At 36.5% G+C, this 72,089-nt stretch overlaps 1 protein-coding gene and 1 pseudogene across 2 annotated transcripts; both read left to right on the top strand.

Annotated features, from left to right (window-relative positions):
- Nucleotides 1–21,395: 21,395 nt before the first annotated feature.
- On the top strand, nucleotides 21,396–67,926 carry NPY2R (neuropeptide Y receptor Y2). Of its 2 annotated transcripts, XM_035292829.3 has the most exons (3): nucleotides 21,396–21,469; nucleotides 61,879–61,956; nucleotides 64,643–67,926. In XM_035292829.3, exon 3 carries the CDS (start codon nucleotides 64,691–64,693, stop codon nucleotides 65,834–65,836), a length of 1,146 nt encoding a protein of 381 aa, XP_035148720.3. In that variant the 5' UTR covers nucleotides 21,396–21,469; nucleotides 61,879–61,956; nucleotides 64,643–64,690; the 3' UTR covers nucleotides 65,837–67,926. The 2 variants fall into 2 exon arrangements, with proteins under 2 accessions (XP_035148720.3, XP_017825675.4); XM_017970186.4 differs by lacking the exons at nucleotides 21,396–21,469; nucleotides 61,879–61,956 and adding an exon at nucleotides 57,104–58,016.
- On the top strand, nucleotides 34,556–34,678 carry LOC118152457 (U5 spliceosomal RNA; annotated as a pseudogene).
- Nucleotides 67,927–72,089: the final 4,163 nt, after the last annotated feature.

Here is a 72,089-nt window from a genome sequence, read left to right as displayed (position 1 = left end):
AGTATCAGAAAAACACTGTGTATTAGTCTGTTTTCATACTGCTATAAATAACTGCCTGAGATTGGATAATTATAAAGGCAAGGGGTTTAATGGACTCACAGTTCCACATGGTTGTGAAGGCCTCAGGAAACTTAGAATCATGCCCCATGGTAAAGGAGAAGCAAGACACCTTGATGGGGTGGCAGGAAGAAGTACTGAGTGAAGGGGGGAAAGCCCTTTATAAAACCATTAGCTCTCTAGAGAACTCACTATCACAAGAAGAGCATGGAGGAATCTGCTCTCCTGATTCAATTACCTCCACCTGGTCTCTCACTTGACTCATGGAGATTATGGGGATTATGAGGATTACAATTCAAGATGAGACTGGGTAGGGACACAAAGTCTAACCATGCCACTCTGCAAAAAACACAAGCTTGCATAAAGGCCGTCACAACCTTACACAGCAAAATACTTCTGCAAGGACATCTTCTCAGCAATTGCCTGTTCAATCTTAAACTGGGATCACCCTTGTTATTATCTCTGTAGCCAAAGATTATTATCTCAAAACAATTATGTAATCTTCATTCTTTTCTTTAAAAATGTCTTTATTTACCTTTCTGAATATTCATATAATTACTATATCATGTGTATTCTCATTGCAATCTTCTACCCTGAATCAAGTTTCTCCTTAATTTTAGAGAACCTCTCGTTCTTTGTTATGTAGGTTGACATAAATGGTGTCAGAAATGGGACTTGTAGTAAGATCACTGTCAGAAGGAAAATAGGTGGCTCTTGGGACTAATATGCAGTACTCACTTGAGCCCCTTAAGGGCTCTTCTGCTTCCATGGCTCACATTTTCTGTCCTGGTTAATATTTTCTCAGGCTGAGCCTCTCTTTTTTTAGTAGAGGTGTTTTGACGTTATTTGGGATCTGGTTTGGATGTAAGATTATCTTAAATAAAGAATCTTACATCCCTTCTGGGATGATAAATACTTTTTATCCTATCTGTTAATTTCTTTCTGATGTAAAGCCAAGTGTCTTTTGGGTCAAGTATTCTGGTTTCTACAGAATTTACATTCTGTCTAAAAGGTATGTCTTTTCTAGCGAATTTATTTTGTTGAACGCACACCTCATATAAAATTTTTGTCAACACTCTTATGGTTTCTTTTGATTTGGTTTGACTCTTCTCATGCTTGTTTCTGAAAATCTTCTAATAACAAAAAATAAGCATTCTAAATAATAGAGGAAGTATGACTAATTAAGAGCAACCAGGGTGGTTGCCACCATCTAAACACAGGTGGAAACTCTTGGCACTCTCTGAAAGAATTTGTTGAATTTTCTTGGCTCTGGAGAGATTAATAAGAAACAAAAATGGGATTCTCAAACATTGCTCTGTGCCAGGTTTCCTGGGATTCTAGTCAGCAACATATAATGGCCTGCTCTGGTGCACAGTTCTTAAACTAAAGGGCAAATTACATTAAGGAAAATTCAGAGCTTAAATGGTCTTGACTTAACTCTTTGAAAAACCTGCAACTATAGAGTTAACATGTAGAGCCCTCTTAGTTCTCTAGCTCTCTATATTTTTTTCTTCTGCCTACTTTAAGTCTGTTAACTTTTCTACTGATGTTGAGATAAAACTTATTATTTATGGCATTCCAGCAAAGATAAAAGTCTTAAAGTACTTTCAAGTTAATGGATTTACAGATTATAACAGCTCCATCAAAATAGTAAAATGAAAATATAAATATTTTCAGAATTGTCACATACATTTTTGCCTGAGTTTACTAGCTAATAGTTTTATATTTGTGTTTTCTAGATAATTTAAGGTGTCAGGATTTGACATAAAGATTATAAAGCTATAAACTCAACCTAAAACAGAATAATCTTTGTATAATTCTTTGACATATAAGATTAATCTAACTTTGTTGGCTTAATAAAAATAGCTGTTATTTCCTGAGTTGTTGACAAAATATCCATATATTTAACTTAAGTTTCTCACTTAGGTAAATACCTGATATTCATAGGATATAAAATCATTAACAGGGAAATAACTTGACATGATGAATAGCTTTTTCTAATATCTCAATTTTCATAAGTAGTCTAGGTAAACTGTTAAATATTAAATAAATTAGGTACATGTAAATGTGATAATTATCAATAAGCTTTTCATGTGTAAATGTGATAATTATCAATAAGCTTTTCATGTAATTTGAAATCTTAAAGTTATACTTCTGTTCAGTAATTTGTTTCAGTTTTTTTATGCTATTTGGAAATAATTAAGACATTTAATTAGTATCTATTATTTAATTAAACATAAGTTTGTTTTAGGCTTCTCAAACTTTATACAAAGGCTAAATATATTTGGGTTATTAATGTGCATAAAAATTTTCTTATAGGGAAACGTATCTTTAAATTATAAAACGGTTCTTATCTCTGAAATACTGATATGTGAGAGTTCACAATTGCTTGCTAAAAATTAAGGTTGCTAAGGGTTAAAATTCTCATTTACCTATATATGTAAACACATGCATACAAACATACATACATTTATGTATAATTCTATATATAATATATACCAAAAAAGAAGTTTTTAATGAGTCAAATTATAAGAAGCACATAAAAACTCCTGTTTTTAAGAAAGAAAGAATAATTTTATCTAATTTGGAAGTTATTTAAAGGTCATTTCAAAACATGAGTTTAAGAAGGAAATAGAAACAAGACTCAAAGGAACCAGGAGTAGAAGGAAGAGACATAAATAAAGTTATGAGTATGAAAGTGAATTTTTGATAATAAAGGTTTAAAAAACAACAGAATAATTTTATTTGAGAGATATTTCCATGTGGGGAATTTTTATCCTAAACTAAAATGATTGGTTATTTAGCAAGAGGAAGTATAGAATGCAGAAATTCCAGGCATGTCATAAATGGTCTGAGCAGGTAGTGATAATGTTTGTGAGGTAGAAATTTATAAAAGTAATTACGTGCATGATTAAGTTGCTATAACTAGAAGGAAATTATTTATAAGTATTTCTAAAGATTGAGTTTTGATATTAAAAATACACTAAAACAAAACTAAAAATTTGGTTTCCTATGTTTAAACAAGGTTTTCTTAAAGTATTGATTTGTTCTTAGTAAAACTGCAAAAGGTATTGATTTTTAATTCTGAAATCTGTTTCTTTAACAGACACCTTCTAAACTGTTGACAGTTTCTATTTCTGCCACATTTATTCCTGAGAGCCACCAAATTTTCTTTGTTTCAGGGTGGAAATGCTGTCTTTTCATTCAGAATGGTAATTTCATTTCTTGAGGTAAAATTTTCCTCTTCCAAGCTTCTCAGATTTGCATCTCAGAGTTTCAACTCTTGCTGTATCTCACTTAACACGATTTGCAGGTCATGCATCATTTCCTTTAGCTATCCTTCTTTCTTCCCTAGAATGGCAGATAGATATAGAGAGCTAGAGGGACAGAGAGAGGGAGGGGGAGAGAGAGAGAGAGAGAGAGAGAGAGAGAGAGAGAGAGAGAGAGAGAGAGAGAGAGAGAGAGAGAGAGAGAGAGACGTAGATGATGAGAGAGAGAGAGAGAGAAAGAGAGAGAGAGAAATAGAGATGATATAGATATTTGTTTGACTGGCGTGATAACTCTGTTCTTCAGCCTTTTCATCATCTCCTATAATGTTTTTTCCCAGTTCCAACTCTACTGTTTTGGCCTGATGCTGAAACCTTTATTTGGAAGACCTGGAAAAGCAATGTCTTTCTCCAGTATAAGTTGCTTCCATATTCATAGTTTTCAGGATGTGTCTGAATTCTTTCATGTAGCCAGTAAACTTGACATGCCCTTACTTTTTTCTAAGAGCCATGTACCCCTGCTCAACGTACTAGCTTTCCTGTTTACTTCCTCTCTAATATAGTGTATACTCATAACCTTGGGCATGTTTTCTTCTTGTCTGATTAAATTCAAGTACTCTTTTTAGCAGGTTCAACTTCCAGGTTGTCTAAATGATTGCAACCTTCCCGAGGCCTAACCATGATTGTAACCTTCCTGAGGCCTTCACCACAAGCAGATGCCAGCATCACACTTCTTGTACCGCCTACAGAAACATGATCTAAAATAAACCTCTTTTCTTTATAAATTACCCAGCCTCAGGTATTTCTTTAGAGCAACACAAGTATGGACTAACACAAAAACTTGGTACTAAGGACTATGGCATTGCAACAAAGATACCAGAGATGTAGAAATGGCTTTGGAACTGGCTAATAGTCAGAGGGTGGAATCGTTTGGAGGGCTCAGGAGAAAGCAGGAAGATAAGGAAAAGTTTGGAACATCTTAGAGATTGGTTAAATGGTTGTGACCAAAATGCTGGTAGAAATTGAGACAGCAAAGGTCAGGCTGATGAGGTCTTGGATTAAAATGAAGAAGTTATTGGGAACTGGAGTAAAGGTAACTTGTGTTATACCTCAGCAAACAGCTTGGCTGCATTCCATTTATGTCCTAGGAATCTGTGGAAGTTTGAACTTAATAGTGATGACTTAGGATATCTGGCAGTTTAGAAGAAATTTCCATGTAGCAAAGCATTCAAGAGGTCACAGTCAGATATGGGAGCAAAGAAATTACTTGAAGTGTATAATTAAAAGGGAAGCATAGCCTAAACGTTTGGAAAATCAGCAGGTTGGCATTGTGGTAAAGAGCATTTTCAGGAGTGGAATACAAGTGAACTGCAGAGTAACCACTTTCTAAAGACATTAGCGTGACTAAAAGGAAGCCAAGTGTTAATATCCAAGGAAATGGGAAAAAAGCCTTGAAGGCATTTCAGAGATCTGCAGGGAAGCCCCTTCTTTCATAGACCCAGAGGTCTAGGAGAAATGGATGATTTAGTGGGCCAGGCTCAGAGCACTGCTTCCCTGCTCAGTCTCAGGACACTGCTCCCTGCATCCCAGCAGCTGTGGCTCCAGCCTGGGCTCTACAGGCCTCAGATACAGATTGGGCTGCTGCTTCTAGAGCACAAGCATCTGAAAACCTTGATGGCTTCCACTTGGTGTTAAGCCTATAGGCACACTGAATGCAAGAATAAGGGAGGCTTCAATGCTTCCGACTAGATTTAGGAAGATGTACAGAAAACCTGAGTGCTCAGACAGAAGCCTACCACAGGAACAGAGTTCCTGCAAAGATTCTCTACTGGGGCAGTGACAAGAAAACATGTAGGACTGAAGTCTCTAAATAGAGCCCCCACTGGGTCACTGGCTAGGAGAGCTGTGGGAAGGGGGTCATCACCCTGCAGCCCCTAACATGGTAGAGCTAGAAGCAGCTTGCCCACTTAGCCTGGTAAAACAGCAGGCACTCAACTTCAACTGGTGAGGGCAGCCACAGAGGCTACACCCTGCAAAACCAAAGGGCAGAGTTTGCCCAGAGCTGCCCAAGGCCTTGTGAGCCTACCTCTTGTACCACTGTCCTCAAAATGTGGGACATGAAGTTAAGAGAGATTATTTTGGAGCTTTAAAGTTTAATGTCTGCCCTGCTGGGTTTTAGACTGGTGTGGGGCCTGTTGGCCATTTCTTTTAGCTTATTTCCCCCATTTGGAATGAAAAATTCTTACCCAATGCCTATACCACCATTGTATCTTGGAAATAAAGTAACTTGTTTTTGATTTTACAGTTTCATAGGTAGAAGGAATTTGTCTTGAATCTCAGGTGAGACTTTGAACTTTGGACTTTTGAGGGGATGCTGGAACTTTTTAACACTTTTGGGGACTATTGGAAAGGGATGTTTGTATTTTATAGTTTAAGAACATGAGATTTGGGGAGCTAGAGGTGGAATGATATGGTTTGGATGTATGTTCCCTCCAAATCATCTTAAAATGTGATGCCCAGTGTTGGAAGAGGGACCTAGTGGGAGGTGTTGGATCATCTTTCGCTCCATCCCCTTGGAGTTGAGTGAGTTATCTCTCAGTTCATGCAAGATCTGGTTGCTTTAAACAGTCTAGATCCTCCTCCTTCTCTCTTTGCTTCCCTTCTTACCAAGTATACACCGGATCCCCTTTCAACTGCCATCATTGTAAGCTTTGTAAGGCCCTCACCAAAAGCAGATGCTGGCAACATGTTACTTATATACAGCTTGCAGAACCTTGAGCAAAAGTAAACCTCTTTTCTTTATAAATTATCCAGCCTCAGGTTTTTGTTTTATAGTAATGCCACAATGGACTAACACAGAAGTCTTTTGATTATTACTTCTCTTAAATGAATACGTATTGTTGTAGAGTGACCTGCCATTCTGTTTTGAACAAATCATTTGAAACTTGGACATCTTTTACAGGTTTCCCTGGGATCAAAATTCTGAATTAAGTCTTTCTGACCTAAAATTAACTGAGATTTTCCAATTGGGCTTTAAAGAATGTATCTCCTACAGAGATACTAAATGATTAAGCTTACCTGGTAAATTGTATAGGAAGCATTGTTAAATGATAAGTTATACTAGATATTCTTCCAGTAACATTTATGGGTATATTATTGACATAAACGTTTGAAAAATGATATCAATATATAGAAATCTAATAAGTTATGAGGCATAATTCTGGTTATGTAAAATCTTTCCTCAAGTTATATTTTTATCAGTATGTTATTTATGTGAGTATTCTAATAATTACATAAGATTTGTAAAGGTGTTGGTTTTGATATGATGCTATCAGTCATGACTCTGGTTATCTTAAATGCTGTATTTAATAGAAACCACTCACTTTTTTTGTTAATTATCAGATTTTTACCCATGGCTATTCTAAGTTTTTCTCATCCAGAGTTATTGGTTTGAATTCTTCTTTAAAAGCATTTTGAAAACTATACTCCAAAATTGTTTCATGAAAAAGACTCTAACAAGCACTTTGTGAACACAGATATCTGATAACTTTAAGATCAATGCACTAAAAACATTTTTTCAGACTCTAATAAAAACAAATGAATTTATACAACTGCTAATGAATATCAAGAAAAATAAAAAATTAATTACATGAAATTCAGTAACATTTGAAAATAACATTATGATCTTTTTTTGGAGGATTTTTGGTTATTTACTTAAATGTTTTATTTTCCGGATTGAAGAAAATTTTCCTAAAGTGATCTATAGTTTATAACAATTTGGTAAAGTATAATTGTATGAACAAAGATGGAAGCATTTACTTTTTCTCCCTACTTGATTCCCCCCAAATTTAGAATATATTCATGAGTATTCTTATTTTTATGACAATATGGTTATTTGCAATAGTTCAACACAAAATTGGATCCCCAGCATCCACCTTCAACTTCCGCCATCATTGTAAACTTCCTAAGGCCCTCACCAGAAGCTGATACTGGCACCATGTTACTTATACAGTTTGCAGACCTTGAGCCAAAATAAATTCTCTTTCTTTATAGGAGGATATAATTGGTTACATTACTGAGGCTTTTACTGAAATAATATTTGAAAATGTGCATAAAATGCCTTGCTTCAAGGAATTCCAGTCTTACAGTGAGTTTGGAAAAAAAAAATGTTACTTCTGGCAGACCCAAGAACCTCATGACTGTAAGTACAATCTAAAGTCAGTCTTGGTTTGGCTTCCTGTCTCAAGAGGTTTTAAAAGCTTGGATTCCTATGTAATCAATGCAGAGAGAAAAAAGTATGTTTCTAAAAGAAAAAACTGTAATACAACCTGTTAGAATGCAACCCTATGCATTGTTTTCAATTCCCTTGTTACCTACCTGGAGACTAGACTAGATCCCTAATTCTCCCAATTTTATTCAATATTTGGCTACAACTGACCAATTTTAAAATCAAAATTTCTCTTTTCCTGAAGCCCTAGCTGAAACTAGATGAATTTTAAGAAATAAAGCTTGTGCTTGATGCATGGGCTGCACAGAAAGTCCACTAAACTCCTGGATGCAGGAGAAGGTGGCATTTTTACACTGTAAAAGTTCTTCCCAAAGCATCCGAACAAGACCGTGCATCATAGTGAGATTCTTACTCCTCTTAAGGCCTACCTTTTTATTTAGAAGGAATAACGGTGTATGTAATGAAATTTCACAACCAGTAGCTTCTTCTGGTAACTTAACAGAACTTAATCTAAAAAAAAAGTCCCTTAGTTAAGTAAGAAAAATATCTGCACAATTGTTAATACTGCTTGGTGGACCTGGGGAAATCCCCCTGGGAAAACTGAGACCCATATACACAAAATTTAAAAAATAGTCTACATGGCTACAACCTAACTCCCTAAGGTCATGTGATTTATTAAAGTGGTTGCCTTTAAGCTTGGGTTATGGCTGAAAACTATTATGCAAACTGGGATTGTCATATTAATACTAATTTTATTTTGTATTTTTCCTTTTAAAACTTTGTATCTATTACTTGTGAAATTTTTTACAGAAGTTTAATGTATAACAATAATGATGGCCCAGCACTTTGAGATGATAATGAAAGACCGCGGAACAGACAAAATTGAACTCAATAATAGACCCCAGGTAGATTTTGCTTTAGAGTCACTTTCTTTAAAACTCCCCTGTTGCTAAAATGTGGCTTAAAAAAGTTTTGAATACTGATTCCTAGTTGCTAATCATTCCCTGCAATGTGGGGTGAGACCAGCAAGCAGGAGAGATTCATTCAAGCACCAAGGACCATTAAAACCTAACTCCAAGGGCCGGGCACGGTGGCTCACGCCGGTAATCCCAGCACTTTGGGAGGCCGAGGCAGGTGGATCATGAGGTAAAGAGATCGAGACCATCCTGGTCAACATGGTGAAACCCGGTCTCTATTAAAAATACAAAAAATTAGCTGGGCATGGTGGTGCGTGCCTGTAATCCCAGCTACTCGGGAAGCTGAGGCAGGAGAATTGCCTGAACCCAGGAGGCGGAGGTTGCGGTGAGCCGAGATTGCGCCATTGCACTCCAGCCTGGGTAACAAGAGCGAAACTCCGTCTCAAAAAAAAAAAACAAAAAAACCTAACTCCAGGATGACTGCTCAGTGATGCTTTTGGGAAAAAAAATACCTTGATCAAAAGGGGCAAATGTCAAAGCTGTCAGAATAAAAAGAAGCTACTAATATTAAAAAATAAATAAGTAAATAAAAACCCTGACAAATAGAGCCAGGGAAGCCCATGAAGGAAGGGTTCTCATGCTTGTGTGCCTGATAACAAAACTATCACAAAAGGCTCCGCAAAAAAATAACCTTGCACTAAGGTCATTGCAATCCTGTACTAAAAACACAAAATCCTTCTGTAAGGACATCTTTGCAGCAACTGTCTGTCCTACCTTGAATCGGCATCACCACCTTTGTTATTGATCTTTGTAGCCAAGGATAATTATCTCAAAACAGTGATCCTCCTTATTTTTTGTTTAAAACCTTTTGTCTTCCTTTTCCTCCCAGATAAAGCACATAATTTAATATGGCATGAGTATGCCATTGCAATGTTCTACACCTGAATAAACACAGTTTTCGTTTAGAAAGTCTCTCTCGGTTATTTAGGTTGACAGCTCCAAGTTGTCAAGAAAGCAATAGCGTGATCCTTCGTGCTCAGGGTGCAACATGGCACAGACCTGAACGGAACTTTTTGAAAGGAACGAAAATAATATGGCAGGATCTGCATTTAATAAAACCAAAGTCACAATGGACATGAGGGGCCTCAGCAGATACCAATATGTTCAGGTGCCAACCTAAACAGTTACCTGCCTCCCTTGTTGTCTGCCTGAGTCTGTATCATTCAAGTGTTTTTGGAATTAAAAAAGCAATCTTAGGTAAATGTCAAGTAGGGGCTTTTAAACTTACAAAGATTAAACATCTCCATTTGGAGAAGAGGGGCAAGTTTAGTCTAATGATACAACAAATCACGTCCACCCTTTAGATGAATCTCAAATTTAAGAAAAGAATAAGGCTGCTCGAATGGCAAATGTGTAGATAGTTGGCCCAGGACTCAGAAAGCCATAAATAATTGTATCAATGAACCACATCCCTCAAGATGAAATGTAATGCAGACAAGGTGGACATAATGTAAATATTTTAGTAGATGATGTGGGCTTAGCTGCAGAGAACATAAATAGCTAAAGTTTCAATGACCCTTAAATGCATTAATAAAATTATAATAACTATGTGGAAAGGGGGGCGGTTCTATTAAAGGCATTGGTCAAGATATTCTTGGAGTACCGCGCGTGTGTGTATGTGTGCGCACTCGCGCGCGTATGTTTCCTAGAGATGAGAATTGAGGGGACTGAGAAGAAAAGATTTGACTTAAATGGCTGGTTTCACATGATAACGGCTATTACAGTTAAATTGTTCTGTGGCCCTAAAGGGTTGAATTAAGGCCACTTGCTACATATATACAAGCAGAGATTTCTTTTTTCAACCTAGAAAAAAAGAACTTTTTACACATAAAGTTGTCTGCAGATAGAGGAAGTAGTGAGTTCCCTGTCTCTGGAAAGGACATTCTGGTTTTGCAGTGAGGATCTAGAGGGAGAATTCAAATAGCAAATGGGTGATGGGGGGTCAAATAAACTTGTAATCCTTCCCAGGTCTAAGATTTCATGGTATTATAACAGTTAGAATTTTTAACTATGCAGAAAATTGGAAAGGGGTTTGAAAACCAGAGAATGATTGTTAGAAATCATTAGAAGTTACAAGTTGTTGTGGCTGCTTCTGCAGCAGAAATAGTTGAAAAGGCATAAAAACTAAATGTTTCCATTTTTCTGTAATCCAAAATGTATTATTAATATTTCCTGTGCCATTGCATTTACTAAATAATGTAAAAATCTTGCCACATATATTTTTCATAAAGTGAATAATCTGAGAAGCAGAAAGTCCTGTTGGTTTATGGATCCAGTGGACATTTTCGAGATGGCAAAACCCACTGACAGGCCCCCAGGTACTGTCTACCTCTGGACAAAGCAATGATGACATGGAAAATCTATGACTTTCTGTTGCCTTCAGATTTGCATCAATTGGGATGATTTCAGGGACATGTAACAGAATATCCAACCAAACAAGGCTATGGTATAATACTACACTGCTTGGTAGGAAGCCCAGAATAAGGCAGTTATAGGACCGATGAATTCAGACTCAGCGCTGTCAGGTATTCAGGTTGATTTCTGTGTGGTTCTCGTTGACTTCCCCTTCATAGCTGCAACCTGGCTGAACAACATAAACCACCACGTAAGCTGGCTGGAGCAGCTTCACAGATATGTGATAAGAGTCACACATGATAATGCCTAAGGGGAAAAAAGAGTGTTTAACAAAACACCACTCATAAAGGAGACGAGATGACCCTGAGTGACTTACGTTAATTTACATTTTACCTTCTGTGTGGGGCCAGAAATAGGCAAATGAGTGTTGTCTGAACAAAATCAGGGTTTTCTTAGCAGGGAGGAGGAGCAATGGAACAGGTATGGATTTTGTCTAGGCAACTAACAGTGTCTGCTACAAGCTTCTTGTGCCGGGGTCCAATGTCTGTTTTGAAACAAAAATACTGTACCAGTGTAGCACATAACAAAGAACCTCAACCAGGCCAAAGGCGAGAGAAATGCATGTCTCGCAGCTCGGAAAGGAAGATGTTGGCTGGGCGATGCTTCCTCTTAACCCTGTAGGAAACTCCTTTGTCGCCTCTTCCTAGCCTCTGGTGTTTGCCAGCAATCCTTGGCATTCCTCAGCTTGTAGATACATCGCTCCAATCTCTGCCTCTGTCATCACATGGCTGTCTTCCTCCCGTGTGCGTCTGCCTTCTCTTATAAGGATGCCAGCCATGTTGAATTAGGACCTGCCCCAATGACCTCATTATAACTTGATTACACTACTAAGATCCTATTTCCAAATGGGGTCATATTCACTGCATTGCCAAGGGTTAAAATTTTAACATATATTTTTTGAGGAGAGGGCACAATTTAACCCATAACACTTACATAGTGACAGTCTTCAAGGGATCTCAACCTTGCCCGTATGGTGTCTTCCTCTAAAAACAAGGTCCAAGGTTTCCTCTCCTACACAGTGTGGGTAGGGAGACACCATGGTGTATTGGTAAGAGAACCAAACAGTATCATATGTTAGAAAGTAATATTGTTTTCTATTGTAAATAGTAATATATTTTTATTGTAAATAATATTGTCTTAAGTTAATTGCTAGTATATAGAAAAATTTTTTTTATATTTTGCCTTGCATCTTGTTAGACATTTATTAATTCTAGTAGCTTTTATGTAGATTCTAATTCATAGTTCAGAGCATATGGGTCTTCTAGATATTGGGTACAGGGGAAATTCACTGAAGACAAACTAGCAAAATTATCATAAACCACATGAGGAAATGAGTCACTGTGAGACTGAATCAGCAAATAAAGAGTTTTACTTCTTTCTTTTCAACCTAAAAAAAAAAAAGAAAAAAAGAAAGAGCATCAAAACAAAGTTTGAAAACTTGAACACTATTTGGATCATCTCAGGAAAGACACTTATTTTCTCTTAACCTGTTGGTTGCCTCAGTGTTACTCATCTAAGAACTTCCCCAGCAGATGGTACTCCAACCTAAAGGCATTGCTTGCCTGGTGCCAGAGCTGATGGCTCTTTATGGAGATGAACATATCTAGCCATTGCCTGATACCATTAAGCATTCACTTATTTTACTCCTTTCTAGTGCAACATTTCTGAAGCACTCTCTTATTATAAAGCCTTCCCACATCTTGTGAAATTATAGATGTGAATTTCCTTTCTCCAAGATTGTTATATTTCTCAGTATAATTTGAACCATTGTCCTTTAAATGCTGCGAAAAAATGAAGTTTTCAGTTTTTTTTCTTTCTAAATTCTTGGTTGTAAAATGTCATGTTATTTTCCTTTAGTAAGTCGGGTTTACAAGGCAATGAGACCTTCCTGTTTTTAATTAATATATAATGTTTTTACTTGATTAGAAATTTGTTATCTCAAATACTTGGGGTTTAATAAGGGATACATAATAATTGAGATTTTTACAAAATTACAAAATAATAGGAAAGTCTAGGGGTGAGCAAATTGTTATCAGTGGCATTTTTACAGGAAAACACTCTGATCTGCATTTCCAGGAGCAGAATGGTTCAGAAGAAAAGTGAATTTCTTGAATTTCACTGGCTTTTTAACAAAGGTTCATGAGTTAGGGTGTGTGCGCAAGCAAGCTCAGTGCAGGTCTAGCTGAGTTGGCATGAAGTTAGGGAGAGGGGCTGTATTGACAGATGAATGAGATCACTCATTCTCCTCCATTTCAGGATAGTCAGAAGGATTCAGAGCTCAATGATGAGAGTTGCCTCTGATTCTGGGTCAGGACACACACTCATGTCTTCATGACTATTGTAATTAATGTTTGTGTCTGCCTGATATGCTTTCTTCCTTTTATTCTAATGGAATATGCCTTTCTATCCACAGGGTGGGTCCATAACATAGGCTAGAACTGCTGTATCATCCCATGACCCTGGTGCTCTGGATTTTTTGTTGCAATATCCTCACCTTTAGCAGGAAATAAACTGAAAAGCTGAGCAGTGTCTGAGGAGGCACAGCAAACATGCACCTACTTCAGATATGGCTAAGGAGGATAAGAGGCAAAGAACAAGCTCTCAGAAGTCTGGGCTAAGAGCCACAGAAAACAGTGGATTAGGACCTCAACCCAGGGAGAAGACTGTTTATTCAGGGTACCTTTATTTCTGCTGTAACATATGCATTCCTAAAATTTACTGCACTCAACAATCACGCAGTAAGAAAGATAGGCTATATGGGAGAAATGGGACTAGGAGCACAACACTGAAAAACTATCAGTAACATATTTTTTTAAAGTAGGAGCCTGATAAAAATGGCAGTTTTTATCATATTAAATGGTTAAAAAATTTTAAAAATCTATTGTAAATTTGGCACTTTACCTGGAGAAAAACTGAATTTCTTTGTATAACTGGGGATTGGAAAGGCTGTAACTTGGGCATTATTGTGAAGTGGAAGAAGGAAAGTTATTTGGAGTTGGATGGAAAGTGTAACACCAGAAGAAAGTAGGTTTGGCTTATAACACATGCAGTGAATCAAGCTAGCTGGTAGCTGCTTGAAGTGAATCTATGTGTATATTTCTACATGTTTTTCTTTTTCTTCAGGTGAATGCAGTCTTCTGTGTTCACCTAGTGGACAGTATTGTGCATAAGCAAATTAGTATTATGATCAACTTCTTTTGTAACATATCAGTCACATTGAAACAGAGTGGTATTTTAGATATATGCATTAGAGTAGAACAGGCTATTTCTAGAATACAGCCTATTTTTTTCTCTATTTACCTAAAGATGTTTCATGGAAGCATATTAAAATAAAACCTATCCCACTTAATGATCTAAGAAAAAAATAGATTCTTTCCTTTAAAATATGTGCAAAAGACGTCCAACTAATAAACTGGGGGCATATTCTGAGATTCGATTTTTTTCAGATTTGTTTTTGATTATCTTATTTTATTAGTTTAAAAATTACAGTAGATTTAAGGGTCCGAGTGATTTTTGATCACAGGTGTAAACTGTATAGTAGTGAGGTCCGGGCTTTTGGTATTCCCATCACCAAGTAGTATACATTGTACCCTATAGAAAATTTCTCACCTCTCACCTGCCATTCGTTATCCCCCTAGGGCTGAGATCCAGCTTCATATGGTTTTATGACATGCTGCTTGCTTCAGTAGAACTAGGTTTAGGAGCCCTTGCTGTATATCAGACAGATCCAGCCAATTGAGATTTGTAACGCCATTACCATTGTGTTTGTGTGTTTAAAATGTGTCTTTTCATTAAATTCCTTTTTTCTCTGAGGACAAATAAGTTAATCACGCAACAAAAGGAGTAGAAAAAAATCAATCGTTATTGATTTGGCATAGTCTAAATATTGTTATTTGGCATAGTCCAGATCCATTAAGCATTTTCCTCACAATTCTGATTTCCAATTTAATTAGAAAAAAGTACTCTTTGGGATAAACAATGCAAATGTTAACTTTCAAAGTTCTTTTTTTGTTTGTGGCTTTTTTTAATTTAGTACCCTTTGTGTGCATGTGTATATACATATACATATATAATTCTTTAAATGGTTTTTAAAAGTACAGATTTTACTTTCTTCATCCTCCTCTAGAAACTAGCAAGCCTGAATAACATGTTTAGGTGAAAAAAAAGAAATTGGAGCCTAAATGTAAGGCTGCACTGGACTCAAAATGGGTTAGGTCCTAGTTCTTCACTCACCAACTCCGTGATCTGAGGTGGTTATTTAATATTTCTAGACTCTAATGAACCTGATGGACCCTGTGTTCTCCAACATCTATAAAATGGCCTGTCACTTATTCTTACCCTCCTTCCTCTCACACAATACTTTTTAATCAAAGCTACATGTAGACTGTGCAGAGAGTCAAAATCATTACTAGAACTAGAAAGTTTACATTAAATTTAAAAAAGAGTTAAGACAGGAAAAGAGACATTAAATTTCTGGCTGACTTGTATTTTCTCCTAAACCTATGTAAGGAAAAATTCCAAAACTCTTGTCCTTTCAAGGGAGAGTGTGCCGGGTGACCACATTCCTTATTCCTGTCCTCACACCCTGCCTTAAGTTCATGTTCTTTTCCCACCAATTCCTTCTTCTTGAATCTCTTTGCTCTTATGTCAAGCTCTTTATCACTGCAAAGTTCTGCTTTTCCCCACAACAGTGGTTTTAGGTCACTCACTCTGCCATAATGCACCATGAATCAAGCAGAATCAGGAACAACACAAGACTTTAGCCCCGCAGTCCCTAAGCTTTGCAGAAAACTAAGATGGAGTGGGGATCATCAGCAGATGGTTGTGGGAAGGGGATTTGTTCAGTCCTGAGAGCAAATAGTGACACGAGTTTTCAAATCTAAATGTCTTTTATGATATTCTACCATTGTGCTACTCTCAATGTGTGCTCTCCTAACAAGGGACATCCATTTATTTTTTTTCCCTGGGGGCAGGATGGAAAAACCCATCTGATAAGAAAATTTAGCAATATCTTTCCGACTGTTTTGCAGGAAAAAAAAAAAGGTTTTCTTTTTTTGGATTTTTCTTTTTTTTCCCCTTTTTGGCAGGGGGAAAGTGACAAGGGGAGGAGGAAGGGTGCTGCAGGAACAGGAGACTTCAACAGCTGCTGTCTTTGTGGCTCTGGGAAGGGTTTCAGTTTTAATTACATTGTTAGAATTCAGAGTCTTTCTGTTAGAAAGCAAGTAGTTTGAATATGGTACCTCTAGCTACTTAAATGTAAGTTTGGTATAGTTAATTAAGACTACAACCATACAGTATTTTGTGGTCTGTAAATTCTGTTTTAGAATACATTCAAGATTTCTAAGTGATTGGAGAGCTTTTCTTTATGTTACTCAGATTATACTTTTTCATCACTTTGTGGCTACTACTGCATTTTAGGACATAACATATTTAAATGTCAAATAAAGCTATATATGGTTAAAAGTCTATTTAATATAAATGTCTTAAGCAAAAGTTAACAAGCTTGTAAATTTTCTCTATAATTATAGCCTTTGATTATTGGTTTCCAATTGGATAATGTAAATTCTAATGGCAAGAAATATGATCAAAAGTACAGAAAAATATTTTATGATAATAAAAGATTCCGCTCATCAAGTATCTATAACATATCCAATTTGTATGAACCTAATAACTTGGCCTCAAACTGTAAGTCAAAATTTGACTGAACTAAGAGAAAACAAATGTGCACCAAAATTCATGCTGGAGATTTTGACACATTTGTCCCAGTTCCTGATGCAGTAAGCAAGGATAAAAAATGGAAAATGGTTTTTTCAAATCAGAAAAATTATCCAAGATTATGGTTAATCTGGGACTTTCAGTATTCTAGGAATGTTGTGTGTGTAGACATGGGTGGTAATTACCAAAGTTATTACTAATTAGTGATAATTCATTGAGCTGTACCACTACAATTGATACTTTTTATAGGTGTTTTGATTCAATTAAAACATTAATCTTTCAACAAAAAGAAGCTTCACCTCCCAAATTCTTCTCCTACCTAAATTTTATTATACAGATACATGTATTTTTGTTTTTGTCATATAATGAACATTCATTGGTTGCATAGTGTACAGCTGGAGGCACGAACTGGGTCTTGTTTTCCTCCAGTCAAAACTATTTGGACTCCAAATATAAATTTTGAAAGGTAAGGGAATCCGTACCTACAATCATCTCCTCGCATCTCAGTTGTGAAAAATAACTTGGAAAAAAAAAAGTAGGTGACTGATTAGTAGTTCTTAAAAACAAATAGAAAATTGATTAGTGAAATCACAACTTCAAAAGCTTTGGTAAAACTAATAAATGTAATCTTCATTAGCCCATAAAATAACCAAAATTAAATGTGAATTAAGATTTCTACAATTTGCAATAACAATCATTATAGCAATATGATGATTATAATATTAACAGTGTAATAATGCAGCCACATAGGATGAATACAGTGCATGACACATAGTAAATATTCAAATATATTAGCTATTATAGTGTTATAAGCTATTAGTATTATATTGTATTGTATATGTTTGCTTCCAAGCTCATGTGGTTGTTGGCATCATTCAGTTCCTCATAGGCTGTCAAAATGAAGGCCTTAGTTTCTTGCTGGCTGCTGGCTAGACGTCATCCTCAGTTGCCATGTAGGACTTCTCAGCATGGCTGCTTGCTTCCTCAATGCCAGCAATGGAGAGAGACAGTCTCCTCCCAAGGTGGATATTATGATCTCAAGTAGTATAATCATTTATATGTAATCTCATGTACTTCATTGCCTTGACTAGCCAGAAGCAAGTCATAGGCCCTACCTACACTAAAAGGAAACTCATGTTACAAAGCCATGAATACCTTGATAGGGATTTTGATGGCAACATTAGAGTCTGTCCTTCACATGCACCATACACATTTACATGGTTTATTTCATATATTCCCCACAATAGTTCTAGAAGATAAGTACCAAAAGTGCTTCTATTTTACAGATGAGAAACTCTGGTCATAGAACGGTTACGTAACTTGTTCGTTAATATATAGTAAATTGTGATTCAAGGTGGGACATTTAAAAATTGAGTTTATTTGCCTTTATTGAGTTATGGCTTATTATTTTGTAAATAATAAAAATGTTATAATGAAGTAGATTGCAAAAAAGTAAAATATTTTCCAGTGTTATAGAAGAATGTACTTTGACGGATTATTAAAACACTTATTCCATGTTATTCTTCTCTATTTGAATAAGTTGTAAATCCCCTCAGGAGATTAAAAAAATATTGAACCTGAAATTACATTTTGTTAGACTGTTCCACTATGTTGATGAAAAATACAGATTTCTAGTATTTTATTCATATGTTCATATTGGATGCAAGATTAAATATTTTAGTGATACTGTTGAACATATTACAGATATATTTAAGCCCAGAGATTGAACTTAATTAAAATTTTCATTAGTCTGTTTCGGCATGATTTAGAAATATTTTTTATAACATTTCTAAAAGGAGTAAGAGGAAGAGAAGGAGAGAACTGATGTGACCCTAAACTTTCTGTTAGTAATTAGCTGCAGGTGAGCTTTAAAGTGACGTGGTGCCACATGCTGGTCACAGGGATCTTGAGTGACTTCTTATCATGTTCAGCAGCATGATCAGGCTGCAAAGGCCAGGTCAGATGAGTGCTCTCAGAGATCTCAGTGACATGTGGATCAGGCAGCTGCTCCACACCTCAATGTTTTAAAGCGATGTGAAACCTGACTCTCTCCTGCCTGAGGCAAACAGAAGCAAGTCTCTTATCTATGACAGATATCAGCCACCAGAGCGGATATTTTCCATACATTTCCAAAGCATAGCCTATAAAGATAACTTTCACAAAATTTTAATAAAATAAAGGGTTTTATAGTCAAACATGTTTGGGAAATATGAGAATGACTGTAATTAGTAAGTTTTTACATGGGCTGTCTCTGGAGATTTATGCTGTCCTGCACTGTAATAAAAGGAATGTACTATAAAAAAATGTCCTACAGTTTTTCAATCATTGAATGTGGCCAGAGTATTCCTCAAAACACGGTTGGGAAAAATGCTCCTGGTATTAAAATTCTTTTAAAGTAATAAGCAATAAATATTTTATATGACTTTTTAACATTCATTTGAACATCGTTTCTAGTGAAGAGGTTTCAGAAAGTCACAGTGTTGACTCAGCACCGACAATTGCACAGCATTCCATTAGTGACAATGAACATAATAATAATGTTCATTGTCACTAATAGAATGATAATAATAAATGATAATTATCATATTCACTAATGGAATTATGAATGAAAATGATAATTATTAACGTTTATCAAGAGTTTACTATGGATACTGTCATAGGAATTTACATAGCTTATCCCGTGTGATCGTTTTATAGATAGGAAAACTGAGGCTAAGAAATTTGTCAATATCACATAACTGGTAAACCACAAAACCATGATCCATACTGCTTGAGTCCAGGTAGAGCAGCTGCACAGCCACCAGCCATATGTGGCTAGAGGCACATCTTAAACCCTTTATTTTATGGAACATCTATTAAAAGATGTGCCTGGTTTAAAGTGAGATACACTGTGAGATTTTGAAGACCTAGTATTAAAAAAAAAACCTAAATAGTTCATAAACAATTTTTATATTGGTTGCATGCTTTTGTAGCACTTTTTGTACTATTAGTAACTTTGTTATCCATTATGAGTTCAATGAATCATAAAATAAATCACATAAAGTGAGGCCTAAGAGGAGTAAATAATACTTATTTGAAAACATTCAATCTTACCACAGCACAGCAACTTTTGTGGATAGTTTCTAGTGGTTTTCCCAAATAACCAACAGCAAAGAGTGATGACTACTGTCTCTCATGCTTGCTTTCACTGCATGAGAAGATCCAGCGGCATTCAGAACATGAGGAAAATATATATTGACAGGGCACAGTGGAAGATTTTCTGTTTCAATATTTATAGTAAAATATTTCATAAACAAGTAGCATTACAAAACATCAGCTCTATGTCAGGCAGTGAATAATTAATAATGTATCATATAAACAAAATATTGGATCGGTTAAATAATTTGCTTAAGTATAAACAGCAGGTGAAAAACAGAGCAAGGATTTAAATCTTCATCTAGTGCTTCTCATCTCTGGTACCCATTAGAATCACCAGGATAACTTTGAAAATATACAAATATTTTGGCCACCTATGAGAGTGAGTAAATCACAATCTCAGGAATTGGGTCTCAGGCTTACTTATTTATTTATCTGTTTTTCACCATTGTTTATTTTTCCATGATCAAAATTACCCCAATCAGAACATGATTTATCTGAGGTCCACCAGATTCATGGACCTCTCAGTTACCCCTCACCACCAGCCCCAGTGAAAGCCTTTCTTACATCAGGATAAGATGTGTAAACCGTGATCCCATCTAGCCTTTTTCAATCTACTCCCTACCTTTTACACTCCATTCAAATTCTCTTATCCTTTCATTTTTTTTTCTTTGCTTTTTAAATTTCATTAGGTTTTTGGAGAGTAGGTAGTGTTTGGTTACATGAGTAAGTTCTTTGGTGGTGGTTTCTGAGACTTTGGTGCACCCCTCCCCTGAGCAGTGTACATTGTACTCAGTGTGTAGTCTTTTATTCCTCACTCTCCTCCCATCCTTTCCCCCAAGTTTCCAAAGTCTGTTGTATCATTCTTACACCCCTAAGTCCTCATACCTTAGCTCCCACTTATGAGTGAGAACATATAATGTTTGGTTTTCCATTCCTGAGTTACTTCACTTAGAATAATGGCCTCCAATTCCATCCAAGTTGCTGTGAATGCCATTATTTTTTTCCTTTTTATGGCTGAGTAGTATTCCGTGGTATATTATATATACCACATTTTCTTTATCCATTTGTTGATTGATGGGCATTTGGGCTGATTCCACATTTTTGCAATTGTAAATTGTGCTGCTATAAACATGATGCGCAAATGTCTTATTTTGTATAATGACTTTTTCCTCTGGGTAGATCCCTAGTAGTGGGATTTCTGGATCAATTGGTAGATCTACTTTTAGTTCATTAAGGAAGCACCACATTATTTTCCATAGTGGTTGTACTAGTTTACATTCCCACCAGCAGTATAAAAGTGTTCCCTTTTCATCACATCCACGCCAACATCTATTATTTTTGATTTTGTGATTATGGTCATCATTGCAGGAATGAGGTGGTATCACATTGAGATTTTGATTTGCATTTCCCTCAGGCATTTTTAAAGCACTCCAGAGGATACTAATGTGCAATGAGGATGGAAAAGCATGGCTTTATGCCATATATTGTCTCACTTATACCACAAAATTTTGGTACATCTCCAAATTCTCTTAGCTGTGTTCCCTTTTCTCTGTTTTTTTTTTTCTTCAAATTTCATGGTTAAGAACGCATAAAGATTACGTATTGAGGAGCCATATTCATTCAGATAAAGCCACAGACATGAATTCTCATAGAAGCCTATCAAACATAAACAGGTAACTAAATGTGCTTTTCTCTCTTTTAAGCAGTATCTTTTTAGTTTTGATTAATTTGGTTTTACTTCCTTTCTGTTGCTTAAAAAAAAGATTTTATTTCTCCTTTAGTCTAAATTCATGCATGAAAATGTTTCTAATTCCAGTGCTTATGTACTTTAATACATGTTTTAATGCTTGAGTAAACAGGTATTTAAACTGTTTCAATCATTTTGGGATTAAGTCCAAGTTAATTATCTGTTCAAATGTCAGCATGAGCTGCAGTTTTTGGACATCTGCAGGTGATTCATTTACTCCATTTCTGAGCATTAGATAACTGGCTTTTTCCGGCTTTCTGATCAGAGTTTTACATTGATCTTTTTCAGAAAGACTCTGGGCTTATAACGTGGAAATAGTAAATTTCTGACTGCAATTGGTGTTGAAAAAGCTAAGAACCAAGTGTCCCTTAAGTAATTAGCTCCATATTCAAAAGAATTAAAGTGTATGTACCAGGTACTGTTACAGGTCCCTAAATGTTATCTCACTTATTTCTCATAAATATTCTATTATATTTGGCAAATGATGTGATTTCTATTGCAATAAAGTTGGTGAGAAGAAGGTCCCCTAGATGGTAAGCGATAGAGCTCAGATGTCTGGACAAGGAAATTTGGCATATCATTGGCTGAACTTTATATATATATATTTAAATCCCTTCTTCAAAATCTGTTTGAAGTATTTGGATCAAGATATAGTTCACTCAGTAAACAGCCTAAGAAGAGCACTTTTACTATATAAGGCATAAAGGAAGACTGTAGATTTAAAAATTACATTTTGGGAGCTAAAATTATACATCCCCATTCTGGGAAGATAGTTCTCTTCCATCCCTAATAACTCTGAGACATAGGCATGATGGAAAAGAATTTCGGGAACAAGTGCAAAAAGTCTGAAAGTATGTTTGAGGAAGTGCAATTTGGAAAGTTCAGGAGAAGAAAGAATGTGAATGTAAATTATCTGATTTTCAGGCATTTCCATGATTCAAATAATTACTTTTGGTAACATGAAAATGATTACACAATACTAGATTAGACCACACTCATTTTTATTCATTATGACTATTTTACTACAAGGATGTAAAATTGTACTTAATAAAACTGAGTTATTATGAAACTATTCTCTAATAGAAAATTTTAAAATCTTTAAAAATGGATTTGGAGCCTAATATTCTACATGAAAGGAGAAATATAATTCATTTTTGAAGCCTTAGGACCCACCTTGATCTTCTATCATAATTTTCCATAGTTTGAGAGAGTCTTGCACAGAATATGACTGAAATGTGAAGCAGTAATGCTAGTGCATCATTAAGGCAAATTTCGCCAACCAAGTTCCATTTGCAAAAAAACAAGGTTTGGTTTTGTCATGAATTCAAGGAATATGGTGAAAGAAAAAGAAAATGATGCAAGTTCAGTATAATCTGCCAAAGTATTTGTAAATACACAGGGGAGCTACAGTCAGTGAAAACTGTGTGTATTTAAAGTTTTTAAAAGTGGAAGAGAAAATAAGTATGACTCACCTGAACATCAGTTAAACTGCAATGAAGAAAGAAAGTTCTGTCTGCACTATCTGTATTAAAACCAACCTCACTTCTGCTGTCTCATTATGTTTTTCAATATCCAAATCTTAGCCTAGTCTTTAGTCCTGTTTTTCTTGGTATTGCTGAGAAAATGGAAAGATCATTTTGTTTTATGTGTAACTAGCAGATTTTAATGTTGGTAAAAGCAGTTAGTTGCAATATTCATATAATAGTGATTTGTCAGTTTTTATGTATAATTTTTGTTAAAAGCCTATTCTTAAGTGTAGTGTCGAACAAAAATGACAAGATACTAACCTACTAGCTAATCTTTGCTTACACGTCTGAGAGAGTGATGCATGCTAATTTTCTGTTTGTTCCAAGTAATAGCGGTTAAATGCTGATCAGTTCAAGCAAAATATAAAAATAAAGAAAAGAAATAAAGAAAGAAGGAAGGAAAGAAAGAAAAGAAAAAAGAGAGGGAAGGAGAGAGAATTTAAGGGTCACACACACCTGGGAGGGGCCGAGGGTCATGCCATTGAAATGGGCCCAATTGTCCCATTGAACTGATATTCATGAGATTTTTTTGAATGACCTTACAAGTTAACCTTCCTGATTTTAAAACGAAACATTCCTCTTTCTCATCCAAGTTCCTACCTCAGGAAAGCAAACTTCAGACAATGAACTGAAACTTATCAGATCACCACATCTAGACAAACATTCATGTTTGCTTCCTTACCCCTCCCTAATTCCTGTTTTTCCTGCTATAGAAACCCCCAATTTCAGTTGGTTGGTGAGGTGGATTTGAGACTTCTCCCTTCTCTTGGCTGCAGCACTCTATTAAACCCTTGTCTTAGTGACTGGAAGTCTGTGCAGCGAGCAGCAGGTCCTAGTGAAGCCCTGGCGTTTCACTAACACCAGCAGCCCTGCCTCTTTCGCTCCATCTCTCAGTCTTGCGTTGAACTCTGCAGGCTTTATTCTCCGAGGGCGTCTTTGTATGTGGTAGGTAGCCACTGGCAGATCAAGGAATGCAATGCTCCCATAGTGATCGTACAGCCTGGTTAGCTCAGGATAGTATGGGTTTGTGCCCAGTCTGTCGAACTATTAAAAGTTTTACCTTTCCCTTTCAAAAGTCTTCTGTTTAGATGAGAAATTAGGAGGTTACCCTACCTGATAGCGGGTGCAGCCACCCTGTTAGGATACATAAACGCAAGTTCAGTTTTGTGTCCCCGCAGATCTTTAGCATTTACTCAAGGAGGGTCGTCTCTCCTGCCCTTGTGTATTAGTCTATTTGTGCTGCTTTGGCAAAACTGCATACACTAGATAATTTATAAAGAATGGGAATTTATTTCTCACAGTTGTGATGACTACAAAGTCCAAGATCAAGACCCTGGCAGATTTGGTATCTGGTGGGGACCCAGTGTCCCCCCTTCCAAAATGGTGCGTTGTTGCTGCATCCTCCAGAGGGGGTGAGCTCTACCTTCGCAGAACAGAGGGACAAAGTAGGAGCAGAATGGATACTGTGTTCCCATGGCGGAAGAGCAAAAAAAGGGCCTAAGCTTGTTCCCTTCAGCCCTTGTCAGGACATAGTCACTTTCCAGAAGGAGGACCCACTTCTTAATTTAACCAGAAGAAAAATTAAGTTTTAACACATGCATTTTGGAGATGACACATTCAAACCATAAGATTCAGACACTGGGCCCCCAGATTTATGTCCTTCTCACATAAAAAATTCATTCATCCCATCAGTCCCCAAAATCTTAACTCATCCCATCCTCCATTCAAAAGTGTGAAGTCCAAGTCCCACTTAAATGTGAAGTCAGAGATGGTTAGATTCAAACGTGTGTTTCATTCTGAGGCAAACTGCTCTTTAGCTGTGAACCTGTGAAATCAAACAAGTTATATGCTCCCAAAATACAAAGGCAAGGTAGAAACAGGACCCATACTTTCATTCTAAAAGGGAGAAATAAACCAGAAGAAAGGATTAACAGATACCAAGTAAGTCCAAAACTCAACAGGGCGAGCAACATTAACTTTTTTATTATTTTTTTCTTTTTTTATTATATTTTAAGTTCTGGGGTATATGTGCAGATTGTGCAGGATTGTTACATAGGTGTACACATGCCATGGTGGTGGTTTGCTGCATCCATTAACCCATCATCTATATTTCTGCTTACTCTGAAGCTATAAGCAGGTCTGTGGTTCTCTGTAGTCACAGAATAGTCTAATTTTAGTTATAAGAATATGTCTAGTCTAGTCTAAGAATTTAGTTGCTGGCTTTAATGTTTCTTCAAATATTTCTTCACCAAGCTAAGGCCAGAGGTTGGCAGCTACTTGCCTTTGAAATAGTGTAAGGTCATCTGCTCTTGTTCCTCATTCACATCTTTCCTTATATCTTAACTACTGTTTTAAACCTACCAAGATGAGTATCAGGGAAAGATGGAGCTGTGTAAACAGCTCTCCTGGAAGAGGGAGTACCCAAAAAGTGTGGGTTTCAAGGCAGCAAAAAAGTGTCAGTAAATATTTATCTTGTTATCAATTTAACTCCATCTTTGTGTTCAGGATTATTTCAATTCTTTTAATTTTGTTGAGATTGATTTCATTGCTTAGCATGTGTAGTAACTTGACATATGTTATATGTACTTATAAAAATATGTACACGAAGTTATAAAGTAAATTTTTATGTAAGTGTTAATGGGGAGAAATTTTTTGATATTGCTATTTAAGTCTTCTATAATACTTTGGTTTTCTGTCTGCTTGTTCTACAAGTACTGAGAGAAGAGGCTGAAATAGGCAACTATAATTGGGTAATTGTTTCTTTATCATTTTACTATTTCAGTTTTTTCTTCATATATTTTGAAACTTATGTGAAGCATATTAAGTGTGTGCATTTAGAATTGTCAAGTCTGAATAAATAGAACCCTTTATCTTTACCTTTATTAATGAAGTCCCACTTTGCCTATGCTAAAATTACTTGTTCTGAAGTTTGCTTTGCCTGATATTAGTTTTCATAAAATTTGGAAACCCTGCATATATTTCTTTAAGTATTTTTGCTGTTTCTCCCTATCCTCCTTTTGGAACTGCCATTGCCCAAATGTTAGACAACTTGATATTTCTTCACAGGTCACTGAGTAATTGTGTGTAATTAGTCCTTTTTCTCTATATTCTTCATCTTTGCTAGTTTATACTTCCTTATCTTTAAACTCACTGTACTTCTTATTTCCTGCAAAGACCAATTTGCTGGTAATTTCACTTAGTGACATTTTTATTTTTAATACTGTATTTTTCATGTCTAGAAGTTACTTTTTTCATATGTGCCATTTTTCTCTTAATTATGAACACTAATGTTTCCATTGACAACCCTGAGAATATTCAACATAATTACAATAGCTTTCTTAATGTTCTTGTGTGCTAATTCTATCATATCTTTATTTCTGTGTTTCGATTCTCTGATATCTTCCTGATTATGGGCCATCTTTTCTTGCTTCATTGTATGTCTACTTATTTTTTTTACTGGATTCCAGATAGTGGGGATGCTTTGTGTGTGCCAGATTTTGTTGTATTCCTTTCAGTAGTGTTGAAATTTTTTTGGCAAGCTGTCAAGTTACTTGAAGGACAGTTTGATTCATTTGAGGCTTGCTTTTAAAGCCTATTGGAAGGCTCGTTTATAGTCATTACCCTTGGGTTTATTTAGACTCCACTTCTATGACATGACCAATTTAGGATCTTCACTGACTGTCCTGTGTATATAGTGAGACTTTTCAACTCTGGTTAGTGGCAACTCAAATACTCAAAAGAGCTCCTAGTATGACCTCTTGTGAGTTTTCATCTCTGGCAACTGCTGTTTCCAAGGACTTTGTCTTTGGTTGTCTCATGTGATCTCGCCTTCTGCATATACAGGTTGGTTTTAGTCAAGACCCAATAGGACCCCATGCAGACTTTGTAGCTTTACTCTATCCCCAAAATCTGGACTGCTTAATCTCCCCAAGCTCTGGTCGTCATCCCGTCAAGTCAAAGACCAGTGGAGGAATATCACCTTCTCTTCTATCATCTTGAAATTTTCTCCTGGAGGAAAGATGACGAAATCATGGTGCTTATTTCAGTGGTTTACTTTGTCTGAGACACAAGTCCTGTACTTTCTTTTTTTTTTTTGAGACAGAGTTTTACTCTTGTTACCCAGGCTGGAGTGCAATGGCGCAATCTTGGCTCACCGCAACCTCTGCCTCCAGGGTTCAGGCAGTTCTTCTGCCTCAGCCTCCTGAATAGCTGGGATTACAGGCACATGCCACCATGTCCAGCTAATTTTTTGTATTTTTAGTAGAGACAGGGTTTCACCATGTTGACCAGGATGGTCTCGATCTCTTGACCTCGTGATCCACCAGCCTCGGCCTCCCAAAGTGCTGGGGTTACAGGCGTGAGCCACCGTGCCTGGTCCCGACAAGTCCTATACTTTCTATTGTCTAGTATATAAGCATAGTTTTTTCTATATTTTATTTTATTTTTATTTTTATTTTGCTTAAAACAAAGTTGATTCCAGACACTGTTACTTTCTTTTTCTTTTTTTTTTCTTTAAGATGGAGTCTTGCCATGTTGCCCAGGCTGTTTCCAAACTCCTTGGCTCAGGTAATCCTCCCCACTCAGCCTCCCAAAGAGGTAGGATTATAGGCATGAGCCACTGCACCTGGTATGAAACTATTTCACATCGAAGCAGAAATGCTGCCATCAGTAATTTTAAAAATAACATTTCTGTTATGAATTTTTTATTTTTTATAAACTTTAGATGTACAAGTGGGGAAAACATTTTTCTTTTAGCACAAAGAAAAAAGAGTGCTAACATCCACTTGTCAGGAAAATTTGCCTGAATGCAGTTCATTACACAGATGATTTTCTACATCTTTACTCAACTTGAAACAATATAATTGCTCAGTGGAATAGATGGAATTTTTTTAGATATTTTATCATTATACTTACACAAGTTGACAACATAATTTTTTACCAACTTGTATGGCCTATACTTTTTCTGATTCTGTTATTTTGCAATAAACAATACAGTTTTTATCCTTCTGACTACTTTTTTATTATATTTCAGGGAAAAACTCAGGTTTCCTAAGTCTCTCCTTAAATCTTGAAACTCTAATACATATATTTGATGACGATTTTTTCTTTGCAAAGTCTTCCAGTTAGGATTAATGTTCTTAGAGTTTTTGTATTAGAATAGGCATGTTAGTAGCTGTCTATCTGTATGCAAAATAAGAACACCCAATTTTAAATATTTTATTGATTATTGACTTTTTATTTATATTTGACTTTTTAAACCAGGTTTATTTGTTACATATAAATAGATTATATATGATATAATATCTGTACATGTGAACTGATAAAATTATATTTTATTGCTGATTCAAGTAAAATCAGTAGTCTTAAAGTCAGTGATGAGATTTTATCAAAATGGCGAGCCACTGTTAGCAAAGTTAAAGACATAAAAAAATTACAGTTTTTCCTTCTTTGTATTACTAGAAGAGCCAGAATGATTAAAACTGTGCAAACATGTTTTGTGCTTTTTACACGACAGGGAGATCATTTCCAGGTTCAACTCTAGGGTCACTGTGGGCTCTTCACATGCACAATTACCTGGTAGTGCATTCAAGATTTACATAGTACATGGATAACTTCTTATAGTGAGGAATTGTCCTGACGCTTCAGGATATCCAGACTCTTTTGATCTCATTCACTAAATGATAGTGGTACCCTTTAATCCGTCCATCACTGTGGCTTACGAAAAACCCTCACAAATTTCTGAAGCACAGAATTGAGGATGTTTTTACCAGTGGTGTGAAATATTCAATAAGTTAAGGAGAAATAAATGTTGGAATACCTATAGAATATGCCAACCATTCACCTGTCTCCTTAAGGATCTTCCATAAAAGAGCATTAAAAAATCCTTACTATGGTCTGAATGTTTGTGTCTCCTCAAAATTTGTATATTAAAATCTTACCTTTAAAGGTGATGATCTTAAGATGATCTTTGTGAGACAATTAGATCATAAATAGGATTTGTACCCTTATAAAACAGTCCTAAGGGAGCTTTTTGCTCCTTCCACCAAGTGAAGCCACAATGAGATGGTGTCACCTGTGCACCAGAAAGTGGGTCCTCACCAGACACTGAATCTGCTGGCACCTTCATCTTGGACTTCCCAGCCTCCAGAACAGTGAGAAATAAACTTCTGTTGTCTACAAACTACCCAGTTTATGGTGTTTTGTTGTAGCAACCCAAACACACTAAGACATTCCACACCAAGACATTGACAAATACATTAGTGGGAGCAGCACAAACTTTCTTAACACACATGGTAGGGGTCTTCTTTGTAGAGGAAGGATGAACATGAACAGGTTGCCATTAAAATGGGTTTTCTGAATTCAGTGGGGATGATGGAATGTCCCAGTCAAAGAATCCACAAAATAGAACTTGACCGTCAGGGGCACAGTGAGTGTGGTTTCCCCAGTAAGCAGCAGAACTAAAAAAAGAAAACAGGCATAATGGTTTGTTCCACAGAGAGCATAACTAAACACTAATTAATCATGGGCTCCCTACGACCAAAACAGTTACCAACCTTCTAAGGTATTATCTAAATTAAATTGTGTAACTCCTTGATTCCTACCACATTGCTCCACCCTACTCCTCCAACCACCCCCAAAAAGAAAAGCATTTTAAAAACTAGATATAATTTGAGTTAGTTACCATGTTTCTGGAGTCCGCTGATCTTAGTTGTATACATGTTCACCCTCTTCAGAATTTAAGACAAATTGCACTAACTACCCCTAAAAGCAATATGCATCTGTGACTTGTGGGTGTATTTAAATTTCAGAGGTAACACAAAACTGCATTTGGTCATGTTTCCCAAACTAATTTAGTGATAATTCAGAAATCTGTAGAAGGGCCCAAAGAAAGAGAAGTTTTATGGCTGTATCATGGAATACTGCAAGCCATGTCATTTGGTTCTTTTTTAAATTATACTTAGGTTCTGGGGTACATGTGCAGATCATGCAGGATTGTTGCATAGGTACATACCTGGCAAAGCGGTTTGCTGTCTCCATCCCCTCATCACCTATATCTGGCATTTCTCCCCATGCTATCTCTCCCCAGCTTCCCCACCCCCTGCTGTCCCTCCTCTAGCCCCCACCAACAGATCCCAGTGTGTGATGTCCCGCTCCCTGTGTCCATGTGTTCTCATTGTTCAATATCTGCCTATGAAGTCAACAGAGCAAATGTTTTTTTTATTTTTTTTTATTTTTAAATTTTTTCTATTTCCACGTGAATGATGTTTTTAGTGTCTGTGCTGTGCAGAGCCTCTCCCAGGCTACAACAGGAGAATCACAATGAAGTTCTCTGGGGTTTTAAAGCAAACTCCTCTTGCTCAAAAAATATTATTTTAAAATAATAAATTTTGAACAAGAATTATTCTTCTTGGTTTTAAATAGGAACTTGGGAGAGAATGACTATCTGAACATGGGACGTAGGGAGAATAACATTCAACTCAAGCTCCCCATCATGAGCTGCTTTTGGGTGAAGGGTTGAGATGAAGTCTCACTGTGTCACCCAGGCTGGAGTGCCGTGGCGGGATCTTGGCTCACTGCAATCTCTGTCTCCCGGGTTTAAGAGATTCTCATGTCTCAGCCTCCCGAATAGCTGGGATTATAGGCACCCAACACCATGCCCAGCTACTTTATGTATTTTTAGTATAGATGGGGTTTCACCATATTGGCTAGGCTGGTTTTGAACTCCTGACCTCAGGTGATCCTGCCTCAGCCTCCCAAAGTGCTGGGATTACAGGAGTGAGCCACCGTACCAGGCCAAGCTCTTCGAGTTTTATTAATCTGTTAAACCGTAAGGTTGGGTATTCCTCAGAGTACTCCATCGTCAAATAAATGTGTTAAAAACGGTTCTGTGGCCTGACAAAGTAATGAATATACAAATTGTATTAAGCAATTGACTGACTCTCTGTGTTGTGCCTACTTGGCTAAACAAATGCCTCTGTTTCAGCACACATTTATGACCTCACAGGAGAGTTCTCTATGACCTCAGGGCTGAGGAGGAAACATAAGAGTTTTATTTCCAAATGACTTTGCATAATAAACTGGGTCCATCCAGAAATGAGATGCTGTCTCTTTCATCAGCTAAGGAAGACTGTAAGAGAGCCTGGAAGGAGATACACTCCAAGTTGAGCAGAACTTCAAGTGGAACATCTGATTTTCACTTTTTGTTTGTTTTTCTGGAGGACCAGATGGCCAGAGGCATGGATCTACATACATTTATGGGCAATTTTTAACAATTGTGTTAGAGGGATTAGAGAAATGGGGATAAGGAGACTTGCAAGAGGAAGGCCTCAATCCTTGTTTTACAAAGGGCCTAGAGACTGAGGAAATGAGTGAACCAATCATGTAAACACTTGCTCCAAGATAGAAAGCATCCGGCAATTAAGTAGACAAGACCTTCTGCTCTGCAAAGTGCTTGCTTACTGAGTTCATGAATAAAATGAAAGTAGTAGTGAGGATTACGCATGGACTCCCCTGCAAACACTATACCCTCAAAGCCTCTAACCAAACCCCACACCATATTGTAAGCAAATAGACAAGCTGTTTACTCCACAATGAAAATAACCACTTGAAGTTTCAGCCTTAGTAAACTCCATCCCTCTCTTACCTACAAATGTATCCATGTCGCCCTTTTTCCTCCTGTCTCCCCTTCAGACTCAGAATAGGAGCTGTCTGCCCAGTTTAGGAATAAGACCTCTCCTTTACTCTTGATATCTTGTTCCATTTTATTCAAGGCTTAGGTATTATTCCTTGTACCCTTTCTACAGGTCATTTTCAGGCACAATGACGTACCATCTTATTTAAGAAGAACTCTTTCTTAATGCTGAACCCCACTTCCAGCCTCAAGTAATATTTTTCCTTTCATACCCAGATAAAGTCCCTTGACAAGACTGGCCCACCCTGGTTGTCTCTACTTTCATATAACCTTTTACCCTGAAAAGCTAAAGTTCATCATTGTACCTATTCTAACCAGAGACATATAGTATCAAGTAATTATTAAACCCAGAGAAATCATTTCTACTTGGAAATGTTTTAAGATATCTCAGATTAGACTTGGAGAAACCCATGCTACTTGTATTTATTCCAAGGCTAAAAACAAAGCTAAGTATACACTCTCAGCCTGTAAGTAAATTTGGGTGAATTTCTCTGTTCTGGAGATCCTCCAGAGTACACATTCTCTCTGCTAGGAAGGATCTATGAGGCTGAGGCCCTCAAAGCCATAAAAAGGATCTGAGACCTATTTTCTTCCATCGGCTTTGTAGGCAGTGGTTTCATACACTAAGTACAATCATTATTTCTTAGTATTTTATTTGTTATACTGAATAACTGAGAATCATTCTCATATGATGTATTGTATGATAGCCTTTATTGTACAATCTATTTGTCCAATTATATCTGGTAAAGTGTAATACAGATTATTATTAAACCTATGCAAGTAACTGTATTGCCATGAAAAGTAAGGGGAGGAAGTCAAAATATCTGTTTCTGAATTCTGTCAGGGAAAATCAGATACTCTGGAAAAGATATATTTTATTTTATTTTTAAATGCATAATCTGCTAAATTGAAGAGTATTCATATTAGACATAATTAAGAAGAAACATAGCTTCCACATATTTTCCTTAAGAGACAAAATCTTTGAAAGAAAATCAATATTCCTAACAAGTAAACGAAATTAAATGTTCCTTATCAGTGTACTCAGTCCTTTGCAGTTAATTTTTGTTCCGCTGGATCCTGGGTCAGCCCTCTGCTTTCATGAAGTCATCTGCCTCTGGAATCAAAAGAGCCACAGAAATCTTGACTCAGTCCCCTCGCACAATTTCAAAGACATACAAGGCATGTCTGCCTGGAAATCTGTGTGTAAGAGTTTATTCTCTGAATTATACATTGTTAGGAGTTTCTATTACAATCTGTTTCTTAAGGCTCTGCGACTGTTGTTGGCCAAAGACAAAAATTCTGGTCTCAGCTAATAGCAGGTTATAAGGCTCAGAGTAAAGCTGATAACTGCAGATGAGACAGATTGGTATAGTTAATTTATCGCAATAATCAAAAATATTGAAATGAGAGTAAAAATCCTCTGTTAGGTGTGTATTAAAAATAATACACATACACACACACACATGACACACACACACACACACACATGTATATACATTTTTTTTGAGACAGGGTCTTGCTCTGTCACCCAGGCTGCAGTGCAGTGATGCAATCACAACTCAGGTTCAAGCAATTCTCCCACCTCAGCCTCCAGAGTAGATGGGACTGCAGTCACATACCACCACGTCTGGCTAATTTTTGTATTTTTAGTGGAGATGGGATTTCAGTATATTGGCCAGGCTGGTCTCAAACTCCTGACCTTATGATCTGCCTACCTCGGGCTTCCAAAGTGCTGGAATTACAGGCATGAGCCACTGTGCCTGGCCAACATATATTTTTAATAAAAATTCCTTCAATGTTTCCTCTAAACATAAAGCTATATTATGATAGTAAGGTTGTTAAAACACCTCCAAGGTCTTCCAGTCTATTCTGTAATCTCTGAAAAATTTATAGTAGTAATATTTTAGCCATAAAAAATTATCCTTTAAAATCTCTTCCCATGGAATACTTATAATATTGTTAGAACTTAAGAAATATGGAGCATTAAAAAACTGATTATTTCTATATCACTTTCTTCATAATGCAAATAAATAATTTTTTGACTCACTGGAGAAAATCTCAAAGTTACTTTTAAATATTAAATAAATGCTCTTTATTCTAAGTGGAGGATCTAATTTTGATACAACAAAAATCAAACAAGTTTTTGAAAGTTTCTTTTCATTTGATTAAGTGAGAATCATGTGCCTGGTGAATAACTATTTAGTGAGTGTAAATTACAGTATTTTAAGTAAGCATAACAGACAATCACACCATTTACTGCAAGAAATATTAGCTTTTTCAGAGGTGAGTGAAATGTGTTCTTCTTTTGTTTTGTAAATAATCAAGGACATGATAAAACTTATACATGTTTCTGTCTCTGAAAAGTGACAAAAGCAAGAGAACACATTCATTAACAAGACCCAAAAGTATTGCCACTCTGTAATACACTAAGAATGAAAGTGACATGTGTTAACAACTATCCCTTATGACCAAAATATCAGCGTCCTTTCTTACTTAAAAAGTTATCCAGAGATCCGAAGATTATTTATTAACTAGACTTAATATTAGTCCATGGTTATACAGTTAATTAAGAATCTTGGATATCATGTTTTAAACTAACACATTAGAGAGCCTGAGTCAGCTTATATAAAACAATTTGTCAGACTTGTGACTCGATGTAGTTGAACACAGCTTTATATTAACCATAATGATGAATCATATTTTAGCTTATTTGATTAGTAAAGCGGTGTAAGAAATTTAGTAAGTTCAGATGAACTAGTGTCAACTAATGTGAAAACAAACACAAATCTGCAAATCACATCAAGAAAAAGCCAGTGTGTATAAATCTTTTGCCTTTTACTAAAGATTTCCATGGAAAAAGCCATGTAGCTGTGTGCATCTATTTATTTTTTTGTTTTTTAAATCAGCAAATTAAAATTGTATAGATTTGTGGAATACAACATGATACTTTAATATAGGTTTGCATTGTGGATTGGCTACCTCAAACCAATTAACATATGAATTACTTGATATGCTTACTATTTTTTGTGTATGGAGAGAACACTGAAAATCCACGCTCAATAATTTCCAGTTATATAATATAATGTTAGTACTATAGTCATCATGATGCATAGTAGAGCTCTAAAATTTATTCCTCCTAACTGACCAACATCTTCCCCATCCTTCCACTCCCAGCCTCTGATATTCATGGTTTTACTCCCTGTTTCTGTCCATTCAACTATAGCTGTGTTTTTAAATCAAACTCATTCAAATAATGTGATTTGTCTAAGGATTTACCTGGATGATGTAAACTTGGATTCTTATATAAAAATATTTCTTGGTTATCAGTAAAAAGAAAAAAAAATCCTTAAAAGTCTAACACATGTAAGTATGAAAAGTTCAGCTTCTTCATTTTCTACGATTTTGGAGAAATAGATTTATGTTATTCTTATTATTCTTTATGAAGTCATTAGAACAGAGCTCCTTTAATTAGAGGAACTTCAAAATCTAATTCATTGGATCCTAATGGAAGTAGGAAATAGATTGTACTGATGCAACAGATAAAGGCTTTTCTCAGTTACAGATGGGCAGGGCACACAACGTGCAGCTCCATTTGCATCTGTGGGTACAGTAATCACAGAAACTCACTACACCAGATCTCCTTTCTAGTGGCCACAAAATGATTCCTTAATTGATTTGTGTGCACAGATAGAAGAAAATAATAAGAAGGTAAATTCTCTACTATTTAACATGGAACAGAATAGATTCCCATCATCTTGGCAGGAATCATCAAAAGGTCAGATCATAAAACTGGTTTTCTGGTAATTGTCGCCATTATTAAGGAATAACATTTTCTATGTGCAAATGGAATGAGACTAAGAAAGACAGGAACCAAAAACACAAAGAAACAAAGCAGTAGAGATAAGATCTAGAGAATCAGAGAGTCAGCAGAGGTAAAATTTGATTGCTACTTCAGGAGCAGCTTGAAAGAGAGAGAGTTGAAAAAGAGAGGGAGAGAGTGCGCGATGCCTCTTAGGCAGTGCAATTGAATTGGCTTCATTAAATGAATTCACTTGGGCATCTTGGCAGTACCTTCAAAACCTCCAAAGGATAATTCTCAAAATGTAAAAATAAAATAAAAACATGATTTATACAAATATAAACAGCTTGTGTCAAATATTTTCTTCATCTTATCAATGAAATGGTGCAGTGAGTTCAGAAACTATTCATGGCTCTGGTCATTTGTAGTTAATTTCATAACTAATAAGATCGCCAATGTAGTTATAAAAATATTCAATATCATACAGAAAAACAAATCATAAGCTTTATCTTTTCCACTAAAAAGGAATTGCAACTGCACTGAACAAAAGCATGCAAGTTAATATGTAACCTAAGTTTAGGACATTTAATCTGTTGTCAATAGTGAGCAGAATGATGAACATTCTTCTAGATAATGAAAGAAGCCTTTGGTTGGCCTGGCAAACAATGCTTCTGAATATCATTGAATATACATGCCATCCACTTTTTTTTTGCGGCCTTATTACAAAGTTGTGAATATTTTCACCTAACACACCCCATAGGCACTTTGACTACAACACATCTGAAACTAAATCCATTATTATTTTTTCAAAACATATTTCTCTTTTTCTACTTCCTCCTTTGGTTAGTGGCTTCACTGTACACTCAATTATACACCCAATGACCATGTCCAAAGCTTGATAATCAGGCTGTCTCCTACCTAACTGCATTCCCCATACAAAAGAATCACCTGTTCTATGTACCTTATTTTTTTCAAAGTTTTTGAGATCCTCTCTCTCAGCTTAATTCTTGTCATATATTTGCATCCTAAAGTCTCTGATTCAGTGTTTTCAAAATTCTGCGTGCATCAGAATCACATGAGGTTTGTGGTCTGTAGACTGTAAGACGGTTCCTGATTTCCCCTGTATCCCAATATTCAAGCCCTTGTATACATTTCTACCTTGAGTATGGACGCCATGTGAATTGTTTCAAAACACTAGAAAAAGGCAATGGTGATGGGAGTTCTCTTCCATAATTACGTTACACATGAGTATAACTTTCCTCTTGCTAGCAAACTCTTTTCCTTGCTGACTTTAATGAAGTAAACCTCCACGTAGAGAGACCCATGTGACAAGGGACAGAAGCAGCTTCCAGGCAACAGCTAGCATGGAGATAAAGCTTTCAGTCACAACCCACAAGAAACTGAATCCTGCTAACAGCCATCTGACTTTAGAAGCTCATCCTTTCCCAGTCAAACCTCAGATAGGACCCCATGTTTGTCCAACATATTGACTGCAGCTTTGTGAGATACCCTGAAGTAGAAGACCTGGATAAACCGTACCCTGATTCTAGAACCTCAGAGATAAGAAATGCTTGTTGTTTCAGCTGCAAAGTTTGTGGTAGTGTTTATGTAGTAACAAATAACTAATAAGGGAACTTTTTAAAAGTATAGGTTCTCAGGCCTCTTTAAATGTGGGATGGGGACCAGAAATCTGCAGAGCTTTTTAAAAGCTCTTCGTGTAGTTCTAATATTACAATATGCCTGAACTGCGAGTCACTGTTCTAAGTCAGACCCCTCCCACTCATACAACTTTTACGTTGCTACCGGAATGTTCCTACTAAATCTAAAAAATGACCAGTTTTTGTGTACTTTTAACCTCTCAATGCCTGTACATTACCAATGCAATAATGCAACTAGCTGATCTAGAGTACACCCCCTTCAATTATGCAGATACTATGTACCTCCTCTGTATAAGCTTTTATTATTTCACAAAAGGCATCCTAAACTATTTGGAGTTGGTCCCCTGTGTCAGCATTAATTACATCTCCATGAATTTTCTAGAGTGCTTCCTCTGCTTAGATTTCCTATCTTCTGTCCTAAACCTCATCTGTTTGTATCTGGTAGATACAAATAAAATGTCAAATCTATGAACTATATATTTATCATATAACTTATCACCTTGTGACATAATTAATTTGTAAAATGTATCTCTCGTCCACTAGATGGTGGGCTTTTGCATGGGTTAGACCCAAACTTACGAATCTTTTAGAGTAGCATTGTTATAAGTTATACATCTGTCACATGCATAGAGCAAAATTCATGCCACAAAGTTATTATTCAATATAATATAAAAATACATATTTGCTTAGCTCTAGTTGCTTATAAAATGCCATACAAACCGTCTTGCAGGTGCCCTACTCATTAACATATATATTTCCTAATTTAATTTTTTATAAATCAAATAATATAAGCGACTTTCATTATTTAAAAGAATTCTTCAGTAAATCCATTGGAAAGCAAAAAATCCTTTTGAGAGCATGATGTTACAATTTTCACATCCTTACTCTTTCCTTTCCTTAAGTTACATTGAGTTGTGTTTTAAAGTAGTGTTCATCTGTATTTAGTGATATCAAATTGTACATTTGAACAAATGCTTTTCTCTCTCTGGAAGTCGCTGAATATATACCAGAGCTAATGCTTAGATTTTTAAATCCCAGGAGAAAAAGAAAATGCAGCTCAGGCCCATCCACAGATAGACATTCAAATTTTTAAAAACCAGTACAATGACTCTGCAAGAATGGCATGGGCAACATTTGAATTAGAGTAAAATTTTAAAAATTCATATTTCAACTTAAATAAAAGGTGTATCTTTTGTATGCTCCTAACTGGTAGAAAAAAAATGCTAAGATTAAAGAATGACTCTATTAGTTAAGAGTGAGTTAGATGCCTGTTTTTAAGATTGTATTATTTCTGTGGAAAGGTCAAGAATATGGCTCTTTGGAGTTTTGAGCTTTTAAGAAGAACAAGTATAGAAAACACGTTCTGTAATCAGAAAATAGATTAAATAAATGATCAACCACTCAAAAGAAAACAGGCAACACAGTTTCACGGCCACCTTTCTTTTATTTTTGGTTTTCCCCAGCCTGAACTTCCTGTAATATATTAGTGAGGAGGGGCTGGAGAGTAAAATCAAAGGAGGGTGCTTCTTACATATTCTTGTTATGTTCTCAAGTACTGTCATGCTTTAAATTAAGTACTAGAAATGTATATTTTCTGTAGGAAATAGAAAATGCAGTTTAAGAACTGGAGATATATATATATATATATATAATCCGTGATGATTAGCTGAGAAATTCATTCAATGACATTAACTAGAATTGCCAAATATCAATAGCAATTTACCTGGGTGCATTTTCAGAGCTTTAATATATGAAGGTTATGTCTATATTGGTCAAATGAAAAGGCAGGCAATTCAATATCCAAGCATTTTTCTTATTAATGGGAAAATAAGCAAATTGGTAGTTTTTTATGTTGGCTCTCTCATTGGTACACAAAAAGCATTTACATGATTACTGCTTGCATTTCTCACTATATGTTTTCAATTCATAAACTTAATTCTATTTTCAGAATTTAAATTTCATTTATCAAAAAACCTGCTATTTCTTAATTATCACAAAATCTTATTGCTGAAAGAGAGTTTTAATGTTATCTATTTCATTGTTTCTCAACTAGGAAGCTGTATATTCAATTGGTAAAGACAAAGCACCTTTGCATTTTTTGGAAACCTCTAGCCTTAGGGAGCAGAGAAGAGGCAGGATAGGAGGAGGTGGAGAAGAGAATGGAGGTGCACTCCCCAGAAGGTTGCAGGCAGAGACAAAGCCACAGGCACTTTGCTGAGTGGATCTTTGTTTGGTTAATGCTAACCTAGCTCCACATCTCATTTTCAGGTGAAGTGAGGACCATAAAATCTCATATTCTTTGTCCAATAAGAGGAACAGAAGCAGAGGCATTCCCTAGCCACGACAACTTTCCACCTTACTACCTAAATGTAACTCTCATAATCTTGGAACTGTACCCTAATTGGAAGGCATTTCTTTCTTTCTGTTTGCACTTCTTTAAACTTACATGAAACTTTTCGTTTGTTCAGACATCTGGCAAATGCATCTGAGGTATACTGAGGTACATGAATCTAGATGCCAAAACACATTTCACATTAATCTTCTACTTCTAATGGGAAACTACAATTTATTGGAGGTAGATACTTATGTTTTCTCCTTCTGTCACTAAATGGCAAACCCTTATTTATCTTTCAAATCCTTGCCTGAATCTCATGTCTACATTCTCTGGAAATGAGAAAGAAGAGAAGGATCATTGCTGTGTGTGTCGTGGAAGGAAAAGGCCCAGGGTTGCCTACTGTGGATAACAACCCATTTAGATTTCCATTCACCTGGAATATATTTTCCTAGAGAAAATTAACCATGGATTTTACTTTGCTGGACTAAATTTATGGGTTGTGGACTTTCTAATGTTGCATTTGTAACATTTCAACTTATTTTTCACATGTTAACACTGTAACTAGACTTTAAGCCCATTGAGGCAAGAACTGTCACTCTTACTTCAGGGACTGGTAAAGTGGCTGACACATAGTATATACTTCATAAATATTTTCTTTTAAAAGGTTGCTTGATGATTTGTAGGACAATATAGATTCTAGAAATCATTTACGTTTGATATATTTTAAAGTCATCACTTTATGCATTATTGTATGCAAAATATTCGCTGAGTGAATTTTCTGGTGATACTTTCATTTTATCTTTCTGTGTCCAATATTTATAGCATTTTTCTGTCAGGTAGAGGCATCAATATTCTCTCAAATCCATTTTGCCTTAATCATGAAACTGCAAAGTAATTTTGGATCACAAGTGCTGTCTTTCAAAACAGGATTATTATAGTATCCAAGACAGCTGCCAGAGATGAACACACTTGCTTTGCTTTGTAAGCTGACCTGCTGATGTAACCTGTGGTTTTATATTTAAGAAGGTATAAACAGTTTGTAATTTTGTATCTGTTAGAAACTTCTACAACTCTAAGAGGCTGGCAAATAGAAAATAATTTCTATTTGAAATTATGTCACTTATCTGATTAAGGTGAGGATGTATCAGTGAAGACATTGTGAAAAAAATCCTAGTAGCTTGCTCATAACCATGGTAATCATTCCACAGGATGATTTGTAATACTCAGTTTACATTCTCGATCCAGGTATTTATGATAATTTTCTAAAACAAAAAGGAATCTATTTTCAGTCCACATAATATGCACCTTTTTATAGACATATCTTCCTCTTAGTAAATATGTTTAATATCTCACACACAGTTGCAGTATTTTCAAAATTAATTGTTTCAGAGCTTTCCACTTCTATACTCTATCATTGATTCAAATACCCATCAACGAGTAACCAAGAGTTTAGTAAATGTAACACGAAAATATGCAAGACCTCAAGAGAGGCACAATTCTTATGACTAAAATTATTGTGAGAGTAAACCATTTTCTCAGCTACTAACCTCAAGACAGATAGTGTTTTCTAGAGCCAGTCTCTGGAAATGAGGAAGAAGAGAAGGATCATTGCTGTGTACGTCATAGAAGGAAAAGGCCCAGGGTTGCCTGCTGTGGGTAACGACCCATTTAGATTTCCATTCACCTGGAATATATTTTCGGGTATGAGTGTCCATTTTAAATAGGTAAGAATGGAGTAGTAAGGAAGGTCACAACAGTTTTAAAGAAATCTGGTGTTTGAGAGTAACTATGTCATGAGAAGGGATTTTAGGATCAAGCAAGAGTATTTAATTGAAAACTGATGAGTAGAGGAAGAGGCAAGATGTACATCTGATAATAATAGCCAATATTTTTGAGAGCTTACTCTGAGCCATGTGGAACTCTTTAATCCTACTCTATGTATACTATCCCACTGTATCCTCACAACAACTTTATGTGTTCAATACTATTACCCCTCTTTCACGGATAAAGAATATGAAGCCCAGAGAACTTGTCCAAGTAATTTGCCCAGAAGCCTAATGGCTAATGGGTGGCATAACAAGTATTTAAATCCAGGCAGGCTAAGTCCCCAGCCCATTTACATGTAATCATGAGGCCACCAGCTGTCTCTGTTAGATGGGTGAGCCATTATGCATCCAAGGTGCAAGCAGGAATTAACTTCGGAATGAAGGGCTCACCTGAGGAATGGGAGCCAAGGAGAAATGGAAGGATTTGTGTCCTTGAGTCAGAGGGAAATCTACTTTCTTTAGATGTTGGGGAGGATAACTTGTACCTAGGAGAGGAGGTGAAAGCAAGAAGTAGAGACTTGTTCAGTATTTTTTCTAAGAGACGTGATGCCCACCTACTCGTGGTAGTGATGGAACAGAGAGTAGGACATTACGAGAGATTAATAGTTCATACATCCATATTTACCAGTTATTAGGAGAAATATTTGGAACACTCACTACCTCTTCCTACCTCTCCAGTACATACAAATGTATCACAAACATTTATCGACATCTCTGTGTAAGAGGCACTGTGCTAGATGCTGATGATACAGTGGTGGATGAAACAAACATGAAAACAAACAGAAGAAACAAACACAGAAGCTGTCTCGTGTTCTGAAAGCCTCTCTGGGAAATAGGTATTCATCAAGGTGTAAAATAATCACATAAAAATGTGAAATTGAAAGTGCTAGAAATGTCAAAGAGTGGCACACAGAGCTAAGAGCTCTTTGTTAAGGAAATTTAGCCTGCTTAGCATGCTAATGGACTGTTTCTTTAGGGAAGTGAGTCTGACTTTTTAAAAAATATACATACGGTGTTTGTCAACTATACCTCGATAAATCTAGAAAACTGGAAGCAAATAGTAAACATTTTTGTTTGTGCAAGATGAATAAGTCCCAGCTACTGTACAGCATAGTCTTTATAGAAAATAATACTGTGTTTTATAATTTTTCTTCCTTTTTAAGTTTTATTTCAGGTTCAGGAGGTACATGTGCAGATTTGTTTCATGGGTGAATTCCACCTTGTTGGGGTTTGGTGTACAAATGATCTCATCACTTAGGCAGTGAGCATAGCACCTGGTGTGGTTTGTTGACCCTCACCCTCCTCTCACCCTCCATCCTCAAGTAGGACCCAGTGTTTTCTGCACCTTCTTTGTGTCCAAGTGTACTCAATGTTTAGCTCCCACTTACAAGTGAGAATATGCAGTATTTGGCTTTCTGTACCTGCATTAATTCACTTAGGATAATGGACTGCAGCTACATTCACTGCTACAAAGGACATGATTTCATTCTTTTTATGGCTGTGTAGTATTCCATGGTGCATATGCACCACATTTTCTTTATGCTCCACTGATGGGCATCTTGGTTGATTCCGTATCTTTGCTACCATGAGTAGTGCTGCAATAAACACATAAATGCATGTGTCTTTTTGTAGACAATTTATATTCCTTTGAGCATATACCCAGTAATGAGATTGCTGGGTGAATGGCAGTTCTAAGTTCTTTGGGAAATCTCCATACTGCTCTCCACAGTGGCTGAATAAATTTACATTTCCACGAACAGTATATAAGCATTCCATTTGCTCTGAATCTCTCCAGTATCTGTTATTTTCTGAATTTTTTTTTTTTTTTTTTTTTTTTTAGACAGAGTCTTGTTCTGTCACCAGTGCGGTGGCACGATCTTGGCTCACTGCAACCTCCAACTCCCAGGTTCAAGAGATTTTCCTGCCTCAGTCTCCTAAGTAGCTGGGATTACAGGCACACATCACCACGCCCAGCTAACTTTTTGTATTTTAGTAGAGACAAGTTTTCACCATGTTGGCCAGGATGGTCTCGACCTCCTGACCTCATAATCTGGCCACCTTGGCCTCCCAAAGTGCTGGAATTACAGGCATGAGTCACTGTGCCCAGCTATTTTCTGACTTTTTTATAATAGCCATTCTGACTGGTGTGAGATAGTATCTCATTGTGGTTTTAATTTGTATTTCTCTAATGATCAGTGATGTTGAGCATTTTTTCACATGCTTTTTGGCCAGGTGTACATCTTCTAACTACAAAGTTAATTAAGCAAAGAGATGTATCCCAAAGAATTTACATTGGGTAACTCATATCTACAAAGAATTTTATCAGTGGAAACTGAATGTATTTTAACATTAGATCTGTAGGAGCAATGGGAAATAAAGATCTCTACAGCAACTTCTGAAGACCATAACATGTCAATCCGAATAATTCAGATTTGATGTTTATTCCTTTATTTATTGGCATATTAGAAAGATATTCATCCATATAAGTGCTTCTTAAAAGTAGGTATAAATGAAAAGTATTTGGGGAGGTTGATAATTGGAGATTGCATCTCTCACACTAAGAGATTCTTTGGCCTTAATGTCTGGGGCAGAGACCTGGAATCTGCATTATTGTAAAGAACACCAGACTATCTTGATGAAGGGAACCAAATTCTATGCTTATTTAAATATAATCTCAGTATTATAATATAATTCCACTATGCTTATTTAAATATAATCTCAGTATTATAATATAGCCTACATTTTATTTTATCTATTAATATTACCAACTTAGTGGTATATAATATAACAGACAATCCACTTAAAATAAGACAATATTTACATTTTCTGTATGCTTTCCCTGTTTCAGGTAAACCCAATTAAGTAATTGACATCCCCAAACGAAACGATTTATCAAATTTAGATGTGCTAGCAGACCAAGAGCAAGATAAATATACCAGTCAAAAGGTTTACTATAGCTATTTTTAAAACTGCTACAAAAGAGAAGAAATCACAAAAAGATGCCAGAGGACAGAGCTGTTAGAAGATTATAAAACTGTGTAATCCCAGCAATTTGGGAGGCAGAGGCAGGCGGATCACGAGGTCAACAGATCAAGACCATGGTGAAATCCCGTCTCTACTAAAAAAATACAAAAATTAGCTGGGTGTGGTAGCGCATGCCTGTGGTCCCAGCTACTCGGGAGGCAGGAGAATTGCTTGAACCCAAGAGGCGGAGGTCGCAGTGAGCCGAGATCGCGCCGCTGCACTCCAGCCTGGTGCCTGGTGACCGAGCAAGACTCTGTCTTAAAAAAAAAGAAGATTATAAGATTGTATAACATTTGCTTTTAGTTATTAGTGTTAAGAAAATAACTCAAGTGATGATAAGGAAAGTGTAGAATGGATTCCAGAAAATGAAAGTTTTAGTCAAGTGTCATCTACATTTTAAAGGATTGAATTGAAGATCTTAGTAATTATTTCTAGGAATGAAAAAAATCATAAATTCACTTCCCATGCGTGATAATATGGTCTTCAGAAGCTTGGGAGATCTTGCTTTAGTTCCAAAAATGGAACTAAACCAAAATTATACTCCTTTTACATCCTGGTTGGTGCCTAACATTTATAGTAGAGTATTCTTTTCTCAGCTTCACTTTTTCTGCTTCATCTTCTTTCCCCTTTTCATGTTAGTGACACCTCAGCATGAATTACCTTAGAGGCTTTCCTGAAAGTAAGTTTTCATGGAGGGAGGGAGAGTATAAAGCACCGAAAAGGAAATTCACATACTTTACCCTTTAAACTTTGAAGGAGTCATGGAAGGTGGAAAGATGCTGAAGGGAATGGCCAAATGGTAACATAATTATCTTGAACAGAAATGGTATAATCATGGGCTCAAAGAGACTGAAATTGAGATTACAGATTGAAAATGGCAGGAGTGACTGAAAGTAACTAGGGCTCAGAAAGATGGTCCATGTCTTTCTGGGCATAGGATTTGAATTATGTCTGAAATTGTTTTGAGTAGCAGTTTGAATTAGGGAAGAGAGAAAGGCAACCAAAAAGCCTTTTAATAAGAAAATATGGAAGGTATATAGGTGCTTGACGGAGAGAGTCATAGTCAAGAGTGGTGCAGCTGAAGTAATAGAATCACATGTGGTCCCTTGGGTACCTTCCAGATGTACTAAAGAGGACTTCTGGGGCCAGGGAGATCCCATCATCTGTATACTTATAATTCTAATGTGGACTTTCAGCTCAAAGAAACTTATCTAGGCTACAGAGTTTGAGGGAAAGAATTGTGTGGATGGGACAGTAAAATTCCTATTCATTTTAAGAGATGTGGTGAATGAAATAGCTAATAGGTTGAGTTCTACACTTCACTTTTCCAGAGCCATCTCTGTTAAAAAAAATTGTGCACAATATATATTATTTTCATTGCTCAAAATGATGTTTCATTTTAGAATATTCAAAAAGAAGGATGAAGAAAGAATATAGCGTTCATGGCATAAATATAGTTAGCTTTTGTATCTATTTCCTCTCAGTTTTTTTTCAGTCATGTTTAAAAATATGTGATTATAATGTACATCCAACTTCATATCTTGGATTTAAAGTAAATATTCTTTTTATGATAAACATTTTCCATTTTATATAGTTTTTCAGTAATGAGATTAGTAGTAGTATCATATTTGAATGACTATTAAATTATTTATAGGTATCATATTTCTGAATAAACTCAAGGTCACAAATAGGAACGTAACTTATAATTTATGCTATTGTCTTCTCCACTCTTCCTTAAGTGCCTATATGTCCCCTCTTTCCCTCCTTCCTTCCTTTTTTTCTGGGGCTTTGCTTCCTTCTTCCTTCCCTTCTTTCCTGACTACGGGGAGCTCTCTGTCATCCTTGCTAGAGTGGGATGAAGCAGAACAATTCAAAGAACTCTGTAAAATACTGATGTATGCATGCCAGCGCATATATATATATATACAAGCTTTTACTAAACCCTTTCTATAAGTGAAAAAGATAAATTCCTAACAGTAACTTTCACTGAAAAAACGTCTTTGTGGGATAGTCATGTTAAGGAACTAACACACATATCTAAATTAAATGGTTTCTCCATATGTGAACAAAATATAATATTCATAGGCATGGCCTGAGAGCAAAAACTTCATGGTGCTCTCACAGGCCAAAAGAAGCACCTAAGACCACCACTTATCAAGTAGATAAGTCCATTTGAAAAACACACATATATTAAAAACTGTATTAATTTAGTCTTAAATAAATACAACTACATACTAATGAGATGTATGTGTGCCTGGTGGGCTCTGCACAACTTCTCACACCACTTCTCTCATTTCCTGTTCCTCACTGACTTTTCACATGGTAATTTCTTTTTATCACAGCAACTATTTCTTAAACCAAGCTTCATAAAAATATTTAATAAAAATGTGTCATCAAATGGTACATAGCACAGTTTTACACTGACACTGTGAAATCGCTCAAGCTGTTCTTTGTACAGTGCCTCATATATATTAAATATTGGTATCTAACAGATATTGAGCATATCTGTGCTTTCCTCTAAAATGTCAAATACCCCATAAGCACTCATGTGAATTTTCTGTGGTGGCCTGGGTTACATCAGAGCAAAATTGGGAATCATGGGCTTAGCATCATCTGAAAATTTTAATTCATTCTACATGTTTCATTGTATGGGCCTGATGAAAGCATTAAATAGTTTATTGAATAAATAACCATTTTTAGTGGAGTCAAACCAAATAGCAAATTAGTAAATTTCACAATTAATTTTATATATGTAATATATAACTTTAAGTTATATATATATATAAAACCATGCTCAACTTTTAAAGTTGTATATATTTAAATACAATTTTATAAAATATTTAATAACTTTAAAGTTACATATATAATGTTTAAAATTAAGTAATATCCCTATGCTATAAAGTACTATATATGATTTTTTTTCAGTTGGGGAAAGCTAAGTGATTTTACTGACTTTCAGTGTCAGATGCCCTTGTCAAATTTAATATATGCCTCTTATTTTACAGTGGAGAAAGCTGAAGTTCAGACAGATTAAATGACATTTGCAAATCACATAGCAATTGACTCATATGTTCAAGACAGTGCTCAGATCTTCCAAGACCAACTTCTATTCATTACTCAGCAATAGGGTCAATTGGGTCATGTGTACAATACAGGTAGGTCTCACAGTTTCTTCCTCCTGGGCATACTGCTCAATGAAAGCAGTGTTGAGAATGTGGTAGTTAAATATTGAAACTGGCTACCAGGAAACTTTGTGTTGTCTTCCTGCCTAGGGTTTTAATTAGTTTAAATACCATTCAGTTTAAGTAAACCAATACAAGAGTAAATTGATTTAAAACCTACAGTCTGGAAGTAGAAATTTCCTCCTAGTGTAACTTTTGCTTTCTACAAATTGTGTATGTGTACTGATCATCATGTTCATCTAAGTGCACACGTTGCAAATTCCTTCTATTTTCATTGTGTATTCTTACATATTGGGCTTCTATTGGCAGAGAAGATTTTAGATTTTGCAGTCTCTGGCTCTGATAATCACATCACCTGCAAGTCAAAGAGTAAACTGTCATTGTGAAACTTCAGAGGCAGATGGAAAGTTGCTCTTTAATGAATGTATTGAACAAACAAACAGCATGTAAAATATAGTATAAGGCCCTATGAATACAGCTAACAAGGGACATGAAAGACCTCTCAAAGAAGAAATACAAACTGCAGCTCAAGGAAATGAGAGGATGCAAACAAATGGAAAACATTCCAACCTCAAGAATAGAAAGAATCAATATCATGAAAATGGTCATACAGCCCAAAGTAATTTGTAGATTCAATGCTATTCCTTTCAAAATACTATTGACATTCTTCACAGAATTAGAATAAAACAACTACTTTGAAGTTCATATGGAACAAAAAAAGAGTCCATGTAGCCAAGAGAATCCTAAGCAAAAAGAACAAAACTGGAGCCATCATGTTACCTGACTTCAAACTATACTATAAGGCTATAGTAACCAAAACAACATGGTACTATTACTAAAACAGACATAGACCAGTGTAAGAGAACAGAGACCTCAGAAATAACATCACAAATCTACAACCATCTGATCTTCAATAGACTGGACAAAAACAATGATAGGAAAAGGATTCCTTATTTAATGAATGGTGCTGGGAAAACTGGCTAGCCATATGCAGAAAACTGAAACTGGACCCCTTCCTTATACCTTATACAAAAATTAACTTAAGATGATTTAAAGACTTAAATGTAAAACCCAAAACCATAAAAACCCTAGAGAAAACTTAGGCAATAGCATTAAGGACATATGCATGGGCAAAGACTTCATGACTAAAATACCAAGAGCAATGGCAACAAAAGCCAAAATTGACAAATGGGATCGAATTAAATTAAAGACCTTCCACACGGTAAAAGAAACTATCATTAGAGTGAACAGGCAACCTACGGAACGGGAGAAAATTTTTGCAATTTACCCATCTGACAAAGGGCTAATATCCAGAATCTACAAAGGACTTAACAAATTTACAAGAAAAAATAAACAACCCCATCAAAAAGTGGGCAAAAGATATGAATAGAAACTTCTCAAAAAAAGACATTATGTGGTCAAAAACATATGAAAAAAAAAAAGCTCAACATCACTGATCATTAGAGAAATACAAATGAAAATCATGATGAGATACCATGTCATGCCAGTCAGAATGGTGATTATTTAAAAGTCAAGAAATAATAGGTGCTGGAGAGGCTGGGGAAAAATAGGAATGCTTCAACACTTTTGATGGGAATATAAATTAATTCAACCATTGTGGAAGACGGTGTGGGGATTCCTCAAGGATCTAGGACCAGAAGTAACACTTGACCCAGCAATCTCATTTCTGGGTATATACCCAAAGGACTATAAATCATTCCACTTTAAAGACACATGCACATGTATGTTTACTGCAACACTATTTACAATAGTAAAGACATAGAACCAACCCAAATACCCATAAATGATAGACTGGATAAAGAAAATGTGGTACATATACACCATGGAATACTATGCAGCCATAAAAAGGAATGGTATCATGTCTTTTGCAGGGACATGGATGAAGCTTGGAGCCATCATCCTCAAACTAATGCAGGAGTAGAAAATCAAACACTGCGTGGTCTTATTCATAAGTGGGAGGGAGTTGAACAATGAGAACACATGGACACAAGGAGGGGAACAATACACACTGAAGCCAGTTGGCAGGTGGGGGATGAAGGCGGTGAGAGCATTAAGGCAAACAACTAATGCATGTGGGGCTTAAAACCTAGATGACAGGTCAATAGGTGCAACAAACCACCTATAGAAATCTTATACAAACACACACACACACACACACACATATACATATACATATATATAGAGAGAGAGAGACAGAGAAAAGGATGGGTAATTATATATATGTGTGTGTGTGTGTGTGTATATATATATATATGTATGTATCTATATGTATGTGTATATATATATATGTATATATATATGTATGTATATATATAGGCAAAAGGTTGGGTCAATAGGTGCAGGAAACCACCTATAGAAATTATATACATATATATATACACACACACACATATATATACACACACACACATATATATATATACACACACATACATATATATATATATATATATACACATGCAAAAGAATGGGTGATATTTCTCTTAGACTATCATCAATTCCTTCCCTCCGTTGTATATGCCCCTTTCCCAGTCACAGGTAGAGTATTCTTCTTCTTCTCTTGCATATAGTGTGATCTTAGAGATTTGTTTCCCACAAAGGATTAGCAGAAGAGATGTTCTGGGGCTTGGGAGGTCATAAGAAGCCTTATAGTTTCTGCCTGAGTCACATAGAACACTGTCTTTTACAAGTTTCTCTATTTGGAAAGCTGAAATCCGTGTAATAAGTCTAAATATTCTGAGATGGTCATTTGCAAACAGAGGGAAGTATGGGCCTCCAGGTACTATCACCAACTCAGTCCAGGGGCTAGGACATGTGAGTCGAGTTACCATCATTCTCCAGTTGATGCCACATGGATCAGAGATGAACCACCTAGCTGAGCATTTCCTGAACCTCTGACCCACAAAGAACAACAGAAAATAAGTGTCAAAAGCCACTGAGTTTGGGGGCAGTTTGTTAGGTTGCAATAAGAAGGCAGAGTAGGATGATCACATGCTCTTTTAATGTCACATTGGAGCATCATCTTAAGACCCTAAAGGTCAGTTGACTTGCCAGGTTGAAGTGACCTACTTTGACTTATTGTGTGCCCTTGATTACAGTCCAGCCTCATAAAGTTTGATGCAAACTTATAGAAAATTGAGAAATTTGATTTTTCCCAGCAGAGATGCAAATAATTACTGCCTGGTGAGAAATATGAGTCTGTAAGTTATGGCTTTATAGCACAGCAGGATATCTACCACTTTTGCACTAACGCATTATTCTTATCCAGGATTCTTTCTTTCAGTGACTGTACATGCATTCACATTTGGGATCCTACTTTGAACCAGCTTTGTGGTTGTGCAGGTTCCCTTTAATTTAATCAATCAAATAGATCTTTGACATATACTCACTATATATTTTGTGTGAGAATAATGTCCTTAATTTTGGAAATTATACTTTGACATATGTAAATGATTGTTCTTCCCCACTGGGTTCTGGGTTGACTCAGTATCACACATCCCAGTTAAATGCAATGGAGAAATATATTTCATAAAGAGAATGATATCCCAATGCTGGCTAAAGCCAAAAGGATTTTTATCTAGGTGTACAATGGGTTGGGGTACCTCCTTCATAAAGCATTTTTCTAATTCTTCCCACACACAACATTAATTTTTCAAAAAACAAAAAACAAAAACAAATGACGATTCTTCCTTGGAGCCCCAAAGCTGCTGTCAGAGTCCACTGGGAAATCTCAATCTGTTTAATGTACTCCTTTATTTAAAATCCTGTATACCTTTAACAGACTAGAGGCAATTAATAGCAGGTCTGTGTGCAATCCATCTGTATATGGACAGCATCTAGCATACAACCTCAATAAAGATTTATTTACAGGAGTGGTGGGTAATAAAATCTTATATGGATTTTAGATAATTCTTTTGTGTACTAAAAGAGTAACGACTCATGACTTAAATTCTATTTGCATTATTCATTTCATGTTCTGAATTTTTATTTTGAGTAAGACATTTCACCATCTCCAAAATTATATGTGAAAACTGTATCTAAATCTTTGACTTCCCCTTTCTCAGGAGATATCAATGGCAATTTAGCATGAGAAAGAGCTTCGATTTTACTTGTACTCTTGAAAAATAATTAAAACTTAAATTTGTTTTGAGTGTATGATTCAAAAATATATATCAAATTATGTCTCTATATGCTACAAGGGTAAACACTTATTAAATAAAATTGAAATTTCTAAAAGGGTGCATGTTTCCTCTTTAGCCATGGGTCGTCTGTGCATGTTTCAGATAATCAAATGAAAATTTGCATTGATTAAATTCTGAATTCCACTTAAAACTGTCCCTTCCTTTGTTTTTAGTTAAAATTCGAACTGTGAATCATTTGCATTTAAATACCCTTTTAGATTTGGTTCCTTACCAGTATCAATATCCATTTGGATGATTGCTAAAAGATAAAAATCTCAGCAGCATGCTGCATATGTTGCTTATAATCCTGCCTAATTGCTTTGAATCTGCAATTAAAAACTCAAAACAAAAATAAAAAGCCAAATCCATAGAAACAAAAATCATAGCAAATGATATGCCCAATTTAGGAAGTAGCATACATTTTACTTTGAATGACTATTTTCTTTTCTTGAATAAGACACCTGTCTTATTCATATTGCATACAAACATTTTAAGAAATTTAGTCTATCAGATTTGTGAAATTCATGATTTGGTGACCATTTCTTGCTCGTTTAAACTTCACTGGAGTTCTCACTATAAATGAAGGTCAGAGAAGGAAGTCAATTTTTCATCAGAACAAACTTGATTAGATTGGCTAGTTGTTGTTGGTTTTTTTAATGGGGTTTTAAAAAGAAAGACTATTTTAAAAGAGTATGTTTATATAGACTTTTTTTTCTATGTGTATTTGATGCAGCTCCGATTATATTTGTTCAGGTATTAACTCCTTCTGCTCCTTCTCCTGCCTGAAAAGAAGAGCAGCATAGATCCAAACAGAAATATACATATGACATATTGAGAATGTATATTATAACCAAATGGCCATTAGCATATCTAGGTTCCATAATTTTTTCTACAAGGCAGTTATTAAAACTTTAAATACTATTTCTATAAGAGAGACTTAATAAGCGTAAAAATAATCACTAAATGTTTTGAGCATTTAAATAAAGCAAGACAATCAGTTTCAAATATACTAAACACCATAACTATATGTTCAGCTAGTTTGATTATTAATATTTCCTAACTAGGAACTTACTAGGGTTTGTTTGTTTAGCCTAAGAAGTTAAGTACATGACTTATTAGCTTCTCTGAGTTTTTCATACATTAATGGAGTTAAGAGAATTCTTCCACTTGAGCTGGCTGTCCTCACTCCTTGGTCCTGTGCTCTTCCTCCCTTCCTCAAATTTCTTACTTTTGGCTAGTGGCCTGATTTGTGGGTTTACTTCTCTTCTTTGGGAATCAGCTTCGTATTTCAGCTGAACTGCACTACTTTGTTCTGTCTGTGGTTTAAGTCAGGTTGATATGGCTAGAAAGTTATTCAGTAATCTATCAGGAAACCCTGATCTTAAGGTGAGAAAAAAACTAGCCTTCTGGCAGAGTGAAACCAGGAAAATTTTCCCCCTGGAATCCAAAAAAGCTTATTGTCTTGTCCTTTATTTCCCTCCTATTTTAGTTTCCCCTTAGCCCAAAACTCTCTGCTTCAATCTTCCCCACCTGGGGCCACTGAAATTTTATACTGAACACTTAATACAGACTCTGTAAAGGTCCAAACTCCATGTCACCTGAAGTATTTGCCTTTTCATGGAATAAGGTTCTTGGCTTTCTTGTTATTAAATTTAACCTTCGTGGTTAAGGTTTATGTAATGTGAACTTGGCTTAAGGAAAACATTTTAAAATGCCTTGCTCTTACTCTCTGCTGGATTTATGGGAAAGAAATAACTGGGCAAGCATACTGCAAATGCATCCAAGATCGTTTATCACAGTTTTGTCCTTAACAACAATAACTCATGCGAATATAATCATACCGTTTAGGACTAGGCAACATTAAAAGGAGGATGTATATTTATATTTAAAGAAATGAAAAGATGTTTTTGACATATTTTTAAGCTTACAAAGTTGAGAAAGCAGGCTACAAGTTAGTTAAAAGTGGAGATTTTACATGAATATGCCGATGATGGTCATGCCGGATGACGAAATTTTAGATTTGATACAGTCCACCACTTACATTCCCTATGTGGCCAGCGCTGTCATTCTGTATACTGGGGTCAGGAGGGAAGTGCAGAGACTGGTTTCAGGACCCCTGTCGATGCCAAAACCCATGCATGTTTATGTCTGGCAGTCGGCCCTGCAGAACCACATATATGAAAAATGGACCTTCTGTAAAGGCCATTTCACATCACAAACACTGCATCTTCCATTTGTGTTTGGTTGAAAAAGATCTGAGTATAAGTGGACCTGTGCAGTTCAAACTGTGTCATTCAAGAGTCAACTGTATTTAATTTTGCTTTCAAATCAACTACAATTAAATAAAATTTAAAATTTCAGTTCCTCAGTTGCACTAGCCATGTGTCAAGTGCTCAATAGCCATGTATGTCTAGAGGCTACCATACTGCACAGCACAGATACAGAACACTTCCATTGTTGCAGAAAGTTCTGTGGGACGGCATTGTTTTCGATAATGCCTATTTCTTCTTTGCTGTTTTTGTTTAACTTTCTACAATGATTATAAATCACTTTCATTGTCAAAATAACAATGAAATTATTTATACCCTGGGGTATAAACATCTTTGCTGTTAAAGTATAATTATACTTAAGGCAATCTATATCATGATTTTCTTTATCTAATAAGTATGTATCACAAGTGGTCCTCAATACTGATATTAATGAACTTTTTCTTCTTTAATGAAGAGCTTTTCTGAAATCTCCTCTAGCTATCTAAAATATTTGAATTGCTCAGTTATTCGACAAATCCCTTACTGCAGCATCTCCTTGGGAACAGCTATTCAACCAGAAATGAAAAAGAAAATTACTTATTTGGCAATTTTTGGCAGTATTCCTTTTGTATTTATTTGCATTGAGAAATGGTCAGTGGAGTAGAGAAAATGGTAGTAGAACTATGTTTTAAATATTTTAGGAGATTTATAAAACATCAAGTACTAATATCACAGGCTACAATATCAGAGGACCATGAGTCAGGCTGCTATCTATCCATCTATCTATCTATGTATCTATCTACTTATCTATTTATCTGTCTCTCCATCTCTCTGTCTCTCTCTATTTATCTGTGATTTCTTATTTATTTTGGCCTATCCACTAGGAGTTTTGACTTTTTAAAATTAATTTTCTTCATTTAAAATTCAGAAGATTTTTAACAATATGGATTTTGCTTGTCTTAAAAATCAAATCTGACAATACCGAATTGAGACTTTTGCAGGGCAGCTGAGTGTAATCTGAGACACAATCTCCCCATTCAGCTATGGCATGTGCTTTTGTGCACCATTTTCCACTCTCTCCTACAACCTGGCTTGGGCTTTCTGGTTCATTTATGTCATTGGCCCTAACCATGCAGGCATCTGAGTTTGAGTCTGTTCTCTATTTGAAGAGCAGTCAGCACACATTCTGGTTAGATATGGAATTTCCTGAGCAACTAAATAATTTGATACAAAAGAAATCAAGCCTCAGTAATCTTGTCCGATTTCAACTTGGATTAATGGATATTTCACCACCACTTCCACAAACTCCCAAACTCCTATCCGTGTCATGATTGGGTTTATGGACATTCATCACAGTGGTTTGTTGTCACGCCAGTACACAGGATATGCACACACATTTAAGGATATTAATCAGACTGTGAGGCACAAAGATGTCATAAACTAATTTCCACAGCCATCCTTGATGATATGATACACTATAAAGCCACTTCAATTTCAATTTATCAGTTTATCAGCCAATTCTGAACTTTATTAAAGGACAATTAATCATAGAGATCATTTGCTCTTTTGAGGTTGCTGACTAGATGTCTGTGGAACTATATGAATCTACTAAGACAAATATACATGTTTATAAGAGAGAGAGACAAATACTTGTTTATGACCACTAAGATACTTTTGAAAGGCAATTTTAAAGAAGGCAAAAAATGTTTTGTGCAATTAATGTCAGTGAAATCAGTTGAATTTTCCAAAGCAATTGCTCTAAAAGACAATATTCATCTGTTTTCCTGGATGTTTGATTTGTTTTTATGGTTATTGTTTAAATGCGCTTCTACTCTTTTAAAGTTATAACTTATTCGTATATAGTTCATTCTTTACCAATGCAGCTATATTAAGAAAAATGGAACCTGCCACATACAGCACATATTTGGGCAAAGAGTACTCTCTTACAGGAAAAAAAAAAAAAAATGCTGCACAAAGACTGTAAGTGGAACTGTGTAGAGCATGTTAGATATTTCCAATTCTGTACCTTTATTTCTAGGAATTCAAAAGCCCGGGCTTCTTTGTTTTATAAATAATTCCTATATTCCTGTGAGCATAATTCTATAGTAACTGAAGATTAATTTCAGATTACCCTGTGTAAAAATGCCTTACAAATGCAATACTATTAGGGTGTGGGAAAACCCTGAAGGGATTGAAAATCCAATCCATTTGAAGAAAGCCTTTAATTAACATCTTGAAGAATAGTATTACGCTTTTTAACAGCTAAATATAGACATATTTTGTGTCAGAATACAGGAATCTAATCTTAATCTAATCATCTGGAGGTATATTTCAGAGACATTCCAAGCTCATCAGAATGACCATCCTTATTTCAGAAATGACAGTGCATAGAGGGAAAGTAATGTGTGCAAAGCCTCCTAATAGGATGGTTAAGGAAAGACTTAGGTTACTAGTTTCAGGCTTTTGCTTTTTTATCTCGGTAGCTCTACTGCCTCCTCTAGAAACGAACAAAGCAAAGAGAGACTGGCTGCAAACTTTTAGAAGGAATGGCTTTGAATAGGGTTCCTGGGAGAAATCCCGAGGAAACAGACGCTGCTGCTCTGCTGATTGTCCCACCATCCTGTTTTGCTCCTATCCACTAATTCAGCCTGGGAGGCCCTGGGCACTAGCGGAAGGCTTCACCGAAAGGAGCCGGGAGCGAGGATTACAGAGGCAAACGCTCCTGGTGGCTTGGGTCAGGATCAAAGAGTGAAGGATCGGATCGGGAAGTCAGCTATCAGGAGAGAGCGAGATTGTGTTTTATCTGTGTCCCATAGCTTTCCTCTCCTATCTGTATCCTAGCTTTTGCCCTGAGCCAGAGCGCGGAACACACGTTCCTAGCTATCGACTCTGAATCCTCACTACCCAACTTATAAACTGTCTGCAGACACCTGTTAGGGAAATTACTGATCTGCAGGATCTGAACTCGCTTCACCATCTGGTTTGGAGCGCAGGGACCGCCCAGCTAGAGGAGCACTAGTGCACTGCGCCCACCCCTGGGCGAGGGTGCGGAGGATTTGTTCTCGGTGCAATCCTGCTGGCGCTTTCCCGTGGTACGGCGCGGATCCAGCTCCCCATCTCTGCTCCTACACACACGAAAGAAAACAACTCTCGATTGGAAGTTGTGGAATTTTCTCAGCCCCTACGAGGCGCGCGGATGCTGCAGCCCCAGCCCTCTTCCCGCCAGCTTGAGATCTCGTTCGCTCGCCAGCCCTGCTAGGGACCGCAGCCCCTCGGTCTCAGCTGAGTCTGTCCGCTCCACCTTTGCCCTCTCCTTTCCCCCGGGTGAATTTGGTGAACTCGGCCTCAAGTCCAGGAGGTCTGTCTTCGCCGGGCCACCTCCCGCGGAACTGGGGAGCAGAGAGCAAAGGGAGAGGTTCGTGGAAGAGAGCGAGGGAGGGGTCGTGCAAACCCCAGAGCATCAAACTTGAAGGAGGCACAGTAGGTGACAGCAGCAGCTGCATGTGGTGGTTGAGGACCCGCGAGGGGGCGCCGCTCTGGGTACTGTCCGGCAGCGCGGGCTTCCAAGCCCGGGAAGCAGCCGAGAGACCCTGGACACTGTTCCTGCTCCCTCGCCACCAAAACTTCTCCAGTTCCTTGCCCTGCCGGACCATCGCCTTGTAGCCGCCGCGCCTGTTTTCTTGTCTTTAAGGGTGGGGATTGCCCCCCTCCCCACGCCCCATCTCTGATCCTCCCACCCTCACCCGCCCACCCCGCGAGTGAGTGCGGTGCCCAGGCGCGCTTGGCCGGAGAGGTCGGCTACAGACCCGGCAGCCGCTCCCACTACTCCAGCTGCCTGACCGCGCAGCGCTAGCTGTCCTGGATCCTAGGAGCGGACGGAACCGGACTTGCCTTGGGGACCTTCCAGGGCACTCTCCGGGTCTGCTGGCTCATCATCGGACAGACCAGCCGCCCACGTCTCTTGTTTCCGCGTCTTGGCAGTAAGTGTAATTCCTAATTCTGATTCACCTCCTGGGAACAAGAATATCCCTGGAGGAGCTATCGGTTTCTGAGAAGAGGAACGCGAGGGGGTCCTGATGAATGTACGGACTTTTTCCTCCTTTAGGTGGGAGGTGGAGGTTTGGAGGGTATATGTAATACCATCCCCATTTTCTACTTTCGCTAAATTTTCCCTTTTCTGAAGATTATTTACTATTTCCTTGACCCTTCTTTGAGATAGGGTATTATCTTTCCAGAACGGTAAGTTGTTATTGTTCCTGCCTCTTTAAAAATCAAACATTTGTCTAAAGCAGAAGGTCCTATTGGATTCTCCAAAGCTGTTCAAGAAGAGACACATTCATTTAAGCGTTTGCTCATTTTTCATCAGAAAGGCTCACCCACTGGCAGTAGCTTTTGGCGGCAGGGAAAGGAGGCACTAAAACCTTTCAGACTTTTTGCAATAGGTACACATCATTTAAAATTCAGTGACATGAAATGGAGATGCTGTTTCCAAAGAAAGGCTTCCCACTGTCTTTGGTAAATATTTTCAACTTTCAACTGATTAGCCAAACAATCATGTCTTGTATGTAGCATTCTCGAAACTTCCCTTCTCCCCTCTCCTCCGCCCCCATCCCTAGAACTAATTAGTGTAGGCACATGCAGGGCTTTTGATTTCTGAGATAGCTTTCCCCGGAAAAAATGTTCTGGAAGACATTGTGCTTGATAAGATGTCTAGCTTTACTAAGGCCAACCTGTGACAACACTGTTGCAAAAAGCCCCCACAGATTTAAATATCACCTCAAAGCATGAACTGGTCTCTGACACAAATAATTTGAAGTTCCTTGAATCTTGGGTGGTGGGGTGTGGGGGAAGCCCTGAAACTCTTTTCCTATTCTGCAAAGAAATGTTTCTATAACAAAATTTCTAAGGATTCCCTTATTCAGGAAAATTGTACTAGTGAAAGTTCTCTTTAAATGTCACATAATGTAAACATCTCATTTTGCCTTATATCAAAGAGAGGTTATTCCCTTGTCTGCTTGCTGTTTCCTTCATGTGCTTTTGATGGCAATTTCCTCTGTGTACCGTTTCCCCTCTTCCACTTTCCAGAAGCGCTGTCATGAAATGATGCATTTTCTGCTCTAGGGTAATGCTTTGACCTGGCTGAAGGCCAGTAGTCTGCTTAAGCACAGCTAATACTGTCTATATGCTAATAGCTTGTAAGTCAATCACCGTTCCGACAGAGAAGTTGTAAATAAAAGAGCTTCAAATTTTTTAAAGCAGGACTGAGAAGAAAAATCAAAGCAAGTCAATAAACCAAGTATACTTGGAGAAGTCCTAGTATCCTTCAATCTCATGCTTCCTCTCAATTTAGTCAGCCACAACCTCCAAACTCCAGCCTCTTGGAGTCTCTAATTCTGTACATGGCTTGTCAGGATTCAGTAACTGTACTCTAAAACCAGTCTCTTTCTTAGTCTAGGGGAAATGGTGTGGCCTTTCAAACATACACTCCAAGATTTGAATGGTTGGTTTCAATTTACCCTAATTACTAAGGAATGGAGGCACATTTGAAAAAAGGCTGGGGCTCCTTTGAACATTCTTTTTGAAATTTATGCAGAGGGAGCTGGAATATATCGGTAGAGCAAACACTTGAGTACATGGACACCCCTATTTCTCTCTGTATAGTAAGGCTCCTATGGAAGGGGTAGTGGTGAGAGATGGAGATACAAGGAAAGAGGGGGAAAGAAAAGAAAAAAAAGCGAGAGAAATGGAGAGAGGGAGAGAGAGTTGGAGGACCAGAAATCTTTGAGATAGAAAGGTTTTCTTTAGTGGGGTATACTGACAATTTTAAAATGTTATAATCAGGAATTAATTTTAAAAGGTCTCAGGACAATTTTTTTTAAATAAGTAGTTATCTGATTAATAATCAGAAAATAAGCATACGGATGTATGTCACAGCAAAGAATCCTACATAGATAGTTGTCTTCAGTAAAGGAAAGGATCAAAATTGTACTTTCCATTTTGCTGACATTGGTTATTCCATGAAATTGTGCTTCCCTTTAGCTTTATATTTGTTCTGCCAAATTCGAGTACCTGTAGTGTACTAGACAGTGTGCTGGGGATTAAACAATGGAGGAAGAAGGTCCAGGTTCTGTCTTCAAAGAGATTGCTATGGTGGATAAACAAAGCAAAACAGTCACAAGGTGGCATGTAGTACATGCGGCATTAGAAGTGAGCACAGGGGTTTGGGATATCTGAAAGGCTTCCCGGTTTAAAACAGGGAGGGGAGAGAGGCATGAGAAAGGCTCAGGTGTTGCTGGAATTGAAAGTAAGGCAGAATGACCGAAGTGGACAGCATATTTGGGCTGTCAGGAGAGATGAGGCCAGAGGGATATGCAGGGATGAGTCAAGAAAAGCTTCGAATACTATACTAAGGAGTTAGGATTTTCTTCTATAGGCCAGTGTTGGCAACCTGTGGGTGCAGATCCTTTGGTGCGAGAGCAAATTAATGAAAGCATATATGCATGTTACTATCAGATTATGCAAAACAGAATCTATTCAAGAATGTAAAAAGGGAGGAATTTAATGCAGATAATTGGTTAAGATGAAAACCAAACAAGGGATGTTGAGAGGACCTAGGGATTAGCAAGAGCAGGGAGTCATTACTGCCTCTAGCTGGATGAACATGGGGAAGAGGTAGTGTGACCAAGGTCCCCAGACCATGGGCATCCTCTGGAATCAGAATCACAATGAGTCTGTCCTGTGGAAACCAGAGCCACAGAACAGCTGCAGATGCACTGGCAAGAGCAGAGAGGGAAGAAGAATATAGTAGCTTCTCCCTTTCTGCTGTCCTCCAACTACCTGCCAGTGCCTCCCACCGACCGAACCCAGCCAGAATCCCAAGGACTTGGAGCCTGAAAATGTTGTTTGCAAGAGTCAGCCCCCACTGTGGTACAAAGCAGAACAGAGCAGGGGAAGGGTGAGGGAAGGAGCTGGGGAGCACACAGGACCAGCCAGGCGTTGTCTGTGGGCTGAATAAATACATGACTGTCCTACCAATGGAGTTAGATGCTATTAATTACAAACACATCCGTTTAAAGGTTCATAAAAACAAATTCATAAACGAAGCACTGAATGAACAGTGGCAGCCTTTTGTGACTGTGAATATATTTGAAAGGTGTTGGGCTCTGAGTGCTTTGACCCACTGAAAAAAATGAAACTTGCATTAGAAAACGATATATACTGTTCCAAACAATCTGGAGACATTGAGGACAACAATATGATCACATTTGAATTTCAGAAAAAAAATTAATAGCAGAGTAGGCATTGTCCAGTAAAATGGGAGAGCCTTTGAGTAGAGATACTATCCTATTGTCTTCACCTGGCAAAAACCCTAGTTCAAGACACAGGCTTTTAAATTCGTGATGAATGCAGGTTTGAAAACGTATAGGCACCAGGATGGTAAAGTCACCCTGGCATTGAGTAGACACTCGATTATTTCTGTTAGGTGAATGAATTAATTAATAAATAAAAGGAAAGGAGATGGAAGGTAAGTTAAAAGATGATTAAAGTTATATGATAAGAGATTAAGAAGAATAAAACCAATGTTGTAGAAATGACGAGAAAACAAGTGGAAGAGATATGTAAAAGACTAGTCTGAGGTTCTCTTGAATATGGGGGCTAACAGAGATTTTGAGAAAGCATGAAATAATATATGTTAGTTCAGAAGTTTAAGATAGTTCAAAAAAGCAGCTGTTCCAACCCAAGTGTCCTTAGGCCATTGAGTGGATAAAGAAAATGCAGTATGCATATACACCATGGAATACTACTCAGCCATAAAAAAGAATGAAATGATGTCTTTTGCAGCAAGTTGGATGGAGCTGAAGACCATAATTCTAAGTGAAGTAACTAGGATGGAAAATCAAAGACCGTAGGTTCTCACTTGTAAGTACAAGCTAAGCTGTGGGTACACAAAGGCATACAGAGTGGCATAATGGACTTTAGAGACTCAGAAGGAAGAGGGTGGAAATGGGAGTGAGGGACAAAAGAACCACATATTGGGTACAATGTACACTACTTGGGTGATGGGTGCACTAAAATCTGATCTTACTGCATACAATTCATCTGTGCAACCAAAAACCACTGTACCCCAAAAGCTATTGAAATTAAATTTTTAAAAAGTAATTCTTACGTATTTTAATACTATTAATACTAAGCCCTGTGCCAGAAACAGAATCTTCTTGTTTTATCTCAGATAATTCACAGTCCCAAAGTTCAGCCACCAGACAATAGTTTTAATATGTTGCCCTTTCTTATACAATTTGTTGCTGTATATTTATAAATTTGAAACAGTCAAGATATTGAAGGAAACTTTACTTTTTTATCCACTTGAATATTAATTCAATGAATTTATAGTGGTTATAAAATTCATAAAGTTTATAATATTCATCCCACTTAAAATGCAATTAATCCATTTGGCAGCATTCACTTTGAAATTATGTCTTTTTTTTTCAGTCTTAGAGCCTGCAATACTGTAATTTATTGTGAAACCATGTAACCAAATACTTAAATATATCCACAACATCTATACCACAGAAATGCATAGTACATAATATACTAACATTTCAATATAAACTTCTATTACAGTTTTATGCAAACTATGGTATAAGATTATCACCTGCCACATTTAGAAATGGCACCAACTTTAACATCAATGCTCTAGTCGAAATCCTTACTAGTAGTGATGTCTTCTGCATTATCATCTGAACATTCAAAATCAAGCTGTTAATCTAATAACCATAGTATGTTATCAATTAAAATCACTGTATAGGCCAGGCGCAGTGGCTCACGCCTGTAATCCCAGCACTTTGGGAGGCCGAGGCGGGTGGATCACGAGGTCAAGAGATCAAGACCATCCTGGTCAACATGGTGAACAGTGAGCTGAGATCGTGCCATTGCACTCCAGCCTGGGTAACAAGAGCGAAACTCCGTCTCAAATAAAAAATAAATAAATAAAATAAAAATAAATAAAAATTTAAAAATCACTGTATATTTGAATGTTAAAGCAGGTAGTAATACAGCAGGAAAAGTGTTTCTAATTCACAGTTTTAAAAATAAAGGGTGCAGTGTTCAAATATCTGATTGCTTAAAACTGGTCACTCAATTTAACAACTGCCTCCTTCAATACATGTAAACTATGCTTGCACAGCATTAGGAGATGTCTTTTATTTCAGAATTAGTTCTTACTAAGTCTGGTACAGGGGCACCACAAATTTGAAAAAAGAGGCTACTGTGTGAAATGAGCTCACTGAAGGATATGTTAAATAAAATTTTAACTACAATATAAGGTACTGCAAAAACTTTGTTCCCCTAGCACAGATCCCTTAATCAGGAAAAGTAATTACACTTACCAAATACAATATGTAAATTAGCTCTACAGGAGATGGGGGAAAATCTAACTCAACTAACAGAAAATACTATTATTAGCTAACAAACCTGTGATAGCTGGCTTCAGAATTTTCCTAAAAGTAAAATTCAAAAGCATACACAGTATTTATATCCTTTGATAAGGAATGTAGACATCCGAAGGAAATGAAACAAGAATCTGGTTTTAAGAATTTCTAGGTGGAAACACATACACACAAATGGGTAACTGAGAAAAACTGAACACTTAAATATTCAAATTTTAAGCATGTAAGATAATAGAAAAAAGGGGCAAATTGTTACTGTGACTTGATTTGCTGAAAACATCTGCAAATTCACACTGGCATTAAGAAAACCAAAGTCTCAAAAATGTACTCCTTTCTTTCTCTCCAGATAATGTGTTTTCTGTGCAAAAATAGATACCTGAAAATTGCACTAATAACACTTATCTTAACTTCTATATTATGAATAATCTGCACATGCTGCTTTACAGACAATACATATTTTTAAACTTGCTCAAGCAAAATTAGTGTGTGCAACGGGGATATTAATTTTCATACTTAAAAATGATACCTTATTATCATTTTGAAATTGCCAAACCCTCTGAAATGAAAACAAATCTTAGATGGATATTCTTGTCTGCCAGCTAAAAATCAATTCATGTCACTGAAAACAAAGTTATACAAGAAAAAGAAACATGGATTTGGTTTTGCAAGATTTTTGATTTTTAAATGAGAAAATTATATAAAAGAAAGAAATTCATGGTCACAAAATTTTAACATTTTAATCCTAAACATTACAGGGTAAATAGATACTGGACCCTATCTCCATACTCCATAAAATCCTAACTTTTAACTTCCATTTTAAATGTTGCCAAAACCACTGAAACAATAGTGGTTTTACAGTAGTGGTTTGGCTTTCTTCCATCGTTGTTTTTGTAGCATTTATTTCAGAAATTATGTCTTTACTATCAGTATTATACTTTACCATAATAGCATACATTTCAGAGACCTGATTTAATTGGTCCATATCTGACAATAGACTTACTAAAGGGCCTCTTTTATTCAAATGTTGAATAGAGGGTATTATGATCCCCAATCAAAATTAAACCAGTCCATTTGTGAAATTTCTTTGCTTCACCTTTGTGTTTTCCGCATTGCATTTGTTGTTCTTGTTGTTGTTTTGCTTTGTTTTGTTTTCTTTTTAGGTTGTAGACTCTTGTGCTGCTTGCAGGCTAAGTGGAACTGTACTGAAAATGGGTCCAATAGGTGCAGAGGCTGACGAGAACCAGACAGTGGAAGAAATAAAGGTGGAGCAATATGGGACACAAACCACACCTAGAGGTGAACTGGCGCCCGACCCTCAGCCAGAACTTATAGACAGTACCAAGTTGATTGAGGTACAAGTTGTCCTCATATTGGCCTATTGCTCCATCATCTTGCTTGGGGTAATTGGCAACTCCTTGGTGATCCACGTGGTGATCAAATTCAAGAGCATGCGCACAGTAACCAACTTTTTCATTGCCAATCTGGCGGTGGCAGATCTTTTGGTGAATACTCTGTGTCTACCATTCACTCTTACCTACACCTTAATGGGTGAGTGGAAAATGGGTCCAGTCTTGTGTCACCTGGTGCCCTATGCCCAGGGCCTGGCAGTACAAGTATCCACAATCACCTTGACAGTAATTGCCCTGGATCGGCACAGGTGCATTGTCTACCACCTGGAGAGCAAGATCTCCAAGCGAATCAGCTTCCTGATTATTGGCTTGGCCTGGGGCATCAGTGCCCTGCTGGCAAGTCCCCTGGCCATCTTCCGGGAGTATTCGCTGATTGAGATCATTCCTGACTTTGAGATTGTGGCCTGCACTGAAAAGTGGCCTGGTGAGGAGAAGAGCATCTATGGCACTGTCTACAGTCTTTCTTCCTTGCTGATCCTGTATGTTTTGCCTCTGGGCATCATATCATTTTCCTACACTCGCATTTGGAGTAAACTAAAGAACCATGTCAGTCCTGGAGCTGCGAATGACCACTACCATCAGCGAAGGCAAAAAACCACCAAAATGTTGGTGTGTGTGGTGGTGGTGTTTGCGGTCAGCTGGCTGCCTCTCCACGCCTTCCAGCTTGCCGTTGACATTGACAGCCAGGTCCTGCACCTGAAGGAGTACAAACTCATCTTCACAGTGTTCCACATCATCGCCATGTGCTCCACTTTTGCCAACCCCCTTCTCTATGGCTGGATGAACAGCAACTACAGAAAGGCTTTCCTCTCGGCCTTCCGCTGTGAGCAGCGGTTGGATGCCATTCACTCTGAGGTGTCTGTGACATTCAAGTCTAAAAAGAACCTGGAGGCCAGAAAGAACAGTGGCCCCAATGACTCTTTCACAGAAGCTACCAACGTCTAAGGAGTTAGGGTGTGAAAATGTATGGCTGAATTCTGACCAGAAAGCTATCAATCTGGTTGACGGCGGCTCACAAGTGAAAATTGATTTCCCATTTTAAAAAAGAAGAGGATCTAAATGGAAGCAACTGCTGTTTAATTCCTGGAAAACTGGCTGGGTAGAGCCTGTGTGAAAATCTTGAATTCAAAGATAAGGCAACAAAGTGGTTTTACTTCACAGTTGGTTGGGTAGTAGTTTGAATTATGAGTAAAAGTAGAAAGAAATACTTTCGACTCTTTTCCTGGAGGGAAGAAAACTTGAACAAGGAATTAGTATTACCAGCATTGCTAAGAGATAGTGGGTAAATAAGTTGACTTTCAAATCACATTAGGACCTGGATTGGGGATGCTGTGCAGTTCACTGCTCCCTGCTCAGCTAATGAAAACACAACTGAACAGAAATTTCTCCAGGGAGCCACAGGCTCTTCTTCATGGCATTTTGATTTTTTTGTTCATTCTCTAGACAAAATCCATCAGGGAATGCTGCAGGTAAAGGTCACCTACTATATGAATGGCTTCAAGGAAATAAACTGAAATTTGCTATATAATTAATATTTTGGCAGATGATGGGGGGACTCCTCAACACTCAGTGAGCCAATTGTTCTTAACACCAATTGCATGTTCGGTGAATATTTCTTCAACTCTGAATCAAAAGCTGAAATTCTCAGAATGACAAGAAATGCAAACCGTCATTTAATTTCTAATTTCAAGTTACATCTGCTTTATGGAGATACTATTTAGATCACAAGCATACAACTTGATAATTTTCATCATGGTTAATTGTTATACCTTTTTGAAGGTATAACTTCTGGGTATAATTTCTGTCATTCCTGTTGGAGCTAAATTTGTCTACACTAAAATTTAAAGCAGATTAGAGAATACTTTTTGTGGCATGCTGTAACATTTCAGTGTTTATAAGCTATTTTTGTACAGGTACATAGCTCTGATGTGTTTAAAGAACACTGCAGTGTTATTTTCTTTGAAATTCATCTTCTGTGGACTCATACTAAATAAAACAATGCAGTTATATTAAAATGGACCTATCTGGTAAGAGATACTAAAAACATTGTATTCATTTCATCTTGCAAATGTTGTATTTCAACCAATTTTACATAGGTTATTTATCTTCTTTTCAAAGCAATTAGCTATATTTTTGTATAACATGCATATATACATAATACAATTTTTCCTATAAATTGTAGATGTTACAGTATTTTTATTTAATTATTTTATGAATAAAATTGTTATTTCAATAGTACTTGACCAAAGATGCTTAAAAGCCTTCTATGTTCATAAAATATAACTGAGATATTAGTCATATGTCTTTAGATGCTGTTAAAGTTTCATTACAGTCATATCTTTTGTAAATACAACAAAATTTATGAATATATTTTTAACATAAAATAGTTCAACGTGCATATTATATATAGTTATAACGTTAATTTTATGAACTGGAGAGCTTCATTTTATGGCTATATTTAAAATTCATACTATAGCTTTTATTAGATTCCTTTCATGATATATATAAAAGACTTTTTTAAGTGCACTGCACTTCTGGAATACTGAAAAAGAATGAAAACAATATGTTTGATTAGGTGGAAGACTTTAAGGATAGAACAAAAAATGTATATCTGTAATATATAATTGAAAGATTCATTTTTCTGTTAGACTCAGAAAACTTGTTCAAAAATAAGCTTTTTGTCTTTTAAGTAGCATTTACTTTGCTTAAGATGCTTGTAGAAAACTATGGTTAAAGATTAACCCTCCCCCTTGGTGAATTCTTCCACTGTAAGAAATGTATATGCTACTGTGTTACATGTTGTAGTAGTAAATTATTAGAATCCAATTAACGATTCAATTAACATGTATCTGATTCAATTCATTATGTAAATTCATTAATAAAATACCCTTTATGTAGTGACTTTATGTTGACATTTAAAAGTTGGGAAAATTAGAGAAATTGTGTGGAATTTTATATGAGAGTGCTTGTCTAAGAGAAGGCAAGAAGATTAATGCAACTAAAAAAGAAAAATAAAGGTGGCTGTTCCACTGTTACTCCAGCTCTCTTTCCATTCTCTACCTGAGCCTGAATCAATGGATCTACTCTTATGACTGCAATTACAATATGTAATATGAGGATGCTTGAATCTTCATTTTTCAGACAAGACCTTTCTTCTAAAATTCAAATCTCTGCCTCTACCGGCCAACAGACCATGTCCACATGCGTGTCTTACCAGCAAATCAAATCCAACTTGTCTGAAACAGAACCTGCCATTTCAGTGCATACCTCCTCTCAACCCTCCTCCACTTTGTCTTCCTCTATTTCCTCTCTTGGTCATGACACTACTATGTACCTATTTGCCAAAGCCTTACATTTTGGAATCACCCTTCACAAGTCTCTTTATGACTTTTATTTAATTAATTCCCATATCTTGTTTTAATTCCTACATGTTTCCTTAATCAACTTACTTTTTTCTCTCCCCTTGGTCCAGGCTATGAACCAATGGGTTTTATCCCCAGACTGCTATTATGTCTCATCTGGATTAATACAAGGGCTTCCTGATTGGTCTCTACATCTTGTTTTATTCCCATCCCATCTGACTTTAACCCACTAGCCATAGTGATTTTTCAAAAATTCAGATTTTATCAAATCACTCTTCTGATGAAAACACTTTAATGTCTCCTTATAATTCTTGTAATAAACTCAGCATCTTTTTACAACATGAAAGGTTGTTTAAAACCTGACTGTGCCTATGTTTTTTATCTCATATCGATTCTTTTTTTTTTTCACTAATATTTGCTGCTAGATCTTACGCATCATGAGGGCCAGGACAGGGATTGTCTTAACCATTGTGGTTTTCACAGGTACTTGCAATTCCTGACACCAAATTAGTAGTCAATAAATGTCCTTCAAGAAAATTGAGTTTATGAAGTGAAGTATATTTATTAAAGCTAAGATGTAAAGATAGATCTGCAAGGTTGTAAACCATAAATGTTTCCAATTTTAACACATGTCTTCTAGGAAGGGAAGGTTTTAGCTATACAAGAGTCCGGTAAAGATGCATATTTGTTTAAAATCAGGTCGGTTTTCTTTTGTTTTTTTGCAGGCCATTAGATATTTGCATAAGTATAATGGGCTCTATACATTGATTTCATTCATGGCTCACTCAAAGTGAGCTAGAACTTTGTCACCAGGGAAAAATGGAGGAGGCAATCATGATTCAGATACCTAGAGAAGCCATTGTAGATACTTCCAGCAGAAAGCTATTTAATTCAAGGAATTAAAATCTTATAAAAACTACTGGAAGAGCTAGGGAAGTTAAAGTTTGGAAAAGTATCCACTAGTATTGAAGAAACCAGAAAGTGCAAAACTGCAAGAAACTGCTGTTAATGTGAACGGTGCTAAAGTAGATGATGCACAGGAAAAGTGCAGACTTATTTGTAAAATCTTATTGCCCCCCACTAAGCCTCACTCCTGCCCATCTCTACTGTAGATCCATTAATGCCTTTTGCTTCTCTTCTGTTTTCCAAAACTTATGTAATTCCAGCCTCGATGGCATGGATCTGGGGAATGTTTTTAGGTTTCAAATCCTTAAGATACAGGGGAGAGCATGGAGGGGAGGATATGGCACTCAGTTGCTATCAGACAGTCTGGCAATCTTAGGGTATATTTCTAGTTTCAATTTTATCTGCTCCTTAGTACCTGCTTAGGTTCCTCTGAGTTATAGCGATGCAGGTTGACTACATCTTTTCCTTTTCTTTTAACATGGCTCATGTGTCAAAAATGCTCTTTAAAACTGTTCCATTAGTACAGGTAGACTGAGGAGTAAAGTCTAAGTAAAGGTAATTTTTCTATAATGGGTGGATTGGAATGAAGGAAGAAAGGATAAATCCTATATAATTATACCAGTATTGGAACAATGATCTAAAAACTACAGTAGAATCTATATTCTGAATTAGCTTCCTAGGATCAGCAAAAGGAAACAATCACAATGTCTCAAGGAGAAAAGGGTCTTCAAAATTGTAAGTTAATAAAAGATGAAATATTAATATATGGTAGCAAAAAAAAAAGTTACTTTTTCTTAAGAAAACAAAGAAATTTAAAAAACAACACAAATATAGTAGAGAATGCAAATAACTTAATGATTTTATCCCATTATATTAAACAAAGGTAAGAGTTTGGTTAATGAGTTTCTAAGGATTGATATGAGGATTTATAAAGATAACTGTGTTAGACCATTGACCTTTTTCTGCCTTAGTACACTTGAAAGATGCCTACAGACTCCGTCCTCAGAGGTATGGAAGGGGTTATAGAAAGGATAGTCTGCAGTTTCTAACAATTCACATTTATGCTAACGGTAACTCTAGCTCTTCCTTGATAACTTCAGATGGTATAATTGAATGAAAGTAAGTGAAAACGCCTAACCCTGAATCTACTCTCCTTTGTAAACAAATAACTGGCAGTTTTCAACACTTTAACAAATTCCTTGCAAAACACCACATGGCTGATCATGACAAAGAATTATAACAGTAAAATTATAAAGCTCTATGTCTTCACAATAAATGAATAAAAACAATAACAAGTCAATATTTATTTTTACATTAATTTTGCCCTTATAGAAAATTAACAAACTATAAAAAGTACATATATGTATATACACACATTTATTTAATTAAAACAAATATATCTCCTTGACATACACTATTATCTAATATCACATATTATCTGTTTATAGAATATCTAACTATCTAAAAGTGGTGACTAGCCTTTTCCCAAATGACCTATTCATTTCCACCATTGTTCCTACAGGAGTAAGTGCCACTGGGCTGTGGGTGGAGTGGGGTGAAGAGGAAAGGAGAATGCACCCTGGAATGTGAACAAAACAGTTTGAATATATGCAGTTAGAAAAAGCTCCTTGGTAAGTGTAGCCGACTTCCCCCAACCAGTTGATAATCAAAGATGACAGATATCAAACTGGTGCCTATCATTTTGAACACCAACACGTTTTAGATGATTAGTATCCATTAGGATACACAAGCTACCATCTGCCTCCAAAGTCTTGTAAATTGTTGGAGGGCACCTATTATGCATTCATTCCTGTTCTCTGGTATAAGCAATAAGAACTTGTTTCTAGAATGCAACTGAGAAAGGAGAAACAAAAGACTTCAAGGGACATACTTAGTGTTAGCACTGCTGCATGCATTGTGTGTAAGTTGAAGCCAAATACCATTAGTCAAGATACGTCTACAATAATATCTGGATCCCACCAGATGTAACCATATTGAGGGATGTAACAACAGGATCTAGGGGAATAGAGATAATATAATTTTATATTCACTGAAGTAAGGTTTGACACTGAAGACTTGTTTCTTCCTTTTTATTCCAGGAAAAATAATTTGCTAAAAATAAGAACTTCCTATTTACTTACAAAGAGAATCCCATCTAAACAATTGCCTCAGTAGTTTCTGTCAAAGGTACATAAAGCCTCACAAACAGACTGGTATGGTGTACTCAATAACTTATGACCTCAAAAGTTCCACGGGAGTTGTACAAATCTGGTTTGTCTCCAAGACATGGATTTTATGTTTACTTTCTGATAGTTAGCTTTAAAGTCTAAAATTATATGAAGGCATTCCTTACCTACAAGGACCCTCATGATAATTGTTTATAATTGTCATTATATCCCAAGACAGCACAAAACAGTTTATTATAGTCATGAATATTAGACTACTTTTTAAAGAACAGGCCCCCAACAGATAATTTCTCAGTGGCTATAATTAGGAAATATGAATAAAAGTTTGGAACTGTAATATGGTGATGTGGTGCTAATCTTATTCATACCATGATTGAACATACACCTTGAGCAGTTTTGCTACAAGTGACAATCATTTATCCTGATGCAGTCACCATCTGCTGTGCTTTGCATATTTCCTCCAAAATTTAGGTGATGAAACTTAATGGCCAGTGTGATGGTATTAAGAGGTAGGACTTTTAAGATGTGACTAAATTATGAGGGCTCTTCCCATTGTGAATGATATTAAATCCCTTACAAAAGGGGCTTCATGCAAATTTGGCTCTCTCACCTTTCCACCTTTCACCATATAAAAACACAGTGATAACTCCTCTGGAGGTTGCAGCAATAAGGCGCCATCTTGGAAGCAAAGAATAGCCTTCAACAGACAACCAAACCTTCTGGCATCCTGATCTTGGACTTCCT

The sequence above is a fragment of the Callithrix jacchus genome, chromosome 3 (assembly GCF_049354715.1).
Source record: "Callithrix jacchus isolate 240 chromosome 3, calJac240_pri, whole genome shotgun sequence".
Taxonomy (NCBI): Eukaryota; Metazoa; Chordata; class Mammalia; order Primates; family Cebidae; genus Callithrix; species Callithrix jacchus.
The sequence above is the reverse complement of the archived record's forward strand: the minus strand, read 5'-3'. Positions and strand labels throughout refer to the sequence as shown.

Coding starts and splice junctions, on each gene's coding strand:
- NPY2R (XM_035292829.3), top strand. CDS start 64,691: ATGGGTCCAATAGGTGCAGAGGCTGACGAGAACCAGACAGTGGAAGAA.